At 46.0% G+C, this 72,089-nt stretch overlaps 1 protein-coding gene and 1 pseudogene across 1 annotated transcript; one reads left to right on the forward strand and one right to left on the reverse strand.

The window, feature by feature from the left end:
* Positions 1–1,605: 1,605 nt before the first annotated feature.
* On the forward strand, positions 1,606–52,900 carry LOC115311997 (zinc metalloproteinase-disintegrin-like atragin). The gene is made up of 12 exons (XM_040217123.2): positions 1,606–1,678; positions 6,497–6,669; positions 13,104–13,196; positions 16,420–16,531; positions 23,682–23,768; positions 33,986–34,098; positions 36,198–36,269; positions 40,488–40,624; positions 42,654–42,712; positions 45,931–46,042; positions 47,299–47,414; positions 52,809–52,900. Exons 1-12 carry the CDS (start codon positions 1,606–1,608, stop codon positions 52,874–52,876), a joined length of 1,215 nt encoding a protein of 404 aa, XP_040073057.1. The 3' UTR covers positions 52,877–52,900.
* LOC121047818 lies at positions 24,141–26,020 on the reverse strand (annotated as a pseudogene).
* Positions 52,901–72,089: the final 19,189 nt, after the last annotated feature.

Genomic DNA, 72,089 nt, shown 5'->3' on the forward strand with positions numbered 1-72,089 from the left:
TTTCCGCTACGACCATACCTGCCGGATCAGGCCACCGTTCCGACGGTTTTTTGTACGACGAATCGGACGGTTCTGACGCACATGACTATCGCGCTTTGAATTAGTTTCCGCCTCGCCGCTTTCTTAGTCCAGTTGTCATTACCTATAAACGTGGAGGTATGTCGAGACCGGTTATAACGAAGTCAACAGGAATCGTAGACCCCTTCGCTATATCCGCTATTTCGTTATAACCGTCTTCGGTTATAACAACGTGCAAAAGGGAATGGGAAATCGTGATCGCTTCGCTGTAGCCGCTATTTCGTTATAACCGGTCTCGACAGTAGGAAGCTTCCGGAGGCGACATGACACACCCAGAGGTGAAGCCGTGAGGGATTTCCGGTTAGGAGGGAAAACATCCCAAGCGATGACCAAAACCAAAAGACGCTATAGGACGAACTTGGGCATCCTTGGGTGGCGTTTTCAGTGACTGCGACCCTCTATTTCCTGCTTTACTCGAATGTTCCCGTTTGGCTCGTTTGAGCCGGTATGTCGCTGCCATCCTCTTCCTACCTCCATGCCTATAAACAACAAATCCGTAGAACTTACCGCTTGCACACACCTTCATTTCAAAAAAAGAAAACCTCAAAATACAAATGCCAAAAACGTGTATCGTTTCGGTGATAACTAAGAATTCGATCCTTTTGTATTCCAGATTTGATATTAGTTAGGTCACTCAGGTATACGAAAAAAAAAATGTTTTGCTAATTTCATATTTCATCTAGAAAATGTAAACGTCACAATACGCTGTCAGGTGAGCGTCTCCCACAATCGCCCAGAAGAAATTTTCTCCCAATGTTGAAAATGGCCTCTCAAGAAAACAATAAATATGCACGTCGTGTAAACTCAATAGTCATGCAGATCCCTCGCCCCAACAAGAAAAACACACACGCACGCACGCACGCACGCACATTTTTGGTGGGAGTGAAAAATTAAGCCCTGGTCACGCTGCTAATACGAAAGACAGTCTGCAGGCAGCCTGTGGCGCGTTTGTACCTCGTGTGACACTCCTGTCACACTGCGCATACAGTCACTGTCCGCAGATATGTTCCAAGCCAGCATACGTATGAAACGAACATGGATCGAACATGGCCGAAGCGCATCCGCAGACAGTTCTGTCATCGTGTTGGCAGAAAACAACGTCTCTTTTGTACCACGTTTGTGCGAAAAAGAGCATCTGAGTGACTATGAATTCAAATTGAAAGGTTAAGACGCGCAAAAAATGACATAAATTTGCGAGGCGGATAAATATTTACCGCCTTTTCTCGACCTTTTTAGTACACAAAAACAACTTAACCTTAAAACGATGCGGCATTTAATGCGCGCGTCCACTGTTCAAACCCTAGAAATATTTAAACGCGGAAGCCCATGCACTTCCATTGAAATTTCCTCGATGACGACACTATAGGGACGAGAAGAAATATCACCGAAAGAGCTTCCGCCGTGTGGCAGACACCTGTACCGTGAGCGGCGCCACATTTCATTTGGGTGCTCCTCGAAATAAAAGGTAGGGTCATTCGCCCCCTCTGACGCACTACGTAATATTTCGCGAAAAGTTTTGCAAACGAGATGGAATGGTTGCTGCTCTGCGCGCTATTCTTTCGCGCTTCTCGTCATATCACGGCCATAACCACGGATGCACGTAAGTATGCTGTGCTTTTTTGTTTGTGTGTGTATGGCTGTAGTCAGAATGAGATTGACAGGGACGAGTTTCAGTTCTCCGTCTTCCAGCGCGAGCTTCCTCTACCTTCGATAACGCCTCGGCGTGTCATGAGCCTCGAGCGTGCACGAAAAGCCAGAGCACGACGGAAGGCAACAAGCCCGCGCTGGAGGCAAGGACTTCGAAAGAGACGCCCTGCCGTTCTCATCTTATCAGTGACTATAGTCGCTAACAAGATGAGAAAAGCAGGGGGAATAGTCACTGGGCAAGATAAGAACTGCAGGGGCCATGCGCTGAGAAACAGATTGAGAGTAGAATACGAGAGCGCCGAGCTCTGGTTCGAATGATTAGTGGGTGGACCCATAGGGTCATTGTAATGTGCGCTCCAGATTCGACTGGCGCTATAGCGTGCTGTTGGAAATTAATGCAGACAGCAACCAGTCGAAAATTGACTTCCTGTAACGCATGTCTATGGGAAAAAGTGAGTGCATTTTCTCGCTGCGCTCAATTATAAGATCAAATTTCACGAATAATTGGTACGTACTAGATACGTAGGAAATGTGTATGTTATTACAAGGGCGCGGTTCCGAGTAGGCAGTTCCTAGGCGTTAGCTGTGTCTGTGTATTTTTGGACTGTGTAGTTTGTTAAAAGAGGGCAGTTCGTTGTTTTTTATTTTTCGTTTTTAGAGGGCAAGGTGGTTTCTTTGAATGGATGGATGGATGGATGTTACTGGCGGTGACATCCAGCCATCCATCCATCCATCACAACGTAACAACATAACGGGCGGGAGCTTGCGCCATATAGCCTAAGTCTAAAAAAACAAACTTACGATTCCTCCCGCCCTTTTAAGCAGATTTTCTCGCCCTATCACCAGCCACTGTGGGATATCGTTAGGATGACATGGTGTTCAGGTGTGAAGCCCTTGCGTTCGCGGAGGGCAAGTTGGTGGTTCTACTGAACTGCGACGCTTTCTGTAAATGCTTCGCAGTCCATGTTAGGGGAGATAAGAATAGGCTTACCCCCATTTTTGTTAAAAACTGTGCCTGTGTGTCTTTTTTTTTTTTGTTAGCTCTTGTTTTATTGTGTCTTTTTGTCGTGTGGTTTTGTTCCTTCTGGTGACTGTAGTGACGGCGTTGGAGACGTGGTATATAAGGCGTGTACGAAATAAACTTCGTGGCTGAGTTTGAGATGTTGCCCGTTCTTTTTCTGTCTTCATTTAGGTTGTCCTTTTCCTACCCTAGTCTTAGGTTTACCATCTTGTTCGAATTACACCAGCTCGCCTGCGCTTCATATGTTTTTTCTTTTAGGGCGTTTTTTTCCCCCAAACTCATGGCATTAAACACAGTGCTAAAACAGCTTCACACTGGCATTTATGTGCACTGCCGGACACTGTTAGCGCGAACGCGGCGTCGGTTTCTTTCTGCGTGGGGGGCATACGTGTCAAACGAACAAAGCTAGGACATCTGGAAAAACTAAAGAGACGCCAAGATCTACGCAGTAACACTGTGTGAATAACTCGTTCTGCATGTAGATTATCAAAATAAAATTCAAACCCACGTAATATAGTCTGATTTGCAACAGGTAAGTACAGCTTTATTTTTCCTGCTCACGAATTTGTGCGAAGATGCTCGTTCTGCTCTTAAAACACTTTACGTTCCTTTTGATTCAATCTGTGTTCCTGCTATGAAACACAGATTGGAGCCCTACAGCTAAGTTTAACATCGTTCAATGCTGAAAATAAAACATAACTAAAGCAATTACACTTTTACAGTGATAATAAAGGTATACATACTATTCGATACGACCCAAATAACAAAGTTATCCATGGTATATTTTCCGGCGAGGATACAAAATGCAAGCGCATTTTCCGACACGAATGCACAGCAACACCGCAAAAGTAGACTGGTTGCCGTTTGCTTCCATTTGCATCCCGGAAGCCCCATAGACACCAGCGCCAGATTAATCTCTAGCGTACATCATAATACCTCTATGGGTAGACCTAAAGCTGGCTGCCTTTGTCTCCAATACGGTGCCTGGAACGCGTCTCCGACTGGTGTGTTTACCCGGTCCAAAAAAGTGGTCCCTCGATTTCCGCCTGATGACGTCATAGAAGTGTCATGCTGTCGCCGGTCGCAAACCTGGCGGCGTCCCAATGGCTGCGGTGTATGTGGCAGGCGCCTGTTCTGCTGCAGGTCGCTCTCCAATGCGGCAGTCCACGGAAGCTAAAGCAGCCGGAAGTTGGGACGCCTGGAATGCCGTGATGACAGCGACACTCGCGTTCGCCTGTGGTTTTCGCCAGCATTTCTACGACCAACCGCCAGGATCTCGACATGCAACAGCATGACGCTCCGGCTTCTGTGACGTCATTTGTTGCAACTTTGGGACCACTTTTGATGTATGGGCGGGATAGGACGGTAAACACACCGGTCGGAAAAGCGCTCCAGGCACCATAGTCTCCACTGCACTTTTCGAATGCGTTAGAACGCGGAATCCCGGCGTCCGGAGTTAGGCGTTCGGCTTTCGCATTCGAATGCCCTCGACGAGTGCAATGAAGACAAAGGCAGCTTTCGTCTCTACTGCACTCGTCGAGAGAGTTATAAATCTGAACGCAGGCGAACGGCGTTTTTCTCTCGCATTCGAACACGTTCGTTAAGTGCAGTGGAAACAAAAGCAGCTATAGCATTGAGGTCTACCCACTATCTTTTCCGTTAGAGCAAATCAGAGCGCGGCGTGTTCTGAAGTCACTGCAACCCCTGCACAAGAAGCAGACGAATTTTCGCTTTGCAAAAATTTTCGAACGAAAACGTACGAAAACCCTTACTCTGGAGTAAGATCGAGTAAATTCTGGAACACGACCAATGATACGAGGGCCCGGCAGAACAGATGGACAGCATTGGTAGGTGGCGCGTGAAGTCAAGTATGACCAGAGCTCTGAGTAGGACCAGCACCGAGGTCACCATAAAGCGATGGAAGCAGGGAGGAAAAGCGCGATGTCTGCTCGGTGCTGTTCAAACAGACCTCGGACTGCCGGACGCTTCAAAGCTTACACGATTTTTGACGGAGTCGTGCCGCCTCCCGATTTCTGAAGTGTCCTGCATGAACAGGCCGTAACACTTGGGCGTCTCGTGAGATTCCAGAGTGCCCAGGTGGCCAAAGCACGATACAAGGAAACGAACGCTTGCTAGAAGTGGGAATTTGAGAAGAACGCCATCCGGCTCTCGTCCAGTCAGGGGCCCGTAGCACTCGGAGCACGCGTCCACAAAACGCGGCCATTTAATGTTGACCATGGCGTCTGCAAGACGCGACCAGAAAGTCGGCTTTGCAGAGTTCGATTAAGCAGGAGCATAGCCTCCTATATACTGACAAAGCCTGGCAGATCAGCACGAGACGCGGCCACCGAAATGGAAAAGGTAGAGCGGCAGACAACGGATGAGAGAAGAGCCACTTGACTAGCGCCCCGCGCTGCGGCGAGACGCTGAAACACAGTTCTCCAGAGCGAACAAGTGTATTTTGGGTTTGGATGGAACACCGCGGATGAACAGTTAATCACAGGCACACAAGAAGGAAACAGACTCGCAGCGCTGACTTACAACTCCAGTGCTATATTTCTTCTTCCTCAAATCTTCAACCTTTTCGCCTTCGCCGTTAATGAGAACAATTTCAATTTTTACACACCAGAGACCAAATAGCCTTCTTGTGTGCCTGTGAGTGTGACTGTTCATCCGCGCTGTTCCATCCAAGCATGAATTCCCAACTAGCCCAAACATCCACATTATAGTGTTTTGGGTCTTCGCCGCTGCAAACGCTGTGCACTGCCAACCAGGTTCCCCGAGAAATGACTCTTTGATGCTCAGTACGTGCTACCAGGTCCTCGTGCTCCAAATCTGCGACCGAGCACTCTGTGGCTTCGTCGTCGAACTGCCAGGCTTTGTGAGTATTCAGGAGGCTATTCGTGCAGAACATTTTTATAGTTAAAACTGAAATTTCAGGGACTTCAACTTCTGGTTCCAGCAAAATCTCGCAGAATACAGCTTAGCGAAAGAAACCTATCAAATTGTGCATTTATTTTGCTCGCGTCCCAATGGTGTGGAAAAGCGGAGCAGCGGATTGTTGGCCCAGACTTGAGTTTTTGTTTGATTAGAATACGTAATTCGCAAACAGAGAAATAACTGGCATAATCGGTCATAACAGTTTAAGGAGTTTAGCTACCGATGGACAGAGTGAGAAAGTAACCAAAGCGTTATTTTAACAGCGGTGGCGATCTCAAACGAGACGTCAAGCTAGCTAGTAGCGCCATTTCATACCTTTCCGTCAATCTTGGCGACGTTTAGTGCATTACCGCGTGTCGGAGCCAATGAGAGCTACCTTGTCTTTCTCTCTCTCTCTCGAATGTAAGAAATACGTGGGTATAGCATCATAAGGACAAAGTCCAACAGCGTTTATTGAGCACTCTCTAAAGTAAATTCACACTGGTGTCTGAAACGTAACCGCGAAGCGTACCTGCTCGTTTTCATAATCAAACGCGAGTAAATTGTATTCGATCTTCAAGCCCGCAACCGCTTTCCGAATGCGGTTCGATCGCCAGTGCCAAGGCGGCGTAAAGGACGCTTCATGCCCCCATCCAAAACATACCCCCGCACCGGCAAGGCAAGAAAACGTTCTACCTGCCGGACGCAGGATCCCGAAGGCCTACAGGCGTATAATTGTTTCCTCAAGGAATGAAACTAGAGCGAGTCCGGGGTATCTGCTTGGTCTTTTTGAAGCACGTCACAAATGTTCTCGTTTTCTCTTACTGACAGGAACCATTCAAAACTTGAAAGTGTTTCCAGCAATCCTCAGTGAGCGGAGTTCGGCGAACAAAATTTCTATGAGGATTAACGACAACCTTGTGCTAAACCTGGAAAAGAGCTCCGTATTCTCAGACAAGTTTCAGTTCACAACACATACGGAGAACTCTAAAATCACATACCAAGTGAGTAAAGTCCCGGTCCCTTGTTTTAAACCTTAAAGGGCCCATGAAACAATTTTTGGGCTGATATAAATGAATTTAGATTGGGATTTTACTTATAGCGTATCGGTTAGTGGGCAGAAAGATGGCAGAAAGTCAAAAATCCGACTTTCAGTACGAAAATTTCAAAACACAACGAACTATTTCGTACATCCTCCCCTTCGTAAGCTCTCTGCCTTTTCACTGTGGTACATCCGCGGTCCCCAAACCGTGTCATCTGGCCCAAACACACGTCACACAACACCGGACCTCATTTATTCCCTCAGCCCCAAGCTGACCGTGCTGTAGAAGCTATGCGCTTGCCGGACCAATCAGCCAATTCCCTTTCATCGCTTGCCCTCATTCTCTGCGCGTGGGTATGCGCGAGAGAGCGTGATCACGTGGTAAAAGTGTAGCTGGCCCAACGAGCACGTAGCTTCCACAGGACAGTCAGCGGGGCGGGGAAAGTAACTTCTGTCCGAGTTTTGAGCGACGGGCTAGTCTTCTAGGGGAGAATGGCGGTCTCCGGGTCCACAAACGAGGGTCCCAGGTCCCTCCTTTACGACTTTTTAAACTTGAAGGTAAACCTTCGGCAGCCCTCAGCCTAATTAGGAACAGACATGAAGCGAAAAACAGGGACTCTAACAAAGTTGAACCGTTTGGTACAATGCGCGACTTACAAAAACAAGCAAAAAATAACTTCCTTCGTGACGTCCTTGGTCCTCTGTCCCCTCTTTTCCCGCGCCGGAGGATTCCCCTCGTGGGGAGTAAGGTGGGGAAAGGAGGTGAGGCGAAGAGAGAGAGATGCCTAGGAACGGGGCAGCTCTCTTTTCTCGGCTGACGTCAGGACCAATAACGTAACGATTTCGTCACATGCCGCGCGCGTTCGACACCACGGGACGCCCCCGTAGGAGGAGGTTTCCACGTCGTCCGGTTAAAATATGAAGCACTGATATTTAGCTACTCTCTCCGTGCCCGCTGGGTTTCCCAAACCACATGAGACGCGGAAACCTCAAAAAGAGGTAGACGATTAAGTAGGATTGCAGGGCCCCTTTAAAAAAGCTGTGCAACAATTTCAGTGCTTTGCTTAAAGGGCAACTCCGCTTCATTTTTGGTTTTGAAAAAACAATGCAGTCCTCTTCAGTATCGCCTAGGAAGACCACAGATCAAATATTACGACGCAGTTCTGTCTAAATGTTTCTTAAACGGTCCGGCAAACTTTGCAACTCGCCAAGTTGCCGAAATCGCCTGACTCGAGCGGGCGAATTCAGGCGCAACCAACAGCGCAGTCAAGGCTACGGCATGGGCGGAGCCAACATTGAGCTAAACGTCATCATCATGGCCCCCTTTAGCTTGTTTTTACTTCTCCGATCGAGCGTAGCGCATGACGTCAGCAACCGCCTCTCGGCGCTCAGCGGTGTCCACTTGATTGGCGTACGCGCCTACGCAGCGCGCTTCTTGGGAGCAGACCAACCGCCCGCCGTGGTCCCGCCGTTACCGCCGTCTTCCGCGTCACAACCACCGTCGTCGTCTCACCTTTTGCGATTATTACTTCTCGGAGTATTGTCTACACTATGGACACCACGTGCGCAGAGTCGCAGACTTATGCCGCAGGTGTGCAGACGTTGTCGAATGCCGTAGACACCAAAACGTGGCGAAGAGTGCGGTGCAGACGACACTCGCGCCTGCCGTACGCCCGCCCCCATCCCGCCTGTCGTTGGGCCGAGGATCACGTAACATCTCTACTTGGCGGCCCGAGGCCAATGTTGCCGGACGGAGCCGAAGTTTCGATTTCGATTTCCGCTCGTGTTTAAAATTATATTTAAAAATATATATCCTATTTTTCGCGAAGCAAACGACGTAGTGTCTTTTACTAGGGCTTTTTAATTCGAAATCACTCATTATCCCGATATCTTCGGAATTGAGCAGAGTTGCCCTTTAAATAATTTGGGAGTTGGTGTCTCGACCTTTAAAAAGTAAATAACAAAAATCTGATTTTACCTGCATGTTCTAGTTTTTATTTTAAAAATGAACAAAGATTGAGGTTTTCGGCCCCTCTCAACTCCTTCACCTTCTTCCGAGTCACGTGCGCTGTGACGTCAATGGGGGTCGCGCGGGGTACCGGTGAAGCTCTCTCTCTCTCTCTCTAGAGCCATCAGTGAAATGCGAGAACTGATCCACTCGCTACCGCGTGGCCACGTGCTGGCACAGCGCAAACAATATGGTGAACGGAGGAAAGTCTCATCCGGGTCCGGCCATCCCCGTGCCGCTCTGTCCCCCTCCCCCTCCGGCTGTTCGCGGTAGCAGATAGAGCTGACGGTTTTGTGGACCTAAGATAGATGGCGCCACTGAACTTCGTATAACAAAAGCTTTGTCGATGATACCAGGTGTTTGACGCATTTATATTTATGTTTGAACGACAAGATTTATAGAAGAGTTACCTTTCATCGAGCAGGTACTCGCACAACTTGCTATCTTTCTACAAGACCCCATTGCAGACTTGTGATGGTTACTTTAAAAATGTAATGGATTACAATTACAAATTACCGAGCCTCAAATGTAATGGATTACCGTTACAAACTACTTTCGCTGAAAAGTAACGGATTACTTTACTCGTTACGTTACAAATTACTTTCACGTTACTTTTTCCGTACACTTATCCAGAAAACAATAAAAACAAATTTCATATTTTTCAAAAATATTTTGCAACACTACTTTTCATTACTCATACCCCCGTATTATGGCAGTCCTTGAAAAATAAAATGTAGGTGCACTCGGTTCCCCTGTAAGCTGACAAGGCACCGGAAGCTTCAACGGCACCCGCCATCCCGCTAGCTTACGGCCTCCGGAAATAATCCCTGGAATTGTGAAGACAACGTTAACAGTGCGCATGCTCAGTAGCAGCGTCTACCTCCGCTACGAGATACGGAGCTAAAGACGCGATCTACGAAAGCTCCCTTTTGACTCGGGTGTTTCGCCTGTTATTCACAAGAACAGAAAAACTTATCTATCGTTACAATGCACGGTTAATGCAGAATGCAGATGTCCCAGCTTACCTTTATGTGTTTCCGTAGATTAGAGTTTGTTGCTCTTGCTGAGGACAAAGTGTGTTTTTTGGAAAGCAAAGTATGGTCTGAAACGTTAGGTTTCCGTTCTCCTTAATTCCCCGAATTTTTGAACATCTCATTAAGAGATGGCCATAGAGATAACGGATACTCCATGACCGAAAACTTGACCAGTCAGGGAGAGAGTGGCGGTTACGGGTTATTGATCGTTCATCGGTTCTCACTTTCATACTAATATTCGTGTACGCCAGGGGAGGGGAGGGCATAGACAGCGAGAGAAGCGGTGGCCGTCGGGCTCACAAAACAATAAAGGACCACAGCACTTTTACGCGTTCTCTCTCTCTCTGTCTGTCAGCTCTCCTTAGATGGCCTAACCTCCCCCCCCCCCCCCCCCCCCCTTTATGTTGACATTTGACTGTAAAGTGGGGAGTGGACTCGGCCACCGTTCCCAGACAAGTAAACCAAAAGAAGTATCGCATCTTCGAAGATGATGCTCTTCGCCTCTCGCCGGGCGATTTTCAGTCGTGCCTCATCAGTGTGCCAGAATGAAGTAGAGCACATCAAAGACAAAGAATTCGACACCCTCGCGCGAGGCTACATCGTCTGTTACGCGAGTTGTGAACCCGCGAATCAAGAGGGCACGGACCCGGGTTTGATCTCTGTGCAGGTGGCAGGAGACGCCACAGTCAGGAAAGGTGAAACGGTGTAAAAGACAACAACAAATAAACACCAAGAGTTTTCTCCTGCCCTGATAGAAGAAGTAAAACACGATGGAAGGCGACGGAGAGTCTACTCAGCGTCGTCGCACTTGGTCATTGTTTTTTTTAATATTTGTACACGCCTTGAACACTTTTCTAGTGGTTCAAGTGACCGATCATACAAAAAACCGTGTTTTCTCTCCCGTTCCTGATGTTTTCTATTTTGTTGAACATGCTCTCTTTGTACTGTTGAATGTTCTGCTCGTACTGTTCTAGTTAATGCATTATGATCATATATTTTAAAAAGGAACGAGTAATTAAAGTAATCCGTTATCAATATTTTGTAACGAAATTACATTACAAATTACTTCCGAAAACAGTAACGTGGTAATTACAAAATTACTTTAAAAAGCAACAGATTACAAGTAATCCGTTACTTGCAACGAATTACTTCCCAAGTCTGCCCCATTGACGTCATGCCGCGTGATTCACATGGCCGCCGCTCGCGGCTTCAGATCGGGGAATATTCAAATTTTTGCCTCGCGATTACGCGGCGGAATCGCAACATTTTGAAGGAAGGATGTGTGCTTTCTGTCCTTTGTGACAGAATAAACAACCTCAAAAGTAGAAGATGCCAATTCTTTCGACGTTAAAACCATTGCCCAGCTCCTTTAAGGCATTTAAACTTGCTATTCACGATTAAGAAAATACGCGTTCTGTAACTTTTCATTTACGAGTTTCGAGTTCTACGCTGAAATAGAGCCGGGAAAAATGGGTACTTACCTTTGTTCACCGGTACGCACTATTCACAATATCTACTTCCGCTGAAAAAACTTCCTTTTATGAGGACACCATCTGGTCTATAAGAAACACTCAGTTGAACATCAGGAACACCTTTATTCAGGTTCGTGGTACATCTTTCATGTGATGGTGGGGCACGTCATCCGTAAAGCAAAGTTCACTTGAACACTCAACCAATGTCGTCCCGCAGCTGATGATGCCTCAATCTGATCACCCTTTAACGCCAGGTTAGCCAAAAAGATCAAGAAACCCCGCCTGCATCACATTCCACGCGGCAAAACAGGCGTCTGGGGGGCTACCTTCACGCATAGAATACGCAAGGTGAACCGCAGTTATACAAGGAATGCGTTTAGTGAATTACAATGCTCATAAGGCAACCTGGCTGGGAGAGCTTAAATTACGCTGAAAATATGCAAAATAAAACGTTTTAGGGGGATCGGTGGCCGAGTGGGCTAGCGCACACCAGCTCGAAGCACGTGGAGCGAAAGCTCGTGCTGCAGAACCCAGGGATCCTGGGTTCGAGCCCCACCCCTGCCCGCTTCGATCTGGATGAGCATCGTATCGGCGTGCGGTCGTGTATCACTACAGCGTGGTGCACGTCAAAGACCCCAGGCTAGCGGTTGTACTGCACTGGCTAAATTTCTCATCTACAGCTGGGAGACTCGTCGCCCGTCGAGGCAGCCCAAGTTCTAGGCCGTATAAACATACACACAACCAAATTTTAAAAGGTTTTACACCTTTAATTATATAAACGAGCTTATCACAGGGCTAATGCCCTAAGGGTGTTACAACACCTTTAGGATTCTGGTGAACGCCCAAAAAGTATATGTTGGGGATTCAAAAAACCTCCTAAAACAATTTTTTTCGTTTTTTTTTTATGTTTTTTTTTTTTTATGAGCGGCGAGATTATAGTTAACACGTACAGATGTAACGTACACAGCAAGTAATGAATTACGCACGAACTCTCTTCAGCGTACAGCACTTCTCAGCACCCCTTTTACACCCTTTAAAATGACGGGTGTTCCATGTAACAGAAGCCTATTTTATGATTGAGAAGCCTGCATTTTGTCGAAATAAGGGTGCTGAAATGGCGTGGACATGAGTGTCAATCTGAAATTGCCTTTTTACACCCTATAACGATGTAAAATTTCTGAGTGTGTGAGAAGGGCGTTTCACGGATCATTATATAGCTGCGCGGACTGCCCTCACGATTCTCTAAGTTTGCCGCAGATATAGTCACCCACAGTGTGAGAAATTCAGGCATTGTCTGATCATGTTCTCATTTCTTGCTTCGTCATTCGTTCTCCGGCGTTCTTATCATCCAATGCCACCATCTCATTGGATGCGAACCGATAATGGGATAGTCGAGACTCACCACGCCTTGCGTTGCATAAAGTGTCAGTGTCTATGGTGACTAATCCCCCAAGAGTCACCGGCTGGCAAACACGTGTAAAGTTTTGTTTGATTGTTTGTTTGTTTGCTTGCTTGATTGATGAATAAAACAATGAATTGATTGATTGATTGATTTGACACGCTGCAAGTCCATAGGCCAAAGGAGGTCGGCGGCGGTGTTAAATGTAAAGGATGTTGAAGCATAAAAAATAGCAGAAAACTGAGTGTGATGCCACGCCTATTCTCAATATATTTCACACGAAGTGAGCATGCACAAAAAATAAACTCTGCCCATAGAGTAGAAAACAAGAATATCCTGGTGACGTTAGCTGGCATACGATTGCTCCTGCAGTTTTTTTATTATAATTCTATCGGATGGTAATGTATACTCATAATAGGATTTATGCTTTCTTCAAATCCTTGCCTTTGTAATAAACATAATCATTTCTCTTTATGCTAACAGATCAATGCATCTGATGTAGAACACAACCTGTACCACGACATTGAGAAAGACGCTGCAATCATGATAACTGATGATGATGATGGTCTTCGTGTTGTGAGTTGGCCTCAATTCTCCTGATCGCCTTGTTGAGTAAAAAAAATAGCAATGCGGTTTTCTAGATATATTTCAGACTTGTTTTTGTTATTTTAATTAGGAATATTTGTTTGACAGGAGAATATATCGTTTTACCTCTATATATTGCTACATCAAGATTGGACAGCATAGCGATAATATTTCAGAAATACATTTTGTGTATGTTTCTGAATTCCGATCCAATAATTCAAAAGTATTTTGTAATTCTGAATCAAAATACATTTTCAGGTATATATATGGTATCGCGATACAAACAGGAGCTGACGTATCTCCTGCAATTTTTTAAAAAATGTAACCTTCCAAGCAGAAGTTCAAGCTGAAAGTTTTCGTTCTCTTTTAACAAAAATGGTGGTGATGTGAAGGGGTGGCCTCGTTGCAATGCAGGTCAAGGTTCGGTCGGGTTGTATTGTCTCTGATTATACGTGACCCCGTCTCTATTCAGCAGAGATAAATATTGTCCCAAGGTGGTCAACTTTGGTAGATTCCAAAAGTTGTATGTGCACAGGTCCTATCCACAAATAGAAAATTGTGGGTTCATTCCACTCGGACATCGTAAGATCACTGCCGAAAAGAAGCACCCGGATTGGACAATAGCATGATAATGTTCTGATGTTATTTGGGAGGGCACAAAACTGATGTAAAGTTCGCTGTGTTTTTTTTTTTTTTCTTCCAAAAACATCATATGAAATGCCCCTCCCCCCCCCCCCCCCCCCCCGGCCCAACAAAAAATAATGCGCTTAATAGTGATGAAATTTTTTTTAATTTTTTTTTCCTAGTGGAGACTTGCTAGCTTTCCTTACCAGAACTACGCATTCTGTGCAATCGTAATTCTTCAGGAAATTTATTTCAAGCGCAATAAACGTAAAAGTCATTATTCAGGCTTCTTCTTACAATGAGTACTCGTTTGTCGGATTTAAAAACAAATATTGTATAATTTCTTTGGGTTATGCGAATCACGCTTAATTACTTTTCTTTATTTACACTAGTGGGTGCACCCTGTCAGTTCTACGGAGCATGAGAACATGTCAAATAGTTTCTTGAGAAAAATGCATCACTGATCATACACTTCTGCCCCAGAAAAAATGTAATCTTCTATTTTGCATTCACGCATACTATTCTCCTTTTCAAATGTATAGTTTATACATGTCTTCATATCTTTTTATATAAATGTATTTTAGCATCAATATTTTAGCAGTTTTTGTTCATGCATTTCAGTACTCATATTTGCAAATACTTAATAACGTATTTTTGCCCTATCTTGGTAAGGATCTACGCACTTTTTGAGGCTTTAGATAATATTGTTTTAAGCTGTGAAAGCTTCACTATGCGGTTTGGGCAGGTGAGTAATACGGCGCCGTGACAGAACAGCACTCGACAAAATAGCACGCGACAAAACAGCCCGGTCAAAACAGCACGCGTCAAAACAGCACAGCGTCAAAACAGCACAGCGTCAAAACAGCACGGCGACAAAACAGCATGGCGACAAAACAGCACGCGACAAAACAGCCCGGTCAAAACAGCACGCGTCAAAACACCGCAGCGTCAAAACAGCACGGCGACAAAACAGCACGCGACAAAACAGCACAGCGTCAAAACGACACAGCGACATAGTATAATATCAAAACACGTACAAGAGTGTAACAACTGCACGGCAGAGTGGTCGGGAACAGAAGTCGTGTGCAGAGAAGTGAACGATCTCAAAAGGGTATAGTGAAAGAGACGGTTATGATTACTTCTAAAGGCAACTGCACAAGTCAGGCATCGCTGGTTCTGGATCCCACTTCCAAGTCCTTCTTGCGTGTGCAATGTGGTTGGTTGATGTGTGTGGGACTTTTCGCTTTGAAAGTTAACTGTTTAAATTATGTTGTTTTTTAATCAAGGGTGTTTATTGGTCGTCTGTGTAATGTGGTTCGTTAATGTGTGTGGGTCGTTTCGCTTTAAAAGTGAACTGTCTAAATATTTGTTTTAAGCAAGGGTGTTTAATGGTCGTCTGTTCAGAGTGTTCGATCAGGATTTAAAAAGACGTAGGGGGTTCTTTATGTCTGCAGAAGCTTGGACTGCCGGAAGGTAAGGAAAGAGTGTTTGTGTCTACTAGGACGATGCCAAACCCGGGAAATAGGTCATGTCTTTTGTTGGGCTTTGGACCTGAACTTTGGGTTTTTTAATGTGGTGGTTGGTGATGGGGTTTGAGGTTTTGTTACTATATATGGAAGTGTCACTAAATAAACTTTCAGCTGAGTTTGAGACAACGCCTTTTGTCTTTCATGTTTCCGTCCCTTCCACTTTTCGTTCTTCTAGTTCCCCACCCAGTCTCAGGTGGTTCCAGAAAATGGTAAATCTACACCAGTTCGCCTGCGCCATCACAGCATTATTGTTTATCTTCATTAATTAGAAAGTTAATCAACAACTTTTAGTATATAAACCGATTTCCCTTGACGATGTGCCTGCTATAATACATCCCACTAACGGTATAATAATTTAAGTGTACTGACTGCATTGTGTAGCCAGTGCAGCTTTCACGGCACTTTTGAAGCAAATTTGTAAAGCCTAAAAACAAATCCTGTGTACAAGTGACATTATTTGAGTTCTTCTTGGCGCTCACATTCAAACGAATGGTAATTTGATGGAAGATTAACTATCAAGCTCCTGCGGATGGGCGTTTTCTCCATACGCTATTTTTGCAGGACAACGCCCTAGAAACGTTCTGGTGACCGGAATCTCGTACCAGCTTCTTGGTGTGGTGTATATGAAGAGGGAACGAGTAGAAACACACGAAGTCGATTACGCAACAGAGGCGTGACGCATAACTTCCCCCGCGATTTTAGTTCCTAATTAGAAAATTATTCGACAGAAACGCGAAACGCTGCCACTACAATTTAAAAAGAAGATCTTCGTAAAAAAATTATAAAAACGGCTTGACATAACAAGAAAAGAGTCAAATTAAATGTTTCACCTCCCCGTGTGCCAGGTATTGTCAGTAAAGCAAAAATTAATGGTCTGTGCTGTCTGCCCTACTGATCATGCGTCCCTCATGGGAGAGAAAACTTTAATTAAACAATTTTTATTCTAATTTTTTTATATTAGGCCGTTAATATTTTTTTCTTGTTGCTAGACTTTAGAGCTACACAATTTCCATACTTTTAAATATATGATATTGAGCGGGTAACATATATTTATTGCATAGGAAGGGATCTTGGGTGATACCATGCGGATAAGGCCGTTATCTGCGATGGAACGGAACGCAGAAGGACACGTGGCCCACGAACTATTTGAAGTTCCATTGCGACATCCGGGAGGTAAGAATTCCCAGCGCTCCATGTTTCCTGATAAAGATGAGAGGCACTCTTTTGAAAACTCGAGCTTTTTGTATTTTCGGTTTTGGAGAATGTCATAAATAGATTTACTCCCAATTTTACCTTAATCGATTGATTATGAGCTTTAATACTTTTTTTTTTTTGTTCTTCGCACTAGTGTATTTTTCGAGTTTAACAAAAAGAAATATTGAAACAAGAAATTGAAACCGCTTATGGTAATGCTTAGAACAAACATGTTTCATATAACATTTGCAACAAGTTTCTTAGAAAGGTGACTTTCCGCGTTATATGTGGTTGTAAAATTTTGACTAAATATTTTTATTAATGTCAATGGTATATCTCTCCACTTTTGGAGCTGTAAACCGTCTCAGACAAAATTATGATTTTGGAAACTTACATATTAATAATTAAAAGGCCATTGACAACACCAACGTCAATACAATATTATGGTCTCAAACGCAGGGAATCAAACCGAAAAATATAACGTTTCGGATACGGTTACGGTTACCATTTCCTGCTGATATCAGTCTCGTTTCGGATTTTTTACGGATTTAATTTTTACGGTTTCTGATACCAGTTACACGTTCCTAAAAGCTTTTTTTTTCTCTTTGTTTCTCCAATAATTTCATTCTTGAAATGCTAGACAGGCGTTATATAATAAACTGTTTAAGTAAGTAAGTAAGTAAGTAATATTTATTTTCAGCAATATTGTGCTGAGGGCACCAGACAAAAAGCTTCCATGAGGTAGCTTGACTGGGCCTGGTGCCCCTGCACTTACAGGGCATTATAAAAAAAACAAGTACTACAGAATACACTTTGACTAAACAAAACAAACACGTACATCTTTTTTTGTTAAACAGTGAATATCATTGTGGTCTATAAGGAACTTGTTAAGTAATGAAGGCAGGTTATGCGCAATAGATTGGAGTGCATAATTTGTACGAAAATGAGGCACGTTCCAGAACTCTCTGCGTCTGACAAGGATGAAGGATTCACGTTTTGTCAGATGGGATACATTAGACAAAAAAGAAGCAAACTCAGCGGTCGAAAATAAATAAGAACATAGCAAACGGTACTCGTATACACTGGCAATCCTCATGATGTTGAATTTAAGAAATAATGGCTCAGTATGAGTGTCGTAAGGCACGTTTGCAATAAAACGCAGCATTTTCTTTTGTAGGATCGTGAGTTTGTTAATATTAGATTTGGTTGTTGTGCCCCAAACCAAATGACAATAGTTAATTTGTGAGCTAAACAGAGCATGATAAATTTGCATTTTAATATTTACAGGCAACAAGGAGCGACAGTGGCATATTATTCCAACAACTTTTGACAGTTTCGTAACTAAGTATTCGATGTGATTATCCCATTGCATATGTTCTGAAAAAATGACACCTAGCGTTTTGTGCTGTTTAACTATTTCAATCTGGTCAGTTCCAATCTCTAGAGTATAATTACTAATAACGTGCTTATTTACAGGTCTAAACAAAATTGCTTTGGACTTTACAGTGTTTATTTTAAGACCATTTATTTTTGACCACGAAAGAAACTTTTCCAAAACTAAGTTTCCCATGGGTATAAGTTCGTCCATATTCGATGCAGACAGAAATATACTCGTGTCGTCTGCATACATTACAAAACGTGCTTGATGGCAAATATTGACTAGATCATTTATATATACATTGAACAGCAGAGGGCCGAGTATGCTGCCTTGGGGCACACCAAACTTCAAGATTTGCAAAGAGGAAACATGATCACTCACGGAGACACATTGCTTACGGTGTTCTAAATATGAATGAATAAGTATCAAAGGCGTGCCACGTATGCCATAACATGAAAGTTTATCAAGGAGCGTCGAATGGTTAAGACAGTCAAACGCTTTGCTAAGGTCAATAAATATTCCCAGTGTCAGCAGTTTGCATTCTATATTGTGTAATATTATTTCTTTCTGTGATATCAGAGCGCTTTCCGTGGATTTTCCCTTGCGAAATCCGAACTGGGAGTCAGTTAGCACTGAGGTCTTCGTAAAAAAATTGTCTAAACGATATAATATAATTTTTTCCAGCCCTTTAGAAAATATTGGAAGAACAGAGATGGGTCTATAATTTGTAACTAAATTTTTGTCTCCACCTTTATGCAAAACTGAAACTTTTGCGAGTTTCATGTTATTCGGAAATTGACCACTCGACAATGCTAAGTTAAATATATATACCAAGAGTGGGGCCACCACATCGATTACGAATTTAACGGGCTTTATTTGTATATCGTCTATGTCATGGCTTTTACTGTTATTCAATCCCATAAATACACGGATCACTTCCAATTCGTCTGTAGGTTGTAGGAAAATTGTGTCTGTTACACGGTGCGAGATAAACGAGGAAGCATGCTCATTGTGCGCGCTAGAAGGCAAGTTAGTAAAATGTCTGTTAAAGAGCTCAGATAGTTGTACTCCTGATACGCTCTCACCAGAAAGTGAAAGTTCATCTATTGAATTCTTCTGCTTGCTGCGTTTAAGCACTTCATTTATCGACTGCCAAACAATCGCAGGACGCTTCTTGTGGGCGTCATGAAAAAGACGTTTGTGATATTCTGTTTTTGATTTTTTAAGTGCAGATGTCAGTTGATTGCGATACCTCTTAAAAACTGCATGGTCACCGTCATCCTTTGAACAGAGGTACTCCTGATATAAGCGATTCTTTTTTCTTATCATTGTTAGAATAGGTGGCGTGACCCATGGTTTTCTTATTCGTTTTTTAGCAGTAACCGTCTTATATGGAAACGATGCGATGTATAGCGTCTTAAAAATATTTATGAAATCATCATATGCTTCGTTCACGCATTGCTTTGAAAAGACAGAAGTCCAGTCTGTTTGCATGACTGTGCTTCGAAAGGACCGCAGTTGGCAGTCGGTTATCGCTTGGAAAGTTACGAGTCTACCGACGCTCCGTGATAAATCACGGGTTTGAAAACAAAAAAATATTGGTAAATGATCGCTTATATCACTACTAATAGTACCTGCACTGCGAACTATAGTATTTATATTGGTAATAAAAACGTCGATACAACTTGCCGTAGAATGAGTAATTCTGGTGGGGGACACAATCACATTGCAAAAACCACTACTACTGAGTGTACTACTCAGTCGTGAAGAAAGAGAAGAGTTTTCCAAACTATTTACATTTAAGTCACCGCCCAGAACAAGTGAGTAGTTATTCAAGGATATGAAATCAAGATACCTCTCAAGAAAAGACAAAAAGTTATTAAAGCTACCAGCTGGCGGTCGATACATAACAGAAAGCAGCTGACGTCCGTGCTTCACAGTTACGATTTCATAGTCGTCTGTAATTTCGGTAAAGGCATCGAGTATTTCGCATCTAATATCCTGTCTAACATAGATACAAACACCTCCCCCTCGTTTTCCGCTTCGATTCAAAAAGAAGTGATTGTAACCCGGCACGATAAAAACATCGTCATCTGTTGCGTACCATGTTTCGGAAAGCATCACCGCTTCAAACGAAACACAGAGTTGATCTAAAAGAGTAATAAAATTGTCACTTTTACATTTCAAAGAGCGTATATTTAAATGTAAGATCGTGGTCGAGTCTTTGGTTCCTGCATATCGCTTTAGTTTAACAGGCAATAGAAGTTCATGGTATTCGGCCATGAAGCTAGAGGTTAAAAGGAAAAAAAAAGAAAAAACGGACAAACAAGTGCAAAGAAAACCGTGAATTACGCTGCAGTCGCACCAGCCTCAACGTTGCTTTCTGCACTATCGAAGTGGCGCGACACAGGAAGTGGTCCAAAAAATTGCCTGAAGATGCAGCCTTCTGGCCAGACAGACACGCTGTTTATCGCTTCAAATACTTCTTTGTCAACGAGAATGTGGAAAGACGCGTAGTAAGGAAGTTTGGTTTTCAATTTCGTGCATACGAAAGTTTTACCTTGCAAAACAGCAGCGACCAAATCCTCAACGTCCTTCGTACTTGTTTCCGGGGACAGTCTTGACACAAACAGGGCTCTTTCTTGTGGGGCACGTTGAATCACGGCTATCTTTGACGCTTTCGAAGTTCCGACAGAGGGCTTTACGGGCTTACGGCGGGTGACAAGGGTGAAGCCGTCACCATCCACGGTGCTTCGTGGAACGGAGTCTCGTTGGGCTGTAGACGCTGCAGGTGGAAGGAGCCCAGTTGGTCCGATGGCATTCGCTGAAGTGTCAGCTGGCAGCGCTTTTCGAGGTCTCGGTGGGCTCTGCTGTCGGGAACTCACGGCGGGAAACTCTACAGTGGCAGATGCGTAGGACGACGGACGAGAGCGGTCAGTTGTGTCTGAAATATTCCTGGAGCGTTGACTCACGAACAAAGAGACGGTGTCGTTGAGACGACGAACCTCTTGACGTAGCGAGGCGTTTTCCGCTTTTAGTCGTGCGAACTGGTCAACGAGCTCTTCCAGTACCGCTTGCATGTCTTTCTTTGATGTCGATGAACCTGCTGCAGCACAGAGAATGTCATCGGTGTCGGTTTCCGCGTCCATTGTATATTCCGTGGTTGAAATTCTAGGCGTGGGAACTTGGTCGTCGTCGTCGTTTTTTCGCTTGACGCATTTCGCACACTTGTACTGGCTCACCCCATCTTGCACGAGTAGGTCGTAGTCATCATTGACGATATTCACGCACTTGCAGTGAAAACGGGTTAAACACGCACAGCAAACAATCTGTTGCTGCTTGTGGTGAAATCCCGCGGAGCAGCTGCCACACGTGTCCTTCTGCCGCGCCATTCGCGCAGCGAAGTGGTCTCAGATGTCCAATAACGGTTCGTTCACACTATACAAGAACTCAAAAACGTCTTAGTAGTTCTAATCAGTCAAAAGATGCAGACGTTTGTAGCTCGAACACTTGTTCACCTCAATGTGCATTATACAAAATGATTTTTTTTTTCTTCTAATCTTTAGAGATTTGTTTAAAAATAAGCTGTGAAAGCTACACTTATGCAGTTGATGCAGGTGAGTTATACGGCAAGGGGGACATTGTAGATGGGGCTAATCGTAACCATCAGTCGGCTAATTAAGTAAAATGTGTTAATGAACTTTTTATTTAGTGTAAATAGTCACATGGTTCCAATTAGAAACTTGCTGAGCGTCGTCCGAAACTCCTAATTAAGTAATTTGCAGAAATACTTTGAGCGCGTGAGAAGCGCAGTAGTGCGCCAAAGTTACCACTCGTGAACATGCATAATGCAAGGGCACAAACGAGCCGGTGTACATTGCACATGGTTGGGAAAAAAACCGAGACTGCGGGTAAACGACACAACACTAAAAAGTCTCTAGAACTTTTTAGAGACTTTTTAGTGTTGTGTCGTTTACCACTTGTGGAGTTGGTAGGTACAAGGCTGGGGCTCTCATAAGAGACCCAAAAGTCGCGCAGGCGCCTTACCGCAACCGCTAGCCTTGTACCTGCTCGTGTGGTAAATTTAGTACACTACTACGCTTCTCACGCGCTCAAATTTCTTTCTGAAAATTACTGATTAAGTGGTTTTTGATGTCGCTCAGCAAGTTTCTAATTAGAACCATGTCTATTTTTATTAATTAAAAAGGTAATTGGATACTTCACTTAATTAGTGAACAGAACAGTACGATTATCCCCCTATTCTATGTTCCCCTGGCCGTAAAACTCACCTGCACAAACCGCATAAGCATAGCTTTCACAATTTTTTTAAAACAAACCTGTAAAGCTTAAAAAAACACCCTGTATAGTTTGATACCTAAGCATACATGTCACCCCCGCTACTCGGGGATCATCGCATTCTCAGAATAAAAATAAAAAATAAACAACGCTACTTCGTTGCTCACCAGCGCTTGTAAACAACCCTCTGAAAGTTCCCACTGGGTGCTGGGAAAACCATTTTCACCTTCTCGTCGCTGTAGTTCGTTGGAACCTACGATATCTAAAAGAGGTTTCTCCCACACTGAGAGAGTGAGCAGAATTATAACCTTTTTCTAAGAAACTACTGCAAAGTAATAAAATTGAGAGCTGGGCTTGTTGGTGAAAGTCAAACATAATGTAAATGCAGTAGCGCAAAACAAGGAAGACTAAGGAGAGGAACAAAGAACGCACAAAGCTGTACAAATATTTCCTGTGTATTTTGTTCCTTTGCCTGGTCTTCGTTGCTGTGCGCTGTTACACGTGCGTCATGTTTATTATTTTCAAGCAAATGCAAGTGGTTATAGAAGCGCACGTTTCTCATTGCCCGATTCTGTGAAGCTAGAAAAACTTTGCATTTCTATATTAGCCCAATTTTTCTCCGGGGTTCGCAAGCGGAGCTTCTCCTACAGATACGTTGCCACTAGGGATGTCAATGACTTTCGTCGAGTCGGAATTTCACGTCGAACCTCGAGGTTCGACTGGTTCGACGAACCTTCGAACTTTTACTCAGGTACTACAAGGTTCGACTTCTTGAACAGTGTGGCTAGACTTTGATACAAGCATGCATTACCAGATGCACCACCCGCTGACGGTAACTCTGTCAAATGGCCACCATCTCAAGGTTCCTCCTGCTTAAAAAGTTAGAAACATTATTTGATAGCCTATAAAATATATAACCTATCAATAATTTTATCAATGTAAAATTTGAAAAGTAGTTGGAAAAAACGAAAATCTGAAGAAAATTGGAACATGCGAATATTATTCCGCGCTATCTTTTTTTCAGAAACGAGGTTATTTACTTCAAGTAAACGACAGTAGTATATGGCTTTGTCAAAACATTTTCGCGATACATCTACGAAATAAATACCCACGTCTGTCTTCTATTTGCGAAACATATCCTTACACTAGTTTCGCTGCGTTTGAAATTTTCTGTCAGTTCTGGTACTCATTTTCTCACGCCTCCCAGTTACGGCCATAAGAATATACGGCCCACGCTCTTTTGCGACGGAGTCCCGAATTGATACACCAGTACAGGTTTCACAAGATAGTGATTAATATATTCATAATGAGATGGATCAAAATATAAAAAGTGTTTACGATTTCGATTGCATTCTAAGGTTTTAAAACTCAGATCGTGATTTTTCTTTACGAACTTATTTTGTAATTGCAACTCCGTTACTGACGCTTTTCTGCCTTGTTTTTCTTTTTGTGTAGGAGACGACGCAGTTCCTGTTGAAACACGATATGCCAGAAGTTCTCGGGGGCGCCTCATCAAGCCTTTATCAGAAAGATCTGAATCGGGTAAGACCAATATTGTCAGGTACAAATAATGAAGCGTTCCATCGCACACTTCCTTTTCAATTTATTTCAATGCAAAATTCCACTATTTCCCGAAGCTAACTCTGATTTTGTCTCGAAAAGTGAAGCGTATTAAGCTTGAAAAGAGTTGTCCGTTTGCCAAAACACCTGCGCCGCGAGTGCAACCAAAGAACAAGACTCAGTTCAAAGGACAAGACTCAGGAGAGAGTATTCAGAGACGCTTCAATTAACGTTCGTCAGCTGCGAAAACTTTGAAAGCGAAAACAAAGAAAGGAGAAACGGTACAAAAGGATTTGGATTGAAACAAACTTTATTTGTGCCTGCAGTTGGGCGCTCGCGCACCCCGACGAGGGCCTACGTCGTCTTCGGAGTTACTGTTACTCGGCGCGGGTCTCGGCTTGCTGTTGTCGGCTCGCCGGGTCCCTGCCTTTCGAGAGCCCCGAGGACCTGCTGGACGGCCCAAAGCTGTTGATCAAGGTCATAGCTCTTCGCAGCTGCCTCGAGCCGCGGCGGAATCGTTCTTGACCTTGCTTCCTCTGGGTGTTTGATGCAGTCCCATAAGATGTGCGTGTGATCTGCCGTCCCCCTCCGACAGACCTTGCACCTGTCGGTCGGGTATGTCTCGGGGTACACGCGATGCATCAGTCCTGGGCTTGGTAGCGATCCGGTCTGGAGCTGCCTCAGTAGTACCGCCTCCGCTCGACTCAGCCTCGGGTGCGGGGGTGGGAGAGTCTTGCGAGCCAGGCAGTAGGCCTTCGTGATGTCGTTATAGTCCGTCATGCGGCCCTTGGCTTCGAACCACGTCGAACGGTCTGTCGCCGGGGCGCGGTTGGTTAGCGCTCGCGCCGCTGCGTGTGCCGTCTCGTTGTGGTTGTCATCGCGTACCGACGCGTCGCCCACGTGCGCCGAGAACCCCTTGATTCTCACTTTTCTGTCTTGCAGTTTGACCGCTCGCAATACTCGCTCGGCCTCCCGGCAGACTTGGCCTTTCGTGAAGTTTCGCACCGCCTGTCTCGAGTCACTCAGCACCGTGTGGCAGCCTGCGTCGGCGATGGCCAGGGCGATGGCCACCTCCTCCGCTTGTTCCGCTCCGGCGCCTCTCATGTTTGCTGCCGTCCTCGTGGCGCCGGTCGAAGCCTCGATGACAACCGCTGCGAAGGCGTTCCGTTGATATTCGGCCGTGTCCACGTACCGCGCGTGCTCGTCATTGGCATGCAGGTCGATGAGAGCCTTCGCCCTCGCTCTCTTCTTTCCTTGTCGTAGTCCGGATTCATACTATTGGGTATGGGGTCGATTCTGGTCTGGCTTCGGACCTCTTCGGAGACTGGAAGCTTCGTTTCCGTCTCGTTCGAGTGTCCATTCCCAGGTCGTCCAGTATCCTGACTATCCTCCTCCCGGTTTTAGTCGTGGACAGCCGCTCCAGTTGAGCGGTCCGTTGCGCTTCGGCTATTTCTTCGAGCGTGTTATGTATCCCGAGTTGTAAGAAGCGGGTCGTACTCGTGGACTCGAACAGGCCTAGCGTCGTCTGCTCTTCGGATGATGGCGTTGATTTTGTTGCCTTCGTGTTGCAGCCATCTGTAGTAGGCCGCAACGTACGCAACGTGGCTAATGATGAAGGAATGAACGAGGCTGATTAGGCTCTCCTCTCTCATGCCTGCCTTCCGGGACGTGACTCTATGAGGAGTCGCGCTGCGTTGGCCGCTTTGGCCGTGAGACGGGCGACGGTTTCGCCGTTTCTTCTGTCCTTTTCAATGACTATGCCTAGGATCCTGATTTTGCCAATTACGGGGATCACGTTGCCGGATTTGGTTACGACACGGATCTTTTCGTATTCGCGTTGTCTGGTATTGCCTCTGCCGTTGTTAGTAGTCTGCATTATCAGGAGTTCCGATTTGCTCGGCGCGACTCTCAGTCCGGTGCCTTCCAGCTGGTTTTCTATCGCGTCGACGGCGGCTTGCAGCGGCCCCTCGATGTGGGCGTCGTTGCCGCCGGTCACTCACAGCGTGATATCGTCGGGATAGTCGGGCAACTTGGTATGTATTCATAATGAAACAGCGCGAATTTTACAAAGACAGAGGAAGAAACTTGACAGGACGAGCGCTGGGTAGCGCTCGTCCTGTCCAGTTTCTTCCTCTGTCCCTGTAAAATTCGCGCTGTTCCATTGTGATATCGTCCGCGTAGATGGTGTGCCTGACGTCTTCGATGTCTGCGAGCTTCTCGGCCACTCCGATCATTACCAAGTTGAACAACGTCGGCGAGATGACCGACCCCTGGGGTGTACCGGTACTCCCGAGCTCCTTCTCTTGCGTCCGTAGGTCGCCTGCTCGCAGCTCGGCGATCCTGTCCGTGAGGAAGTCCTTAATATAGTTATAGGATCTTTCGCCCATGTTGAGCTCGAAGACTTGGGACAGGATCGCCGAGTGTTTCACCCTGTCAAAAGCGTTCTGCAGGTCGAGCCCCATGATTGCCTTGTTGTCGCGGGCGTTGCCGCTGTCATCGATGATTTGGTATTTGAGTTGCAGCATCGCGTCCTGCGTGCTCAGGTGCCGTCTGAAACCGATCACCGTGGCCGGGTGCAGCCCTTCTCATTCCAGGTAGTCTTGCCACCTGTTGAGCAGGACGTACTCCAGCACCTTGCCCACGCACAACGTGAGCGAAATGGGCCGGAGGTTCTCCATGTTTGGCGGCTTCCCCGGCTTGGTGATCAAGATCGTCTTAGCTGTCTTCCACTGCTTCGGTAGCGCGCCCGCTCTCCAGCACTTGTTGAAGTATTTTGCTAGGTTTTCAATCGAGCCGTCGTCGAGGTTCTTGAGTGCCTTGTTCGTGACGAGACCCGGGCCGGCCGCTGACCGGGTGTTGAGGTCGTACAGGGCCGCGCGGACCTCCTCGATGTCGATGTCACGATCGAGCTTCGCGTTGGGAAGGCCGCCGTATGGCGCGTGTTGTTCGGTGGGTGTAGTTGGCAGGTATTTGTCGATGATGCGCCTGGTGACTTCGTCGGCGCCGTGCACCGAGACCGCCCGATGTATGGGGTCGGCGAATCTGTCTCTTTGGTGCGACTTGGTCTTGGTTTCGTCTAGCAGTTGCCGCAGCAGATGCCGCAGCAGGTTCCACGTCTTCCCGCTGTGCATCTGCCCGTCTGCCGCGTTGCAGATCTCGTTCCACTGTTGCACAAATAGCGTGCGGCAGTGATCCTCGATCGCTCGGTTGAGCTCCGCCATCTTCTTTCTAAGTCTGCGGTTGAGCCGTTGTTTCTTCCATCGATTGAGTATCGACTGTTTGGCTTCGATGAGATGCGCAAGCCGACTGTCTAATTTGTCGATCTCCGCGTCCGTTTCAAGTTCTTTTGTCGCATCGCGTACGCTCTTGGTGATTTCGACCGTCCAGGAGTCGATGTCTCCGATCTCGTCGTCTCCGTCTCTCTTCTGGTTTCGAGCGTCTCGGAAGGCGTCCCAGACTATCCATCTGTGTGTTCTGGTGCTGGTGTCGTTGTGTTCCGGTATGCTGATTTCCACGATGGTGTGGTCGCTGCCGAGGTCGGCCCTCGTGTTTCTCCAGGTGATCGCTCCTCGGGCGTCGTTCTTGACGAACGTGAGGTCTGGAGTGGTGTCCCGGGACACGGAGTTACCGATTCTCGCCGGATGCGTCGGGTCCGTGATGAGGATGAAGTCGAGTTCCGTGGCGTCTTGGTACAGGTAGCGGCCCTTTGCTGTGTACTTGCTGTAACCCCAGGCTGGGTTCATCGCGTTGAAGTCACCGCACGCGAGCAGCGTGTTGCGGCCCGCTGTGGTGCTGGCTCTGTGCAGTTATGTCTTGAATCTCTGTTTTCTCTGCGATGGGTTGCTGTAGACGTTGAGCAAAAATATACTTCCTTTTCTCTTCTTTCCCGGGATGATTTCGGTGAGTGCATGCTCGATCTTGCTATTGTCTGCAGCTCGTGTTCGACGAACGTGAGTCCCTTCCTGACCAGGGTGCACAGGCCTCTGCCGTCGGGCGGGCCCCTCTGCACCCTGTAGCCGGGGAGAGACGGTGCACCCGTCGGTGAGTGTCTCTTGTAGCAGTGTTACGTCCGGCTTACGCGCGGCATGTGCACCCACCACCACCAAGGAAGAAGGCAGTCATCCTGTTGGATGACTGCCTTCTTCCTTCCGAGGCCGCAACAGTTCTACTGCCACGCTGTTACGCCTACTGCTGCTGTTGTTGCGCTGGCGGCCATAATTGCGTTGGCGCGTACTGGGTTTTTTGGTTGGGTGAATGTTACGCGAAGAGGGGCGCAAACGTCGGGTGGCTCACGATCGGCTGTAGGGTCCTTTCGATGTAGGTGAATCTGTTCATGTTATCGGCTTGGTACGTCTCCATTGTTTGTTTCATTGCTGTCACTGCTGCGATGTTTACCGTGATGAGCTCTTCGAGTTTGGTGAATCTCGCCTCGAATTTGGCTTCGAGGTTGTCGATGCGATCGTCTTCTTTCTGTTTGCGCGTGGTCTCAACGGCTCGCTTCTTCAGGGCCGGCTCCGCTACGGCTGTCTCCTGGTTGTTCGTGGTTGTTTCCTCCGTCTTGCATGTGCTTGGCGTGGGTCTCTGTAGAGACTCGTTGTTACATAGCAGCAGCTTACGGATCTCGGCGATCTCTCTCGTGAGGTTATTGACGGTCTTTCGCAGCGCCACGTTCTCTTGCCTTAGGGTTTCGTTTCCTTCTCGCACCTCGTCCAAATCGTCTTTCTTCGTGGCGTCAGTGTTTTTCTGCGCACTCCTTTTATTGTTTCCTTTCACTGCGTCAACCCATCCCACTTGTTCACGTGGTGGTGACCTTGTCCTGCTGAGGCTTCTCTTGCAGCAGCTGCTGTCTCTGGATTTTGGCGCGCGGGTCTCTGATGGGGTCCTTGAATTTCGCGCATCTGGCGGCTTGTCGAGCGGCGAGAAATTGCTCTCCCACATCAGCTGACGTTCGGCCTGTCGTCGCTCCCATTGGCGTTTGCGCGCTACGTAGGGGATCTTGTATTTCGCATTGCACGTTCGGTTTCCGGTTGGGTGTTCGCCCCCGCACAACTTACATTTTGGGGTAGAGGGATGGTCTTGTTTGGGGTTCGCTAGCCCGCAGGCCAGGCACGTCATAATTGTGGGGTCGGGCACACGTCCTTGCGGTGTCCCACGCGACCGCACAGCTGGCAAACGTCAATCTGTTTCCTGTAGAGGTGGCACGGTAGCGGGGTGACTCCGTATCGGACGAAGTTCGGTACCTTGGGTCCCTGGAACGCCACGATCACGGTGGTCGCGCTGCCGAACCTCTTTGCGCCTACTGCAAGCGCGTTCCTCTCGTTGACGATGTTCCTATCTGGCTCGTCGGCGCTCGCGTCGATGGGGATGCCTCTGATGACACCCTTTACGGTGTCGTGAGGTGCCGTGCGATATGCGCTGACTTCGTAGGGTTTGCCTTGAATAGAGATTTCCTTGATTCTAGCGTACCTTGCCGCGTTGTCTTCGTTCGATGTGCTGACGACCATGATTTTCTGTTGCATGTTGGGGCAGATGGTGTTCGCGGCGCTTTCCTCGCTCTTGATCTTGACCGCGGCGAGTATGGACGAGGCGACGGTGGTGGTGCCAGTCTTGACTATGTCCAGCCCCCTTCTGGGTCTGACGACTATCTTCCTCTCTTCCAGCGGCATGGCTGGCATGCATGCTGCCTTGATGACCGAGGCTCTGACGTTCTTGTTGAATTTCGATTTCGGGCTTGTTTGACTCCCGCCGGGTCCTTCGGGCTTGCCGCTGGCGGGGGTCCGCTGGCGCAGCCTCGACATGCGCTCCCCCGCGAGCGTCCATCCGGCTTCGTTGAGCTATTCTTCTGGTGATATGTCATCTCCTTGAACTTGAACGCACATTTGGTTGTCCACGAACATCGGTGTCCGAGCGGACGCCTTCGTCTCGGAGCTGGCGAGCAGCCGACGCCGAGGCAAACGGGCGGCGGCGGGCCAACGGAGTGAAGCGGTGTTTATATCATGCTTGGGAGAAGAGCGTATTGGTTGAAGTCATGGATGAAGAAAGAATAAAACAATTAAAACAGGGACAACACAACCACATCTTTCAACTAGCAACAGACGAGTAAACTTTCAAAAGCGAGCAGCCGACTATACCCAGTAGGAGTAGGGGAGAGAAGGGGGAGAGAAGGAAAGATAAGAAACGCGAAGTGCAAGTCAGGTTAGTAGGGTTATCTCGGATTTTAAAAATTCAACCTCAGTTTTCGTCAGCAGGAGGGAAGGGTTTGACACGAACAACGTGTCAAACCCTTCCCTCAGTTTTTGTCAGCAGGAGGGAAGGGTTTGACACGAACAACGTGTCAAACCCTTCCCTCCTGCTGACGAAAACTGAGGTTGAATTTTTAAAATCCGAGATAACCCAACTAACCTGACTTGCACTTCACGTTTCTTATCTTTCCTTCTCTCCCCCTTCTCTCCCCTACTCCTACTGGGTATAGACCTTTCCAATAAACGCCGTCCGCGAGCTGCCATTTTTCTTTGCTGGGCTGTGGAACGCCTTCTGAGCACGCGCAATAGCTCCCTTTGCGAAATATCGTACGCTGCGCCTGCGTCCACAGCCCAGTGACTCGGCATTTTTGCCCGGGTGATAAGCGATGGAAAGGTGTATAGTCGGCTGCTCGCTTTTGAAAGTTTACTCGTCTGTTGCTAGTTGAGAGATGTGGTTCTGTTGTCCCTGTTTTAATTGTTTTATTCTTTCTTCATCCATGTTTATACCAGGGTCACGTTCTCCTCCGGGGTTTGAGGAGCCCGGAGAGGTCGACCGCTCTCCTTGGCGCCTGGAATACTTTTGCAGAAAAACTTCTCTAGCGTGAGGAGGAAAAATTCATTCACGTTCTTGATGTTGGTGTCCTCTTTGTCCGCTTGAAAAGCTTAATCGAATCGTGTAATCCGCTTGAGCGTGTGTCCCCTGAGTCCGGGTCTGGAGGTTGAGATAAACGGAGTGCATGTGAGGCACGTCCGTCCGCTCCGCCCACATCCAGTTCCTCCAGTACAGAAGGAGGACGTTTCCATGCCCTCGGGTGCCTGGAAGCCCTCGCGTGCCTGGAAGGCTCATCCTGTGCACGGGAGCTAGTTCCCGTTGCGTTTCCCATAAAACGAAATTCTTAATATAGCGGCTTGATCGATAAATCGAAATACAACTGCAAAACGTTTCGTTATGATCGATGATTCTGTTGAGATGATACCCCTTATTGTCACGAAGTATATCTTATCCAAAACGAGACTTTATTGCGCCTCTTTTTGTGGTTTCTAAATATGGACAAACACAAAGCATATTTGGCGAAAATCTTTTCTTTTTTTAACTAGCTACCAAACATCACGCACGCTAAGATTTCACCCTAAGATTACACGCTAAGTGCCAACACCTTGTGACGTAACTTCAGGATTTAAGTTGGTACATGCACAAGGCACTCAGAAACATCACGGATTATTCAGTTAATAAAACGCATTTCTCGTTGTGGTTTTTTTTTTTTTTTTTTTTTTTTTTTTACGGAGGATTGTTTTTGGCAAGTTATTGTAGAAACTTCCCTCACAGAAAAAATACGATTTTGTATTTTCCCTGCACAAGTGCGAAACCCCAGGTCGAACCCTATTCATGTCCCGTTAGAAGGGTATACAGATAAATTGTAAATAACAAGAAAGTCAAGAATGAATTCCAAACTAATTTCATCTAGAACTTGTTCGGGAAATGTATATTATGATGTGTTGACTTGATCTACAGTCCTCTTCATTATCACCCCAACATCTTAACTGAATAAAAAAAAACGCACAGCGACTGCAGGGTCCTGTTTCGCGCGCCGACATCAGACACAATGCTCTGACCCACCGCAACTTGGCAAACGGCGAAGGCTACGGTCCCTGTCAGCCAATCAGCATGCCTGAAGAAAGCACTTAACCGTACTCTATCTCAATAGTTGAGCACATTAATGTCAAAACCACGGGTGGCAAAAAAAAAAAAAAAAAAAAGCCACATTACTACGAATTTTGAGTCACAGGCTCATCTCCGGGGGGAACAAAAGCGACGGGTAAGAGTGGACTTCCTCCTCCTCCTCTTCTCCAAGTACTTGAGTTACGCGCTTGCCCGTGTACCTCTGGAAAGACCTGTCACGTGCTTCGCCTCCATCACTCTGATTGGCTCGAGGAGGCCTTGAGAATTGGGTGGTAGACGGTCGCAAGACTGGAGAAAATTAATATGGAACGTTACAAACCTCCACAAACTGTGGAAGGGAAGGGGTTGCCTTACGCGCGGTGCTCTCCATCCACCGCCGAGCTTGAGAGCCCAACTTTGGCGGAGGGACGCTGTCCTAGCGGCCATCGTTTCAACTACTCGTCACGTGACGGAACCTACCAAACCAACACCTCTCAGATAAGAAAGCCGTGAAGCCGAACTTTTCTGCCTCACTAAAGATGGCGGTCGGAGCTCCGAGATCGAGCACGAGTGCTGTGGTACTGCGATCCCCCGGTCCCATGCGGTTGAGGCATGGGAACGGGGGATCGCAGCCGCGGGATGTTTGCGGGTCGCGTCCCCGAGAGTCGCGGGCCGCGCGTCTGAGACGCCTGTTATATATCACGATCACTAAGCACATTGTGAAACAGCCACTCATTTCGTAGCATTTGCGTGCCGTGACGTCGGATAACATTTCTAAGACATCTGAGTGCTGTGTAACCTCTTTTTGTGTACCGCTGCGGAAATATATTAATGCAAAGTCACACTGGCGAAACCCGATATCTGCATTTTTACGCTCTTAAAGCACACGTAATATCCTAAATGTCGTTTAAACCGGAACACAAAGAATGCGACTCCGACAAACTTAGTTCGCAATTCGCAGCGTGCTTATTGACATGTTGTCCCCTTTGAAACTTCCATGAGAATTGAAGGTCGGATCGACTGTACAACGACCGAACAGCCGCCAATGCGCCCATGAAGTGGAACGAGCAAGTAGAAAGCGGATTAAAAAAACACTACTCTTGCGGAAAACATGTAGCTATAGTTACATCAATGCTGAATGCTGGGCTAGTTGGTATTGGTCTTGGGTTGCCAAAGGCATGGTAGCGCTTTTTAGACGAGGTTAAGTAATGCACAAGACGGCGCATAACCTAAAGAAAATAGCAAGCCGCATAGAAACTAAGGTGGTCTTTTCTGTGCCAGAAAAGCTAGCCAGGTTGAGCCATTTGACGAAACCCTTCCGGGAAGCCTCGCTGGGTTGTGTGATAAGGCACAGAAATCTGTTTGTTGTTTGTGTTGAGGGCGTGGTGTATCAGATTCCGTTAACATGCGGTAAGAAATATGTAGGTCAGACTGGGACATGTCTGAACGACAGGCTCCGGGAACATAGTCTGAACGTCAATCTATCGGGATGGCCACCTTTCAATGCATCGCCATGACTGCGGATGTAAACCGTTGCTTGACTCATGCTCAGTACTGGCTAAACACAAAAATAGAACGGTTAGGGAAATTATCGAAGCGGACGAGATAAAAAGGGCAGGGGTGGGGTGTGTCAGCGTTGCTTCTATCGACCTTTTCGATAAGGAGGTGCAGTTCATGCGAGCGGCGGCAAGGCCTGGGTTGGCTGATTGTTAGGATCGAAGCGTGTATATATGCTTCATTTCCATGTTGATAAAATAGTTGCAGTCAGCGCTCGTGTCTGTCTTGTCTTTCTTTCCTTTGTCCTCGTCTAAAAAGCGCTACCATGCCTTTGGCAACCCAAGACCTATAATTACAGTACATTATATGCGGCGGGAAAATCGAATGGTAGGCATGAAACTATTAGCGAGTTTTAGTAGACCGTGTTTCCCCCTCCGCTAAGCCCCTCCGCTACCCAAAACTCTACAGCCAAGGCCATAGGCGCGCAGGCGCAGTGGCGGTTTCTTCGTAGCGGAGTGTTAGCGGAGCGGGAAACACGGTCTACTAAAACTCCCTATTAATGTGCAAAAAATGTCAATGCAGAGGAACACGCTAAACGAGCGTCAAAACCCCTAAACTCTAAGTATTATGCAAAAAGGTGGGGATATTATGTTTGCTCATTTGTGCCGCGCAGGGTGCGTACCTTGCGACATAATCCTATTATAGCCTCTGTCTTCTACACCTAACTTCAACAAAATGAACAACGACTTAACTAGGTTCACAATTATAAGGCTGCTTCTACTTTTGTGTTATTTCATTAGGTTTCCCTCTCACAGTTTCACCGGAAGTTCATGTAGTTATCGATAGAGCTCACGACAAACACTTCAAACTCAGAAGCAAAATAATGGAGTATGTGGCCATCTTCATGGCCGCGGTAAGTGTGCTCAACCTGATATAAGTTTTATTTTTAAAAAAATGCCATCATTCATTCTCCGAAACTCGATTTTTGCGATTTTGATCAACAATTTTCATATTGTCCTCATCACTAGATATTTAATGCCTGATGTAAGCGCAACCCCGATGATTTGGATGTTTGTTTAGTGTCACGAAAAGCCACACATTTCAAAAAACCCATATTTAAAATTACATGTGACTATTATCTCTGGCTTGAGTAAAGTCATGCACGCGATATGTTAACATCGGTTGCGCTGGTAACATTTATTCGGGTTATTTAGCAACCCTGATAAACGTCATTCCTCAGGTCCGAATCAGAATAGGCTCGCTAATACATATACAAGCGGTTTCTAAAACGAAATGAAAAGCAGTGGTTGCCAGGCGTAAATAATTAACGAATATATTTGTTTTATATCTGTTTTATGCAAACAGCAAGAGGAGGAAATGTTCTCCTGACCATTCGCACGAAAAAAGCTGATCGGTCGCAGAAACGCACAATGGGCACCGAAACGGATTAAAGCAAAACTGGCCGACTGCCAGATCGGTGAAAGGGCAGCCCGCGTCGCTGCATTTGTGCAAACAGACCTTAGTGCAAACCCGTCGGGAATTGGATTTTCGCGAGCGTGCCATAGCGCAGGGGAGGTTGGCACAGCAGCAGTTCCTAAAGCGTGCTTCCCAGGCGCCGTTACCCTGCGCCAGGCGTTCGCCGGCCATGCAGCGTGACTGTTCACGTGGCTTCCCCTGTATCACAGAATGTCTCATCGATCTGGGGCCCTAATCTGGACACTTAGCGAAAACGTCGGCGACAAGTCTGGCGGCCGCGATTGGCCAACGCCGCACTTGACCTTGGCGCCGGCCAATCACAGCCGCCGGATTTCTGGCCGACATTTTCGCCAAATGTCCAGATTAGGGCCCCTAGTCTTAACAACGGTTCGCGTGACGCTCCTATGCGACACACGAGGTTACGCGGCAGATGGCATCTCTCAACGTCAGCGAGCCTGAGATAGCAAAGAAGGTGGAATAGCCCACCGAGTCACTTATTCATACCTTTATGCTCAAACATTTACAATATACGTATTACTCAGCCAAAAGGCATCATCATACATAGCGCGATGCATTGTGTCAAAGACAGGTCGAAACTGTTTCGGCAGCTATGCCGTTACTACCCCTTACACGTTTTGTCTTTCTTCTGTTTTTTTTTTTTTTTCTTTACATTGAACGAGACTGTTTTGAAGACTTGCTACAGAACTTGACGTAAGCAATGTTGGGTGACCGACTTACACGTGTCCCCATTTCCCTTCCACTCTTCATCTTCAACAAAAAAACTTAGCATGAGTTGCCCCACCTTGATCGCAATAATCGCAGATCGCAACTCAGGAAGCCCTGGCAACTCCCCCTTGGGTATCGAACTTCTCCGTTCCCTAAAACGTGTAAAGCCCTCATATTGCTAGTCTATCGAGCACGTTACCTAGATGGCCGAAAAATAAAGGTATTCAAAATGTGCTCATGTTCGTCTTGCGGTAGTTTGATAACTCTTTCAGACAAAATACAAATGTTGCATCAACACGAATTCCAGAGGCAGGCATAAACATTCCGGTTGTCTTACGGAGTTGAACTACTGGAACGGACTCAATAGTGAGAGATGTGCGCAATGCACGCTTTTAACACAACATTTTGAATTTTGCTTTTTTTTTTTTTATATAACATGTGGGCAAATTGCTGATGCGCCAAAGATATTTCCGAATAACTGCCTTCCGAAGGATCCCCGAGATGAACGGAGCTTTCTATAAAATGACGTCAAACAAGTCATAGATTAAAATCTCTTCATGAATAAATATGTCCCTTATCCCCGACAGATGCCTGTCTTACTAGAATCATTTTTAATGAATATAATTACAGTAATATATTTGTTAAATTCACTTCCAGTCCTTGACCTACGGAACATTTCTCACTCTACCTTCTTACTCGTCTCCACTGGAATCACTTTCCAGCAAAAACACACCTAAACAAAACTTTCTTTTTTAATTCGGTGCTTATATTTGGTTTATCCTCTTTCATGTTGGATGCTATATTTTGCAGGTGAATCTGAAATATAGCACTATGAAGTACGTGGACGTGCAGCTCGTCGTGACCAAGGTCACCATTTTTCACGTAAGACGTCTTCCAAGTTTCCGTCGTTACGCGCTCCGTTAAGATGTTTTCGTACATCATTTCCCCGCTAGGACATGAGGAACTCGGCAGGCAAGGCTGGTGGCGAGCATGCGCACTAGCGGTGTCCTTATTGCTGACAGCGTAGTAAAGGGGGGGGGGGGGGAAATGTCTACAAAAACCTCCTAATATTCACCCATTTTTCTTTTGTAGATTGCATCTTTGAGGTACGAGGTGCGGTCCGCAAAATACAAAAATAATTTAAAAAAATGTGTATTTAATTTGAGAGCACTCTCCTGGTCTATATTTCTGATTTAGGTCTAAACGACAATAAGTTTAGTATCTATTTTAGTAAGAAATAACTGAGGAAGCATTTCGCTAAACTAGCTTCCCTGCCGGTTAAGCTTACCGTTACCGAGACGATTCCTTCTACAGTGGCGTCCGTCGTTTTATTTATTTTTTTTTTCACTGCGTTAGCATTTATTGCATTAATGACTGCAGCCATCTCTTGCTTGGGTTGTCGTGGTTTGGACTGGATTAGACTAGAGCGAACTGATTTCGTGAAGCCACGGAGCGGTTCCCGCCGCGCTTTTTCGCTACGTTCGCTCGCTTGTTACGTTCACGTTCGCTCGCTCTTGCGCGGCACGCGACGGGCGGGACGACATGAGGCTTGTGTTGGAAGTCACGCGTTACAAGTAACGACATCAGACAGTTTTAGTATAGCATTGCTGGCTCTTGCGTACGTAACACGCAATAGTAAAGAGCATGCTAAAAACGACCTGCTCAAACCGATTGTAGTTGTGGGTTATGTTTCCGAGTGAACACCTCGCATGATCTTGGTTAAATTTGCCAGAGCCGTGAATTCCGCGTGCTTATAGCGCCACCATGCTCCTCAAAGGAAATATTGAAAAAGGGAAAAAATATTTCCGATCATTTTATTTTGAGTAAAACCAAGCCGCAGCTGCCTGGTCAGGCGCGCTTTTCCGCGCGGTATACGGAGGCTACGAGTACTAATGCGTAGCCAATTTCGATCACGGAGCCTCCGGCAATAGTCCCGTGGAAGCGGCACTTTGTAACCTATACTACTGCGAGAAGAGAGCCATGACCTACTGATGTCCAGCGCATGGCGCCAACTTTGGCGAGTTTTAGAAGAGTCGTTCGTCTGTCGGGCGATTAACAGTGCGAAGAGGCTTAGCGCTGAGCAGATCGCAGCGTTCATGCACATTGCGAACGGTGAACTCTCACTGTGCACTCCTTCAGCCGCACGGCGATCTGATCCGACCGCGAGCCGAACACCACTCAATTTCACACAATATTGAACTTCGCGAACACCACGTCGCCCTTGCTGCGCCAGTCGAGGTAACCGCCATCTTGAAACTCGTGCTCTCGCTGGGCCCGAGATCTCTCGAGAGCTTCCCGCAAAGAGCGCTAGCCCGCTGCGCAAAAACCCCTGCGTCGCGTGCGTACGCAATACGCTAGCCCTTCTATTGCGTTCTGCGCATGCGCACTGTCGACACGCAATTTTGTTTTTCGTACGCAAAGTTCGGTCCACTAAAACTGGATATTACTGGTACCCGCGTTACTGTTTCCCAATAACGCTCTAACGTACTCGTTAGCATTAAAATTCACTAACGAATAAAGTATTTTCGTTACTATATTTAGAATTTTTATTCAATTATGTTACTCGTAACTTGTCATTAAAATTAGCCCGGTTTTTGATTGAAAACATTAGTTTTTTATTCATGAACTAAGCAAAAAATTTAGGAAAAAAAACAATTTCTGCGCAACGTTTTAAAAACAAGTTTAAATATTATATCTACTGATGCTTGGACTCAAAGCAAGTCACAAGACTATTTGAAACATAGAAACCGCAGTCACTCCCTCTACACTCCCAGGTACGAATTTTGTCGAAAAGACCTTGCAACAAGAAAGAACCTGACCCTGCTCAAATATCACTGCCCCGTGCAATAAAGACGCAGACGTTTCGCTGGAACAAAACATACGTTAGGAAAACGACAATCTGACACCGTTCATCAATGAGTGCACGGCTCAGGGCGTCCATATATGCGCCATCCGAGTCAGTCAGTCACTATCGTAAACTTCAAGCCAAGAAGAAAACACCGCAGTCTTTCCACTGCCCACACGACTGCAAGAAGTCAAAGCCGACTGGAGTGGTAATATTGTTCCACATTGCTCGTGCGTCGACTTACAGCATCGTCCTTCTGCAGAAACATGCCGTCCATTCCTTTAGAACTTGCATCTGTATGAAGTACGGCCTGTAGAACTGGATTCAAAAACAAACTTGTTCTTCAACTCATTGAAGCCGCGATCCACGTCTTCTGACCTCCTGGAACCAGTTTGAGACTTTGAACAGTCTGCATGTGCAGACGTGCTGCAAGGGCAGCATAGTACGGCACAAACCTTCCGAACAAACGTGTTGAATCCAATGAACCTCGCAGCCGCGTCACGTTTGTCGGCATTGGTGGCCCCGTTAGTGCTGCCGACTTTCGCGCTCCTGGTTTTCTTCCTTTGGTTGTGAGCACGAAACCCAAGTGTTCCACTTCATTTTTTTCCTAACTCTAACTTTGAATGACGCAATGTCAGTCCTGCCTTGGAGATGGCATCGAATACTTGTTGCAACTTGACGATCATTTGCGCGCTGCTCTTCATACTTCGGTGTAAGGTCGACGTGTCGCGAACGCAGAGCCAAGCAGCCAAGTATGTGAAGACCGTAGGCGACGATCGAGGATAGCTCCGGTGGCTCTCCGAAAACAACAATATCCGGACCGCTGTGAGATTAGAATTCCCCCCCCCCCCCCCCCCCCCCTTCGCTGAGTCGGAACCCCTAAGCTAAACGCTAACGCATTTCGTCGAGAACCAGCGAAGCGACCGCCGCAATATCAGCTTCGTTTTTTTGTTTTTTTTTTTAATACCCAATCTTAATATCTAAAAACAAAAACAAGAATTTACGAAGCCGATGTCGATCAAAATCACGGGAATTTCATTGGCTCTGAGCGATAACGAGAGGATTGGCACACGCCGCACCCGCATTTACCAAGAATTCGGTTACAATAATCTAATTAAAAACAGGTCGATGATGGCTGCTTCCATTGTATTGCGGGGCAATGCAAAATAAGCAATAACGTTTTGTTATATATGCAGACGATACAACCCTTTTATTTTCGGCTAAGACTAGTAATGAACTTATCAACTGCGCAAATGATACTTTAACAGGGTTGCAAAACTGGACATCCGACAACGGGCTTAAAATTAATAGTAATAAAACCAAAGCAATTTTCTTTCGAACCAAAAATAAAAACGTTTTTATAACGAAAAGTCTCGTAATAAATTCAAATGTTATAGAGATAGTGAAAAAGTTTAAAAGTCTTGGTGTTATTTTTAACCAGTATTTGTCTTGGGACGACCATGTAAGCTATATACTTCCTCGATTGTCCAGGGTCATCGGATAAGTCTCACGAAACCGTTTTATTTTACCAAACAACGTTAAACTACTTATTTATCAAACTCTATTTGCATCCCACTTAAACTACTGCCACCTGGTATGGAGTACAACCACCAGTTCAAATCTAAAAAAAAATACATCTATTACAAAAAAAAATGTTCGCCTCATTGCTAATGTTCCTTATATTTCAAGCTCCAAGGGTTTGTTTGAAAAATATAATTTGTTGCGTGTTTTCGATATGTATACGTATAAACTTATGGTCCGTTTCAAGGTAGGAAAAAAAAGAAACGTGGATATTTTGGCCAAACTTTCTAAACTAAGGGAACGTGTTACCTCCTATCCAACTCGTTCGGCGGCACGTTGGGCTGTGCCTCTTTGCCATAACAACTATTCCATGCAGTCTCTAAAGTATATGCTACCTACTTTACTAAATTTCCTCTTAAACAAAAACGTTGATATAATGTCTGTAACAATGCAAAATTTATTTTCTTATTTGAATTGAACATATTACTTTTCTGCACTAGGTTATAATCTACTTTTGTATACAATGTTGATATTTTTGCTCTTGCTTTGTATTTCTAATCTGTCATGTGGAACTGTAAGGGAGCAGGGGGCTCCGTCAAGCTGTTCAACAGCTTTTCCCTCTGTTTCCTCCATTCCTGTATCGAATGGGAAATGAACTTCATTATTATTATTATTATTATTATGTATTTCAGTTTCTACTAGGGTACTAATTATACGTCCATATGTTTTTACAGAATGTTTCGGAACCTTTCATAACGAGATCCGAGCACCACCCAACAATCATGATGGGTCAGACACTATGGAACTTCAGCACCTACGTGGGAAGAACGGACGACTTCAGAAACGATGACATGGTAGTACTGTTGACCGGGTACGTAAACGAAACCGGAAAAAGGCTGCGGGACATTTCGTAATTCATTGATCGTGCAAATATATTTTGGTCGTTTGCGCATTGTCACAAAGGTTAAGCGGAAAGACCATAATTACTCCGTTTCTGATCAAAAATAAACTCAAGCTTTAGCATTTTCACGGACAAAAAAAAACTTTCTTGTTTTCAATATGAATGACGTAAATATTTGTTAATATGTAAACTCGGTGATCCGTTAAGATCCAAATATACGCCCCATAAGTTAATTAGAAAAACGAAAAAAAACGGTTGTAAATTATAAAATTCAAATCACGTTAGGTATAACATTCTTCCTGATTCTTGACATAAATTGAGTGCGTGCATAAGGACTACTTCTAAGTTTATGGACAAATTCTCCCGACGGGCTCACCCTTCTGTAAGGTTACGGTAGAGTGTACTGGAGGCAGCCCAACGTTTTTGTGGTCGCAATAAGTTGCATGTTGGTCAACTCTAATGGAACGGAGGCGCTCCTCCACAGGATCCTCCGTGGAACATGACCACCCCTCCGGGATCGGCGAATGCATTTCCGTCATTTACCTTCCCGAGAATCCCCATATATATCAAAGCACGGTTTTTCGCAATCGCGGCGCTAAAAACACGTGTTCAACTCAACAGCGAAGTTCATCATGATGTGAAAGATACGTGCCGATGAGCGACGTGCAAAAGCGTATGCCCGTCTGCACACCGTTTACGAGTATTTCGATGAATAGGCAAGTGGGCTATAGTACATTTGCCTATTCATGCACAACTGTGTGAACTCGTCAACATTAATCACCAGAATTTAAAGCTAAACCTCATGGGTAAAAAGTAGTTTTTTTTTGTTTTTTTTTTTTATTATTCATAATCACATTAAAATTCAAAAATCCGACTAGTTTGAATTCCGCACATGCGAATCCTCAAGGCATCGCCATAGCGTGTTTATTCCAAAGCTAAATCTTTGTCAGGACTGATCAAAATTAAATTTTTTCGCTAGAGCAAATGAAGAGTGGAATGCTTTACCCGGAAAATTAGTGTCGTGTACAGTACTTCTCTTTGTGCATTTTTGAAAGGCACAGAAAATATCGTTTTGAAATGCCAACTGCAGTTAGGGATACGAGTGATATCGTATCGTATCCATGAAGGTGAATATGTCTTGCCTTTTTATTCTCTGATATTTTTCTACCTTTCGACCCACGCTCTGATTATCTGTGGCATGATGTTGGCGTTTCTTGTTGGGCGACTGTTTAGTTCCTCTATTATTTCTGTTAACCCGTATGTATTGTTTATTTTACTTAATGATTTCCACCACTGCAATAACGCTAACGGGTCGACAGTATCAATGAATGAATGAAATGATAAATGGAAAAAAATAATCACTTTTATCTATAACCAAAGATTTTTCTAAGTATGCGACTGACGGTTTACCGTTTTTCGAAATCTTCGAAAACCAGTTAAAACAAAAAAAAAAAGGTCCGGTTTCTCGCAAAACGTTATTAATTTGACCATTCATGTGCTGAATTACGATATTTGTGGCTGCACCTTAGATTATCTTTATGTCATTTTATTAAGATGCACACGTTTCAAACGCTAAGTGCATAGTTTCTCTCTTCAACAACCAAATTTTGTAAGAACTACTTTCCTCAGCGCATGAATAATGCGCAAAACTTCCTTTTCCTTTCTGATGTGACACCGAGCATGGTCACTGGCAGCACAAGAAGCGCCATGCGTGGTGCGTCCAATCATCTTATTATCGCACCTCGGCCAATGAAGTTACAGCATTAGCAAGTAGCGTAACTAAATGAGCCAAGCCTTGCGCTTTTTTAAACTGTCAGTTACGATACCGCAGATCACCGCTTCCGAAGGTCCTTGGGGAAAATCTTCGGATCTCCACAATTTGCTTACTTTCATATTTTTACAAGATATTAATAATGCGACAAAAAACGACGTCCTGACATCTTTTCATGTCGTGGCTCGTAGTCAGTGCGTTTATACTTTTTTTCTCTCCGTTCCATAGGATGGACGTAGGCTACGTGAATGCGACTACTAACAAGTCTTATGGCCTGGGCATTGCTGGTGAGCCTTTTGTTTCTCCTTGTTTTGGTCGAAAATTTGGGAAACTCAATCGTCCTGACTCTACTCGAAGTAACTCTATCCACATTGAAAAAAAATATTACATATGTTTTCTCTAATAAACATATTAAAAGTGATAAACATTATGCGATCTGTCATGTTCTAGGTTTATTCGACAAATTCATATATATATATATAACGGTAACGGTGAAGGTAGAAGGGGTGGACGAATGGAAGAGAAAGTAGTAGAAGACGAAGAAACGAGACTAGAACAGCGGCTTTTGGTTTGCCCGTAACAAATGGTGGCAGCGATTTTCCAAAAAGAATGAATACCCGCTCCCATGCAGCAACAGCGGAGGCAAAGTGGGCCGAGCTTACTGAACGCCTCTACAACCGGTTGGCGGAAAAGAGCACGGCAGATGCCACAACTCTGCTTAAACAGTTCGACAGTCGCCTCGCCACCCGCGTCACTCACGTTGAAGAGAACGTGAACCAACAACTCACCGAGGTCCATCACCACCTCTCGTCTGTCCAAGACCGCCTGCAGCACCTTGAAGAAGCTCTCCCAACCGTGCGACCAGGAGACTCAGGTGACCTTCCACAAGTTCAAAAAACATCTTCCGTAGGTTGCCGCCCACCCAATGAAGCGGTGAAACCCCAGGATGTTCTTGCTGATCTACATTCCAATGGTATCCGCCTCAAACTTGTAACTTTTTGATGGACTTGGATCTTGGCCAGCATTTATCATCGAATTTGAAACGGTAGCCCAACACAATGGGTGGCATTTCCATGGCAAGGCTGCAGCCTTGGTCGCCCAGCTCCGTGGGAAAGCCGCCGACTTCCTTGAAGGTGTACAGTATTCAAGTCGAACCACGTATGAGCTCCTCCTGCAAGCATTAAAAGCTCGTTTTAATAATGCCAATCTGCAGCAGTTAAACCTCGCGTCACTCAAAACCTATCGCCAGGGCACAGAATCACTCCAAGAACTGACCAACACTATCGATAGACTGGGAAGAAAAGCAATTCTAGGTTTCTCTGAAGCCACCCTTCACCTGATGACTACATCAGTTTCATCGATGCCATCCACAGCTCCGAAATTCAGCGATTTGTGCGGCTCGCTCGACCTACCACACTCAGCGCTGCACTGGGTCAAGCTCTGGAAATGGACGCGACGAACAGAGACATCACCTCCGCCGTCCGCCCCATAATTCAGAATCCCCTACCCGACAACCCGCAGTACAGGCGTCGTAGGCCTGACTGGCGCCACAGATTCAACTGTGGACGTCCAGGTCCCCTTGCCCGCTCGTGCCCGAATCCGACCTCTCAACATCAGGAAAACACCCACGCGGGCACGACGGGGCAGGGTCCGGCGTAGTCCATGAAGTCCATCCGGCCGCATGGTGTAGCACAGTTTCTAAAACGTTCAGAAGAAAATGCTAACGCATTTATCGTTTGGGTTTGAAAGAAACGAAAAAGCTGGAGTACGAACTCGCTACGATGCCACTAAAAAGAACTTAGGAGTAAAGGAAGCTGCATTGAACTAAGAAAGCCCCCAAGAAGATACGGAGTAGAATCCTGGGGGTTCCATCACCATAGCGGGACAGGGCCAGCAGGCAAGAAATCGAGGGCGATCCAGTCACAGGGAACAGTACGATTGTCTTCCCTTTTCCTTTTCGAACGTTTGAAGATAATCAAAACGCCTCTGACTATCAAAGATAAACTACGTCTTTTATATCTGTGTAAGCTTTCGAGGGTTCACCTCGTGACTGGAGAATGACAGCGTATTTCAGACAAATTAGTAAAGGAATCAAATGCAACACCTTCCCAGGGCAGCTTTGAATTAAAGAGATAAGTCACACGTTGGCCTCTCCCCGGGTCGGCTCCGGGACGGGCCTGATCAGGTAGGCATCCCATCGGGCCGGGTCTGGGTAGGGAAAGACTAAGAGTCAGCAGCCCCGAGTCCCAAGAAGTGGGCCCGTGCAGTGCTCTACTCCAGCCTCCACTGGCGCCTTCATTATGTTCTCATCATTATGTCTTATTAGGTACCATATGTACGCGCTAAAAGATTTGACATCTGCAGGCGGGTCTTTTCTTGCAGCCACTTGTCTCGCTTGCTTTATGCTCTGGTTCTGGGAAGTATTTGAAACCGTTTGTACCAGGAATCGTTGTCAAAAACAGCTCCATTGGATATATAGCGTGCATACTAAGCGCAAAACAGCGACTTGTGTGCAAATGTGTATCCACGAGCGTAGACTCGGCGATACCTCGCTCAAGGATGTCGGCATACCTTTAGCTATATACGAAGATTTGTGCCTTTTATTTTACCGTGCGAGGTTCGTCACTGCCTATGCGATATCGGTGATACTTTTTGATATTGTGAGTCAGTGATATCGGAGGTATTTCGTGATATTTGTGAGTCGGTGACACCGGTGATATTTCGTGATATTTGTGAGTTGGTGAAAACGGTGATATTTCGTGACATTTGTGAATCCGTGATATATGTGAGTTTGACTTGGGTGATATCAATAATATTGTTCATAACGAAAGTCGCAGGTAATGTGATAAGTCTCGAGGTTCTCTTTACTTTTTAGCCAAGTGATATGGGTGGCATTTTAAATCTTGACAGACTTCGTGATACGGTGACCTTTGGACCTCTGAAAAATTCGAGATACGAGTGTGATTGAATTGTGTAAAAGCGTTGTAAACGTGATATGATATTGAGAAACTGGGATCCAGAAAGGCCGACCTATGGTGGGCTGTGCTGGTTATGTTGCTAACAACAGCTTTTGTGAGAGAACAGCCTTATTCACTCTAAAAAAAATTTGTGAGTTGACGTTCCTGCAGAGGAAAGAAACGGAAAATCGCGCCAAACAACAAAACGATTTCTGCGAATGGCAGAGCTCATAACATGATTAGACCAACCAAATGTCATGTGCGCAGTCACAATGAGCGTGGCTTGTCACTCACTCACTGTTGCTGTGAAAATCGCGTTTTTAGATCTAATTGTAATCTGGGCTTCGTCCTTCGCTGGAATCCTTTTATAATTTGCGGTGATGGGCTGTACCCGTGTTCAGCAGCAAAAGGCAGGTCAATGACTTCTTTTCAAAGGGTACACGGGCCACACGGCAGCATAGAGAAGTTAACCATAAGAAAGGAAGCCGACGTGCGGACGCGCTCTATGTTACGTATTGCTGAATAGGCTCGGTTTGAATTTCCCTCAGGGATGGCGAATCTCGGAGGTGCGTGCGGTTTGTGGACAAGAGGAGCTCTTGTAGAAGATGTGCCAAAAACGTTCAGCGGAGTCGTCACCTTTGCCCACGAATGCGGGCACCTGTGAGTTACTTCAGAATGAATAGGCTGCAGAAAGGCTGGTGATCTTTTGCAAGGATCAGAAATGTTTTCGCCACCTGCAACACGCGACAGTTGTCAGCGACAACTTCATTTTTGCATAACTTGGAAGTGCCTCTTTTAACGAAAATGGAGTTGCCTTGTGCAAAAGTGCTGCACCAGACAATTAGCTGAGACAATTATTAGATATAGCCCGATCTCTCAAGTACTTTCTTACTAAAAGAATTAATGTACGTTTTAAGAGAGCCTTATTTGTAAAATGAAACGTTTTAGAGTGCAGCTCTTCGGCGCCCATTTCTCGCTTCAGCGGCGTCGCTGTCGGCGTAACCACGCGTTGCACTATGGTACGGTCCCATAATGACGTCACATGTGACGTCACGAGTGAGGAGGAGAAAAAGGAGGAGAGCATTTCTTCCGCTAAATTTAGCGAAAAAATTAACTGCTGAATTTAGCGGAAATATTTTCCCGCTAAATATAGTGAACAAATTTTCCCGCTAAATGTAGTGAAAAAATTTCCCTATTAAATTTAACAGAAAAAGATCCCCGCTAAATTTAGCGGGGAATTTTTTCCACTGAATTTACCGGGAAAGGCAGCAAAAATTGCCCGCTAAATGGGAGGCGAGCAGGAGAGGAGGAGGGGAGGGGAGGAGGGCATTCCCTCCCCTCCGTACCCTCCTTTCCTCCTCCTCAACAGGTACGCTCTAATTAGGCATTACGGGAAGTTGTAAACGTCTTTTATTTTTTTCTTGTCACGTATACAATTGGAAAGGCAAACAGCGCGCAGAAAACGGGGACTAGAGGAAGTGCAAACAGGACAAGTGCTGCAGCGCTTGTCCTGTTTGCACTTCCTTTAGTCCCCGTTTACTGTGCGCTGTTTGCATTTTCGTCAGTATGAACCAACTGACCCACATCGCCACCCGTATACAATTGGACTTGCTCAACAAACGATACAGTCCCATAAAACCGGTCTCAGTCATTGACTTAATTTCATTATCGAGGTTACATACGCAAATCTGACGTAACACAATATTACAAATACACAAACCCTTTTACTACACTTTATTTATTTTGACGGATTGAAATGTTTAGAAGTGTTAGGTTATAGAAGCTATTAAGAACTAAAACAATTACTTTGTTAATTGTATGCCGATGTATCGCCAGAAGTTACCTCGAATATAACTTCACTAATACTACACCACAATTTACCACTTTCCGTTCAACTCCACGCCGCACATCTCCAGACTGGGAATAGCTCATGACGGGTCGTCCCCACAGACCTACGTGAAAAACAACGTTGGAGCCGAGGGATGCCCTGCCAGCGAAAGATATATCATGAGCCCTTCGATGGGCGTCACAAGCATCCACAAATTTTCCTACTGCAGCGCCCAGCAGCTCTACATGTTTGTGGGGTAAGAACGTTTCTGTAACTATTCATACTCGTTGAGTCATTTGCCTTGGAGGGTGACAGACTGCGTTGCAGCCTTTTTACACTGCTTACAATGAAAGAAAACACTGGTTCCTTTAGATTAAAGCACCTCTAAAAAACTGGGACAAGGAAGTCAATACAGCACAGAACGCTAGTTACAACCGAAAGTTTTATTGAAAATACACAATTATATTTATATTCATAATCGCGCTTCCCCCATAAGAAGCCGAGTTCCTTATCGGTGAGGGGCACCGACGGTTCACTTACGCAGCTTTCCTCTCATGCCAGCCTTATAATGTATGCTCCAAAAAACTTTCTCTTTGTTGTTTTTTTATTTTTTTCTGTTTTCCAAGACTTTTGATTTTCTGCATATACGGTGCACACGGGCACTTAATTCTTATAGCGAACAGCAACATTGCCCGAGGGAGATTTTTTTGATCGATATCCCGTGTTTGCGCGCCATGTCGTTCATGTAGCGCCCCGTCAGGCCTACACCTGCAGCTTTCCGCTGCCGTTAGTATCTCGGAGACCGCTGACGTGGCAGTGTCCACCATCTTTGTACCGTGTTTCTTTTCACATGGTGCCTTCACTTCCTTCTTGTTGTTGATTTTTCAGTTCAGCCCCAATAATTTGTTTGGAGCCCTCCCCCTCTAAATAAAAAGAAAAAACTACAAATATATATATATATATATATATATATATTTAGGATAAGCTGCATCGCTGAACGTTTATTCTCCGCCTAAATGTAGCTTGCGGTTGAAACCAGATCCAGACTCCCATAGCTAACAGTTATCTTATTCAAAAGTTATAGGGAGTTTTCTGAAGTCTTATATCGGAAAATGGCGGCCGACGGACCTATCCAATATATGGAGCTCAATGGCTCCAGTTAGAGATAACAGGCGAAACGGGCCCCATTTTGACATTGAAATTTTCTGAAAATCACATAACTTCTGACTGAGAAAACGGATAGTTCTGCAATTTTGCATCGCTTTTGGATCGTTAGCGCGGCTTAGGTGGTGAATGATCGTTCAGCAATGCGTAGCCTATTTTTGCCATAAAAACAACAAAACAAAAACACTAAACATTTTGGGGAGATACGCTGTACATTCTATTGTTGTTCTAACAGAGGGTGTGTCCGCGAAAAAAGACAGCTTCGTGTGCACGCAAGGTTCCCTCAAAAAATCTACAGGTATTTCTTTACCGCAACAATAAACAATGCAAAGCCGAACCCTCAATCTCCAAGGAAATGTACAGCTAGCGGTCTCAACCTGATGCCAAAGTTTCAGCACTAACCGTTATTTTGATTGGGGGGATCGGTGGCCGAGTGGGCTAGCGCACGCCACCAGCTCGGAGCATGTGGAGCGAAAGCTCGCGCTGCAGAACCCAGGGATCTTGGGTTCAATCCCCAACCCTGCCCGTTTCGATCTGAATGAGCATCGTACCGTCGTGCGGTCGTGTATTACTACTGCGTGGTGCACGATAAAGACTCGAGGCTAGCGGTTGTACCGCACTGGCTAAATTCCTCATCCACAGCTGAGACACCAGACGCCCACTGAAGCAGACTAACTTCCGGCAGTATAAACATACACACAACAATTTGCTTGTTCTTATGATTAAAAGTTTATAAGTGATTTTCTAAAATTGTCAATGGGAAAATGGCTGCCGACAGAGCTTTCGAAGACATGAAGCTCTATGGCGCCAGTTACCGAAAACAAGAAAAAAAATGCCCCATTTTCTGATTCAAACTTTCTGAAAATCACTTATAACTTTTGAATAAGATAGCGGTTAGGGCTCAAACTTTGGCATCTGGTTCGAACAGTTAGTGATACATGTGGGCGGAAAACCAGCGATGGGCGACGTGTATTTTATTTTTGCGGTGAAACACAGTAAAGTTTTATTTTGGGGAGGAAACGCTGCTTAGACCGTTTTCGTGTGACGGTCGCCATGTTCAAATATGACGTAGCTGAGTTGGGCGACAAAATATTAATATTGAAGCATAACTACCCGTACGAAAATGTCAGATCGGAGCGGTTCCAGTTCGGATCCGCGGGGTTCTAAACTTGTGGGCAGTTCCGATCCGCACGATTCTGGGTGTAACCAGTCGGATCTGGTGAGACGCAACGCAATGGAATCGCACGGTGATCGGTGAATCCGATCCGCTCCCCTTGTTCCTGTAGGGTCTGCTCCCAGCCAGTGGGCGCCCATATGCGTGACTGGAGGAGGGGAGGGAGGGGTGGGGTTGGGGGGAGGGGGGGGGTCGGCGGGGAACTTCCGCGGTCTCTCGGATGTCACGTGTCAGGGACAGGCGCATCCGCTACGCGAGCGCTGCGAGCGGGCGTTCTCCGCGCGCGCGCCTGGCTTTGTAGTTTGTTCTTCGCTGTCGTCGAACGTCGCCGCAGCGCGGCGACGTTCGCGCTGCGGGCGCACGAATACTGACGCGCCCATCGTTGCCCTGGATGGATACCCACTGACCTCGGCTTGGCTGACCCATTGCACTTTGGCTCGGCATCTGGATGCGCTTGGCGCTGGTGTGCTTGGTGACAATACTTGGACAACTCGAATACCGCTCGCCCGCCGGAACTTCCCGATGCACTCCAACACTGGATACTGTGCTTGTGCGCGTGCTGCGTGTGTGTTCCGTGCACCGTGTTTGGTGACGACGCGCGCCTTGCATTCATTGTCTGTTGCAATCAGCGGCAGCGCTTCGAGAGTTTCGGTTCTTCTCCGCTCCCGTCGGACTGCCGGCCGGCGCGGGCGCTCGCTCGGCGGCGACGTTCGCGCTGCGGGCGCACGGATACTGACGCGCCCATCGTTTCCCTGGATGGATACCCACTGCCTTGGCTTTGAATCTTTATATAGTGTGAAGCTGCCGACCCATTGCAGTTTGGCTCGGCATTTGGATGTGCTGGTGTGCTTGGTGACATTACTTCGACAACTCGGATACCGCTTGCCCGCCGGAACTTCCCGATGCACTCCAACACTGGATACCGTGCTTTGCGTGCTGTGTGTGTGTTCCGTGCACTGTGTTTAATGACGACGCGACGACGCCTGGACGACCGTTTCCGCCGCCATAATTACCGCTGCGCTCACCACTGGACTCTACAAGTCTTTCGTGCGATGCCCTTAGCCGTTACAAACGAGAGATCGTCGGGATTTCAGACCCAGTCCGCCTGGGTCTGAAATTGCGACGATTTCTCTGTTGTAACAGCTAAGGGCATAACACGAAATTCTTTTGTAGAGTCCGGCGGTAAGCGCAGCGGGAATTCCAGCGGTGCACCGCCTGGGTTTAAAATTGGGGCTGGAAACGCACGGTTCCAGGCTGGATACGAACTGGTGCCCCAATTTTGGGTCTAGGCAGAACCGGCATTTTTCATTCCGGCCTGAATCTGACATTTTCGTACGGGATACAATCATAAAGTATAGTCAAGAAAAAAGTAGAACTGATTGCACGAACCTCTTCCAAATCTAGCAGTTCCAAGTACGCAAATAAAGTGAATTGCTATTCTGTCCAAATTCAGCTAGGTCAGAATTTAACATGGCGGCTGTCAGGAAAAAGTGGACTATACAAGAAGCGAGAGAAATAAATCAGTCAGCCGAGTTTGAGACGTCTCTTCTGCTGGGTTTTATTCCTTGACCTTGGAAGTATATTCGCTTTTCCCTCACCAAAATCTCGGGCGTTACGCATTATAATATCGCTAGCTTGCCGGCACGCTCACTGACTTTTCGTCAAACGTAAAACCGTGAACAACGAGCAGTGGTCGAGGATGGAAGCAGTTTGCACTCTGCTGATCCTCGCATATGGGATCACGCATTCAAATACAACGACGACGACGCCTATCTTCGCAATCCCTCATGAAAAATCGAAGCTAAAACTCCGCCAGGCAACCGCGGAGGAGGTCTGAAGCAACCAGGCTTAGCCCTATTGAAAAATCTCATTTGTATGAGAAATTTCTGTGCCCAACACACACCTAAGAACCATACAAGAAAGTTGAGAATTTTCTTATAAGTCTCTTATATGGTTCTTATATATATTATATAGTTTTCATATAGTTCTTACATGGTTCTTATGCGTTCTTATATAAGTGGTATGATTCATGTGTTTATTGCACACAAGGAATTCCTCATACAAATAGCTTTTTTCACTAGGAAGAAACTAGCCGACGATGGGCAAGTTGCTTCGGAGAGGCAGCCACAAATCTATTTAATGCCTCCTTGAAGACTAACCGCCGAATTCAGAAACCTCACTCGAACTACACTCAAACTGAAAAGCCCCTCCACTTCCTCGAGGAAGGCGCGAGGGCCAGCGCTGGCCAATCGCGACGGCGGATCCGTCCTCGCGATTGGCCAGCGCCGGCCCTCGCGCCTTCCTCGAGGAAGTGGAGGGGCCCTTCAGTTTGAGTGTAGTTCGAGTGAGGTTTCTGAATTCGGTGGTAAGGCTGCGCCTTTACTCTCCCTTCCTCCCCTCCCCTCCCTCCCCCTCCCCCTCCCCCCCCCCCCCCCCCCCCCCCAACGTCATCGGTAGAGAAAGACAAGCCACGCATGCCTCCTACAGCTTGCGTCAGCATCATCGCCATCACGTCTTGCAACGAGCTTGATGGCGGCGATGCCAAGGCGGATTTGACGCTCAGGGAGGGTCGGGCATGCACTAGCGATGACGACACGCGCGGGGCAGGCCTTGCCTTCTAGGTGCTATATTGATCTAACCCACGGTCGCTAGGCGCCAGACGCTTCGCTGCCATCGCTGGCTTACATAATCTGTCATGGAGAAAAGAATTTATGGTAGCTTTTGTAATCTTAATGAGCCCCCTAAAAAGTCTTTAAAAATAAAACATTTCATTTAACTTATTAGGTTTAACGAGGTAAGTTCCAGCGCAAAAATCCCAACCCATCGAACTTCCCTGTAGGGTTTCTGTCAAGTGCGTTCGACTATTTGTTCAGTTGGCCACAAAAAGAATGTATAATGAACCAACCAACTCAACGAAAACTTTTTACGCTTAACTAGTTCGCATCACAATTAGAACCGTAAACGTTTAAGATAACCATAAAAAAGTATAGTTTAGTCTAAATTCCTAAACTTTCCTTGTTTCTACTCGCAGAGATCCAAGCCGGGAGTGCCTTAAAAATAGTCCCAGCAGGCATAGTGCACGAGTCTCGCTACAGAGATGGAATAAAACACTCGTTTCACCACTGGAATTCTGTAAATTGGAATATCCGAACCATTCAATATTAGGCTACGTTGAGGTATAAGTCTATTCCGATGATTAATTACACCATAAAACACAGTTTTGTGAGTTCTTGCATCAGTGTTTATGTCCATCTTGCCAGGAACTTCCTGGACTAACGCCAGCTCTTGGTATGGCCACGTGCCACATTGTCTGCGAAGTACCAAATAGGAGATTCGTAATCTCCAACGCTCCCGATGGCATGCCTTGTAATAAGGCTGACCCCAAAAAAGTATGTACCTTAGAGACGTCTTTTTAAGATCATGAAACGTCGTCTTTTTAAGATCATGAATGTGGTCCGCTTTCAAGTAGTGCACAATTCGGCCGAAACTGGAAAAATATTAATCCACCTTAATCCTAGCAATTACGTTGGGATGTGCAGAAGGTGAAAAGGAGTTCGAGTGGTGTGGGTTGTTTATTTATGAGCTTATCCGGGGGTCATAAATGTATGCAACGAGCGCCATACGTATTGTGAACGTCCTATACGTACAGTGCTTACCAAACTTAACCAGAACATGTCAACGGTGTCGCGGGGGATGTGCCACCTATGACGTGTTCCGGGTAAATGTATAATGGCGGCAGCCGGAGAACTGATTCATGATGTACACTCTAAAAAAAGGGGGGGATCACCTTACACCCTTTTGTCTCATATAATGCACCCCAATACTTCAGTTCGGCGTACATTGCACTATAGTCGAACAGACGGCCCCAAATTTTACGAGGCATTTGGTAACGGTGCGATATAACTTATTAAATAGGTAAACTACGCATCAAAAACCAGAAAAATAAAACACGGAGGTTTTGCAGTAGAGTCAAGAAACCCCTGATTATTTATTTTTTTTATATTTTGTAGTCAGTAACACGTAAATTAACTATTTCAATAACTATTACCACACGGCTATCAAGCCTCTCATGAAAGTCAGTACCGTCAGATTGACGTCAGTGCGCTGTACGTCCAACTGTAGTTTTGGGGTGTATTATATGGGACAAAGGGTGTAATAATACACCTTTTTTTTTTAGAGTTTAGTTTTAAGGAAACATCCCACAACCCAAGCGGGAGAGGCTGCTCGCTGAACTATGGACACCGCAGCAATTTGGCCAGTCGGTCAATATATACTTATCACCACCTTTTTGCACGGCGATGCATACGTGACTGTGAAGACAGTCGGTGATTGAATGATTTATTCAGTAAGCACTTGATGTTTCATCATAATGAGGCAAAACGCGAAGATCTACTAGCGGGCTAAATAAAATTGTTTTGTTGTTCCCGGTCCAGCAGCGATTTCGGCCTTGAGCAAGCGCTTTTCACTGCTCGGACTGTTCTACTAAGTGCTACGTCAAGGAGCAGTTCTTTGACTGCAACCAGGATAGCGCTCCAATGAGATTAAACGCCATTCGCGCGTTCCCGATAAATTTTGCGCGCACTGCACAATGCATATGATGGTAACGGGGTTGGTACCACGACCGGTCACCTGGTCACGTTACGTTGCATTGTCAAGTCATGGCGTCAGCCATTCTACTTGACTGATGCCACGTGGACATTGCCATGCTGATAACGTCACGTGATCAATATCCACTAGATTTGGTGGGGACGCGTTTCACGTTTAAATTAGAGTGGGAGAAATTAGATTGGTGTAGAATTATAGACTAATATTATTCAATTTTCACGCCAACTAACTAAGCTGCCGCTGTGCGGGTGGTGATGGCGAGGTGAGAGAAAGAGAGAATGAGAAAGAGAGGGATAGGGAGTGGTAGCGCGTCTTGCCATATATGACTTCACTTGGTTGTGCGAGGGCCGAGGAAGGTTAGGAGAAAGTGCACATGATTGCAGTGCGTCGATGACGCATGCAGCGTGCGCCCCGCGATGACGTGGTTTTTGCGTACGAACACCGCCGAATTTAATCAGAAACGTGCACTAACTGTTTGTTACGCCTAGCATACATTGCTTGCAAACATGTACATCATGCACGTGTGTAAGGCATTTCTACCGTGTCGAGGAATTTATTCAGCATGTTGCAATCAACCGCTAAAGTTCGTTATCACATTTAGCGGCACCTAAGCACCCTTTCTAATTTGATCTTTTTTTTTTACTAGGTCTGCATCAACAAAGATTGTGTAGAGTTTCCCGCAAACATCACGACCCTAACGAAAAAACCACAGATATCACAAAAGGTCAAACTAGGCCACAATGCATCGCTGAGCACACCGGACAACGAACACTGAACATCTGCATCTCTCAATAAACATTATAATAATTCCCTCGGAACTGTAATAAATGAGTCATCGTGCTGTTCAACTTCATCACTTTTTATGAAATGTTCGAACACCGAAGAACTGCATCTCTCAATAAGTATAGAAGAAATGTTTCTCAAAACTCTAAGATATTAGTAATTGTGCAGCTGTTTATGAAATCTTCGTATATGTTGTACTGCCAGAAATTAAAAAAATATTGCAATCTGAAACAATGCGCTTGATACATTCTAAGAAAGAAAGGGGTATGTGGGTACATCGTCAGGGGCGGATCCAGGGGGGGGTCCTGGGGTCCCCCCCCCCCCCTCCTTTTTTTTTTTTTTTAGCCAGCCAGCTAAGCTCTTCGGACACCAGTGAAAAAGACGACGGTCCGTTTCTCAGCTTACGCGACCGCAACTATGGTTTCTTACCCAAGGGTCGTGCAAGCACGCTTGCACGACCCTTGGGTAAACAAAACCACGCGACACCGCCGTCCGCCGTTACGAAGTTTCAAATTTGGGCGAGGGGAGCAGCGGCGCCTTCCAAGGCCCAGGGCGCCGGCGAGGCGAGCGGGTCAGTTTAGAGTTTTTGGTTTCAGACCGAAAACGGAACAAACAGAAATAATTATATCAAATAGATTACAATTGATTTTCATGGCGCGGCGAAGACGTTTTGTTGAAATTACTGTTAGCAAACAAAGCTTTATATTTGTATTTTTATATTAATGAGAGCCCCCCACCACCCAAGCGCGGCTGTCGGTGGCGACGCTATACACAGCGCCACTGACAGTGGCGACGCTATTGTCAGCGCCGCGAAACTCGGACTGTGACCGGGGGTTGGCGCGTTGACTCGTCTCCGCAAGGGAGATCTGAGGCCCAACAGTTCGCAGACAGCTCCCCAGACGGCGCTAGTTACTCGAAAAGGTCCATTCTAAAAAGCTGTAAAAAGTAGGGATGTCGCGAACCACCCCAAGTTCGATTTCGAAAGGTTTCGATATTTGCGAAGCGAACTGAGGTTCGATCGAAAAATTTCGATATTTTCGTACCGACCGAGGTTCGAATTAAAAAAATTCGCAACTTTCGATCACAGTGGAGTTTCGAATTCGAAAAGTTCGAAGCTTTCCCGGTTTCTAAAATTTTGAATTCGAATATTTCGAATATTTGTTTACTTCAGGTTCGATAAATTCGAAGATTTCGAAATTCTTTGGAAATAAAATTCGAAAACTTCGAACGCTTCGAATTTTTATTGACATTAAGTTCGAACAATTCGAATTTTTCGATTTTCTTTCTGCATAAAGTTCGAAAGGTTCGAAGGTTTCGATTCTCTTTTAACGATAAATTAAAAAAAAAAAAAACCAAAAAAACTTCGAAGATTTTGAATTTTTTCTAGGCCAAGTTTTCAAAGTTCGAAGTCCGGTTTTCAAGTTCCTCCACAGTTTGTTTCAAATAACGTTTTCACGACTCACTGGTTTTCACAAAATCAAGTTCAGAAAAGTTAGGGTGTGATATCTAGATTCTGCGAAGTTGGTCACGCAATTAAATGAGGCGACGAGTGTCCCGGATGTGCTGGAATATTTGCCAGTGTAGAGTGACGCGTGACCATGGATCAGTAATTGTGACCGCCAGCCCGGGGTGGGGAAGGGGGGGGGGGGGGGGGGTTCTATAACCTGCATCACGCAATAGTGATCACACGAACACACTATTTTACGAGACTCATCCAGTTCGAAACGGCCAGGGGCGGGCAGGAGGTGGAGGCTCAGAAAAACCTTGAAGCGACCTGGCAAACTACCTCGCCACCCCTTGCACGCTGGTAGTAATCCGATCGAACGCCGCCCGGGTTACGCTGGCATATAGTAAGTTAAGTTTGCAATTGTCCGGGAGGTTTATTTTCTGGGACGGAGAAATCGCCTCGCAAAAAGCCGACAGAAAACAATACGGGGAAAGAGGGCGTGGTCGAGCTTATTTTAATCTGAAATTATTTATGCATATGTATAGCTACTGTCGCTCTTCACTGCATAAAAGATTGCGTAGATGGTCATTGTTAGAAACTCGTTGTCAGAAGGCACTACTCGTCACATGCTTAGTGGTTCGGAAATTCAAAGCTATGTCTTTTCGACCTAAACGAATTGACGAATTGCGGGGTAAAAAGTTGGAGAAAAACAAAACTATCAAGAATTCGCCGGAAGTGTTGTATTCTTGCGTATTCAGAGGTTCAGTCCTTGCCGCAGATCTTAAAGGGGCTTTCGACAACCTCTCCCACGACCTGGTCCTTGAACAGTTGGCAGCCACAGGCTGCGGAGTGAAAGTGTACAATTACGTGCGCAATTTCCTCCGTGACCGATCTGCCAGCCTCGTCCTTGGTCATCTTCGCTCTCCTTCCGCGCCAGTGGCAAACCGTGGCACACCACAAGGCTCTGTACTTTCTCCGCTCCTGTTTAACCTTGCCATGCGAGGTCTTCCTCCCCTTCTGGATCAGATCTCGGATGTCAGACATGCAATTTATGCAGATGACATTACTGTCTGGGTAACGAAAGGCTCCCTCGGACACATAGAGACTCAGCTACAAGAAGCCGCTACTACCATCGAGCACTACGCCCGGCGTGGAGGCCTCACCTGTTCCCCCACGAAGTCAGAATTACTAATCGTGACCAAACACGCTCGCGGACAGACCGACCTCCCCATTACCATCACATTAGACGACAAACCCGTCCCGCATAAATCGGCCATACGGGTGCTTGGCTTTGTGTTACAATCCAACGCCAAAGCAACTCAAACCCTCCATCAACTCACCACCCAGTGCAACCAAATTATGCACATGCTTTGTCGCGTCTCAAATCGTCGACATGGCCTTAAAGAGGCGGATGCCCTACGCCTTGTCCAGGCCTTGATACACACTCGCTTAACCTACCACCTTCCTTACCACAACCTCACCCAGACCGAACACACTCGTATGTCTGTATTGCTGCGGAAGGCGCAGAAACTTGCTCTCGGCCTCCCTGTTCGCACAGCCACCGTTTGCCTCGAGAGGCTTGGGGTGACCAACACTCTGGAGGAGCTCATGGAAGCTCACCGGGCTGCCCAGTTGACGCGCTTGCGCTGCACGGCTCAGGGGCGGGCACTCCTTGCCACCCTTGGTTTTCCACCCTGTCCAGCTACCCTCGCAGCTGAGGGTCTCTCCCCCGCTGCGCGTGCCAGACTCACTGTGGCTCCCATCCCCCGTCATATGAATCCTACCCGCCACTCGGCTCGGCGCGACCATCGCTCGCGCTACCTCCGACGCGCGTATCCGGTGGGTTGCGATACCGTTCGTGCCCTCTTCACGGACGCCAGCCCACAGGGTGTGCGCGGGGGTATTACAGTTGTCGTGGACTCTGATCTCAGGACAGTCCACGCGGCAACTGAGCGTGGTCTTACCGACGTCTCCATCCTGGAAGAACGAGCGGTCGCCAGGGCAATACTTTCTACCTCCTTTCTCTCCTCCTCCATGCCCATTCACATTCTCACTGATTCGCAGACGGCATGTCGGCACTTCCTATATAACACCTTACATCCTTCCACTGCATCTTTACTCGACCCGTTCCTATCCTCCACCTCCCACAATTTCCGGCTGATATGGGTGCCTGGGCACGCAGCCGTCCCCGGTAATGAGCGCGCTCATGCGCTCGCCCGAGACCTCTCACACCGGGCGCCAGGGGAAGACTTTGTCAACATCCAACCAGCCCCTTACTCCTACAGCACTCACCTTGCAGAGCTACGCCTCGCTCGGCAGCATTATCCGCCTCCTCACCCTTCCCTTACTCGCAGAGACGCCGTCATATGGCGACAACTACAAACTAACACTTTCCCGACCCCCCTCTTCTACTCTTACCTCCACCCGTCACTCAGCCCGCCTCAGTGCCCGCACTGCGGCGACCGTCCCAACCTTTTTCACATGGTCTGGCAGTGCCAGCTCATTCCCGCCGTCCCACCCAATCCCAATCCCACCCCCACCTCCTGGGAGGAGCGGCTGACCGATGACACGGCCACTGGCCAGCAATCGCTGGTGGACCGCGCCAAGGCGGTCGCCGCCACATATGGGGCCCCGGACTAGGGGCTCCACCCGAGAGTTTGTCACACGTCGCTACAATAAAAGTTTATTCACTCACTCACTCAGAGGTTCAGAACTTCGAAACAAGTTTCTTTTACCAAAATGTGTACAGGCTAAAAGAAACACGCCCCAAACTCGTGAAGCGAAAAAAAAAAAAAAAGTTTTCTTTTAATGACGTGTTGAACTTGAACACTGTTAGAAATCTTCTCCCATATGTTAATTTATTCCTTAACGTGAAAAAACAATAAATACATTATTTTGTATTCTGCAGATGGCAATGATATGTACTGTCTGTGGTGTTAATTTAAATGCGATACCTCAAACAACTTAGACAAAAATAATATCAAGTTTAGGGCATAATTGCATGTAGATACATGTTTGGACATTTCTTCAAACCTCACGTTGAATAACAATAATCATATCTTAAGACGGCACTTACCTAGGCTATACATAGATCATTCTTAAAAAAGTATAACATCTCTACCACAAATAGCTTCGGCTACAGCGCGCTTCAAATCTGGCACAAACGATAATCATCAAAAACCCGTCGTCCTTCCTCGCCCCTTCGGAAATTTATTTCTTTAAAACTAAGCATGCCAGAACATTGAAACAAACGCCATTGTCTTTCGTAAGGAACGCAGCACCGCGTGTAAAAGTTCGAGAAAAAAAAAACTACGAATGTACCTCACTACTTGAATTCAAATGAAACCGTCCGCTGGTCTTTCGAAGTTCGACGAACGTCGAACTTTTACCCTAAAAGTTCGAAGTTCGTCGAAATTCTGACTTTTCAGGATTCGAAAGTTCGAACCTTTTCGAATTCTCTTGATAAATAAGTTCGAAATTTCGAAATTCATCGAATTGTTTGGTCAGTTAAGTTCGGAAGTTCGACAAGCATCGAACTTTGAAGCGCCATAAGGTCGAAAGTTCGAAAAAGATAGAATTTCTTAGCATAATAAGTTCGACGGTTCGAAAAGCGTCGAACTTCTTAGCTCGACAAGTTCGAAAATTCGACTTCCGTCGAATTTTACGATGTAGACAATTCGAAAAATCAAAATCTTTCGAACCCTTCGAACCGCTTGATTCGATCATCGAAACTTCGATTCGATAAAAGTTCGCGGCATCCTTAGTAAAAAGTCTCCGTCTCTGCACACGTCCAGACTCCAGTCTTCAGACACAGCTGCCGTACAAAAAGCAATGGGTCCTCGCGTCCACGGTGTATCTCTTCCAATAATGCATACTTTCGGATAGTCTTGTTTGAGTGTGTCCAGCTCCAGTGATGCAGCGTAAAGTGACGTCTTATTTTGCGCTAAGTGTCGGCAATTGTGAGGATTCCCAACTATCGAGTGCCTCAACCAGCCGTCTGGCGACTTCGGAGACAGGGCCCGACACACCGGACCAGTCCGAAGAACAGCTTTGGCCGGAACCACCGAAACGACAACGCACGGAGGTAGTTCCATCAAGTAAGGAAACATCCGTAGACTGTGGTTTCATTGCAGATGGGAGCGTGCCCTTGGTAACGCTGGAAGGCACTGAAAAGCTTCACTACATCTCAAACCACTTCGTGCCTCCTTTGAACTACAGCGCATTTGTAAAGCGAACTGTTACAAAAGTAACAGCGAAAAGAGAAAAAACTTTGACATTTCAGCACTCGTGGCTGGAAAAATACCGATGGCTAGTGTACAGCCCCCACCTGCGTGGCGGGCTATGCAAATATTGTGTACTCTTCTCTCCCCGAGATCCACGTGTCGCCAAAGCGGGTGTTTTAGTCAGCAAGCCACTAAATAACTTGTCCAAGGCCGGTGGCAAAGATGGCTTTCTTGAATGCCATCAACGCCTTCGCTACCACAGCGATGCGATGGCTCAGGCTATGACGCTAAGGTCAAGTTTGGACAGGCCAGATGCCACTATTCCTGTCATGATCTCTAACAAAAACAAGGAGCTGTATGAAAAGAACTTGTGCATCCTTGAGGTGCTTGTGAAGGCTGTTCTACATTGCGGACGACAAAATATCCCTCTTCGTGGCCATCGCGACGACGAGACGAATGCGTCAACCAACCGAGGCAATTTTATTGCCATTGTCAACTTAATAGCCGAGCATGACTCGCGCTTGAGGACGCACCTCGATACAGCAGCACGAAATGCGAAGGGCACATCAAAAACAACCCAGAATGACCTGATTGATGTCATAAAAACTCACATCCAAGCATCGATTGCTGAAAAGATAGCTGGCGAGTCGCGAGTGTTTTCAATAATCGCTGACGAGGTTACCGGCCGGCACTCGAACCAAGAAATTTTGTGTGTCTGTTTACGTTATCTCGTCTTTGAGAACCAGCGAGTTCATATAAAGGAAAGCGTGATTGACTTCGTGCACATGGAGAGAACCACGGGGGCATCACTGGCTTCCGCAATCATCCGAAGCTTGGCTGCTTGCAACGTGGACATTACAAAAGCAAGGGGACAGTCGTATGATGGAGCGGCAGCGATGTCATCGTCCCGGGTTGGTGTCCAAGCTAGAATCAAAGAGGCGTCCCCAAAAGCTCTCTACACTCACTGCAGCAATCACAGGTTAAACCTAAGCATCGCAACAGCCTGCAAGATTCCGCAAGTGCGCCTCACCGTTGACGTCGTCAATGAGGTATTTTTCTTCTTTGACATGTCTCCGAAAAGGCAACGTTTCTTGGAACGAGTGCTAGAGGCATACGGTTCAGAACAAGCGAAGAGGAGGCTTTGCGGTTTGTGCCGCACAAGATGGGTAGAACGACACACAGCACTGGATACGTTTTATAACCTGTACCACTACGTGTGCCTCTGCTTAGAAGCTATGACTGTGCCCGACCAACACCGCCATGTTTACGCGCGAACTGACATCGAAGCTAGCACCGATGACTCACGTGACCTTCCGCCCGCCGAGCAGTGGTCCTGGGACCGCGACACCAAGATGAGGGCGGCCGGCCTACTCGTCAATCTGAAGTCATCGGATACGATCGTATCTTTTATGATTGTAAAAAATGCCTTGGAGGTCGTGAAGCCCCTTGCCACGAAGCTTCAGAAACGGGATCGGGACGTCATCGACGCGTATGGTACGATTGATTCTACCATCTCTAGACTTTGGGCGTTGCGGTGTGAAGTCGAGCAAGAGTTTAAATCGTGGTTCAACGACTCCGTCAAGCTGGCAGATCTTGTTGGGACCGAAATTCAAACTCCAAGAGTAGTTGCTCGTCAAGCTCACCGTTCGAACAATCCGTCCTCATCTCCAGAAGAGCATTACAGAACCAACACGGCAGTTCCTTTTATTGACCACATGCTCCAAGAGATGGATACGCGATTTGCTCAGGAGGAAAGGGTAGGCAAGGCAATATTTTGCTTACTACCATCGTACATATTGAGTGATGGCCCGGACACTCTAGAGCGGTCTCTTCACGAAGAGCTTCTGTTCTGGGAAGAGGATCTTCCGTCTCCGTCATCGCTGCGGCACGAGCTCCAGGAGTGGTGTAGATTCTGGAGGACTCAGACTCTGCACAGCGTTCCTGAGGATCTTCGTGATACCTTGTGCAGCACCGACGGCGACGTGTTCCCGAACATTCGTCAGCTATTAATAATTGGATGCACGCTTCCCATTTCAAGCGCCGAGGCAGAGCGGAGTTTTTGTGCTCTACGAAGAGTCAAATCCTACACGCGAAGCACAATGACAGAAGAACGTTTCACTGGACTTGCTCTAATGCATGTCCATCAAGACATTCCGATAGACACCAAAGCGATTTGTCTGGCGTTCATCAGAAAGCATCAGCGTCAGATGTTTAGTGCATGAGTGATGTACGACTGAAGTACGACAGCAGTACCATAACAGAACTGTACATTGTTTCCATTAATCCCGTCATGTTTTTAATAAAACGCAAATATTCATTGTTCCTCTCTCAAAAAAGGCAAAGGTTTGATACAATTTATCACAACATAATTGCGGTCAATCTGTGTCGGCGCCTGTAGCACTTTCCCCAGCCAATAAGCATTTAATGGGTGAGGGAAGTAGGAGGAGAGGGGGGGGGGGGGAGAGAGAGCCGGGAGTGATGCCCGGCTTCCGCGGTCGAATGATGGGTCTATCCCCCCCCCCCCCCCCTTTCCCGGGTCCTTGCTGGACCCCCCCCCCCCCCCCCTTAAACAAAACCTGGATCCGGGCAGTAGACACAGCCCACTAGGATTGTGCTGTGAGGCAGGCAGAGCTCCACGAAGAGTGCTTCGAGATCGTGGTGTTCAAGGTGCGTGCGACGAAAAACACGTGCCGACGCCGGGAAAGCCAATAGGACACCTCCCCCCTGCCACACCTGTCTTTCCGGAAAACGGTGTAAGCATTCGTGTCGAAAAGTTCACTGTCTGCTACACCTACATCGAGCTAAGTCTCCGTGAGCAACACAACAGAACCTGGGGGCAACGAAGACACGTGTGCCTGGAGGTCTACCACCTTGTTTCGAATGCTTCGGCAGTTGCCGTACCAGAACGTTGTCACTTTCCTCCCTCCGCCGGACGATCTCCGGGTTGCAACAGGCGTAGGTACCGTAGGAGGCTGTATCGAGGAGGCCACGGGAAGGTCGAACAAGTCGTCCGCGAAAGCGGGCAGGGAGCAACCCAGGCAATACCACAAATCGTTGCTGGAGCTCAACTTCCTGTACTCCGGCAGAGAGACATACACGCATGCACGGTGGGACCAGCGGTCACATTGCATCACAGCACAGCGCGGCCTGGCAATCCAGAACACGTTTGGTACAACGAGTGCAGGTGGGGTGCTGAGGTCCTGGGTTTGAAGCGACGTCGCCGGAGAGAAGAACCGTCGCGTCGACCAGCCACTCGGTACTGAGGCAGAACAATAAGCAGGCAGCAGAGTGTCTCCATCACGGGGTCGTAAGACCGGCGAAATGCGTGGCTACGAGCACTGAAATGTCCGTTTCGTAGGTGATCATCTGGCTTCACGGTGACACGGCGCTGCGGTGGGCAAGGCGTCCTTAACAACTCGGGAACAAGCCTCCGATCGATATCGTCCCCTATCTGCACCGTCATCAGCGGACCACGGCGCGTGCCGATTCCATCTACCGCCCACTGGACCAGCCTCATCGGAGCCCTTTGCCTACTTAAGACCCTGTCGCTGTGCGACACGCTGCAGGCCGGCGAAATGCGTGGCTACGAGCACTGAAATGTCCGTTTCGTAGGTAAGCTCCACTATCCTTCATTTTTTTTTGTGCGACTTCCGCGGTTCATTTCGCCGGTCTGCCTGTGTTTAGTTTGAAATGGGTGAACAAGGAGATTGCCTGTCCTGTCTGAAACCAGTCGCATCGGACGCCCTCTCCTTAAAGTGTTTTGAATGTTACAACGTGTATCATGTGGGTAAATGTTCCGGTGTGACAAAGAATGCCTTGAAGGCCATGAGTCCAGAGGATCGGACGGAATGGCAGTGTCAGACTTGTAAAATCCACACACAGCGACAGTCTACCCCTCCCGGAAGCTCTGGACAGTCATCGGGTGGGCTGGCACATGATCTTAGATTCGAGAGGCTACTAAAGCAAAACGAATCGATCAATCAAAAGTTGACTGCCGTTCTTAATCGAATGGATGCTATGGAAAAATCGCTAGAGTCGCAGACTGGGAAAAGTGACGCGCTGATGTACAAACTAGAAAACCAGAGAAAGACTATTGATGGGATTGAAGCAGCTATGGATGCACAGTCAGCATGGCAAGATGAGCTCATTGCTAAACTAGAAAGCCAAAATGCAGCAATAAGTGACTTAAAGCACAAAGTTAGTGAGCTGGAAGGAGCGATAGCTAAAAGAGACGTTGAAATCTGTCAGCTCAAAGTAGCGGTTGATAACGCTGAACAGTATTCTAGACGTCAAAACATCGAAATTCACGGAGTAAGCCAGCAGCCCAACGAAAACCTCCTAGATATACTTAACCACATTTCTTCCAAACTGGTACTCCCTAAGCTAACTTTACAAGACGTTGAGGCAGCCCACAGGCTGAAAACAAAAGAAGGCAAAACTGCACCTATTCTGGTAAGGTTCAGAGACAGGAATACAAGGGATAGCTGGGCAAAAAAGCGATCTACCCTTCGTAATGAAAGAATCTACATCAATGAAAACTTGACTCGAACACTAAAGAATTTACTGTGGGAAACAAAGAGATACGCCAAAGACAAGGGTTACACGTTTACGTGGATCAGGAACGGGAAAATTTTTGTTCGGCAAAAGGAGGGATCCGCTGTCATTCATATTGAAAGTGAACGGGACTTAGTGAAAGTTAGGTAATAATGGAGTCCTCATTTGAATCTTTCAGACTTTGGGACACTCACGTAACTGAGTTGATGCAAATAGAAGGTTGCAGGGATCACAGGCTAAGCTTAGTGCATTTAAACGTAAGAAGCATTCATAAGCACTGGGATCAGTTGATGATGCTTATGACTAACCGATTGCAAACCCTTGACATACTTATCTTGAGCGAGGTAAATACAGATGAGTCAGCGTGCACATCGTTTACTTTACCGGTTTTCCACTCCCACTGTTTGTGCCGAAAGGGGAGAAGGGGTGGTGGCTTAATCATGTTTGTAAGCGATGCATGGTGTTCAGATAATTTAGATGTCTCATTCCAGCATGCAGAAACACTAGTTGTCAGGATATATAAAATTAATATATCCTACGTGATATTTGCCCTATATAGGCCACCAAGTTCCAATGTGCAACTATTCTGCGACGAATTTTCTGAAGCACTTAAGAAATATGATAATAACGAGCGCCTAGTTATTGCGGGCGATTTTAATATTGACGTTTTAGATGAGACAAGGCCGGGAGTCTCACGCTACCTGGACACTCTTGCCTCCTTTGGTTTAGAAAACACAATTAATAATTATACGCGGGAAGAATATTATGGAACGAAACTTACGAAGTCATGTATTGATCACATAATCATTCGAATTTCTAATTTACACTCACTCTCTGGTGTAATAAAACAAAAAGTAGCCGACCACTACATTACGGTTCTTTTAGTCCTAGGAGAAAACACAAGCGAAAATTCAACGCCGGATGAAGCCTATAGGACTATTTTAAACAGTAAGCTCATTGACAGCCTTATTCAGCAATTTGATTGGAAATCACTTTTAGACTACAATCACATCATTGCCTACGACACTGTGGTTGACAAATTTCAGGATATTTACGTGAAAGCTACGAAAAGGGTGAAGTTGAAAAGAAGAAAAGCAGAAAATATTTGGATAACCGATGAAATATTAGAGTTGTGCCACCAGAAAGAGAGACTCTGGAACAGATGCAAACAAAATCGAGCTGACAGCCTCCTCAAAAGAGAATTTCGCGAATTTAGAAATAGGGTTACAGCAAAAATACGTTTAGCAAAAAAGAAATATTGTATTAACCAGTTCAATGCGGCCAATAAGAACTCGAAGAAAACATGGGAACTTGTAAACCAGCTAACAGGTCGAAAAACGAGGAATAATATTGATGACACTATTCTGAAACACTTCCGTGGATCAAGTTCATGGGAGGGCCTATCGGAATCCTTCAACAATACTTTCATTGACTCAGTAAAAAAACTGAAAAGTAACATACCCGTGGTATCATCAAAAGGTGTTATAACCCCAGTCCCTTGCGCTAATTCAGCTTACCTTCCAGATATGACAGAGCATGACCTCCTAATGATTATAAATTCTATGTCTTTGACAAAATCTCCCGGCATTGATAAGATAAGAATTCGAGATATACGCTATAATTTTAATAAACTAAAAGAAATCTTGCTTAAAATAATAAACGACGTTCTCCACACCGGTGATATCCCCAAAAAGCTTAATGTATCTATTATAAGGCCTCTGTATAAAAAGGGAAAGCAACAAGACCTTGGAAGTTATCGGCCTATATCTATCCTGCCTGTGCTGATGCACATAATTGAAAAATGGGTTCATATGGCTATGAGCAGTTTCTGTGAAAAATTTTCTTTACTAAGCAAAACTGAATACGGTTTCCGCCAGCAAAGGAGTACACTAACATTGCTTGAGGACTTCTCTGACTACATTCATGATGCCATAGATAATAACAAAACCGCGTTAGCCCTATTCATTGACCTATCAAAGGCTTTCGACACCATTGACTATTCTTTACTTTTACAAAAACTAGAAAAACTAGGGTTTAGAGGTCCGTTTTCTAAGTTTTTCGAGAGTTATTTCACGGATAGATTTCAAATGGTAAAAATTATGAACCACGTGAGTAATAAAATTTCAGTCGATTGTGGAGTACCGCAGGGTAGTACATTGGGACCCATGTTATATAATGTTTACACCAACGATCTCGGTTGCTTGCCTTTTGCTTCGGAAATTTTCCAATATGCAAACGATACAGTGTTATTGCTACCATCTGATAACTATGAAAACTCAGTTTCTCTACTTCAAAAAGACGTTGATACATTATTGCTTTGGTTTGCTGTTAACATGATTTCTGTGAATGTTCCTAAAACTAAGCTTGTCTGTTTCCGTAATCCGCATAAACGTGTTCAGTTGTCTCCATGTATTCTCCTTCATACAGCTCATTGTCATAATTGCAACTGTTTGCCTCTGCCGTATAGCAGGTCTGTTAAATACCTAGGCATCTATTTCGACGAGCACATGTTATGGAATGAACAAATAGATTACATAATAAAACGTTTGCGTGTAATATCTGCCAACATGTATAAATTAAAATTTGTCAGCTCTTTAAGAATAAGATTGTTAGTTTTCAGATCACTAGTAGAATCGACGTTGCGTTACGGTATCACTGTATATGGTCATTGTTCTCGTTCTAAAATGACTGCGATAGATCGGGTATTAAAACAGATTGTGAACCATATCACCTATGGAACTGGGTACGAAACATTAGAAATGAAGGAAAAGGTGGCAAAGCTGGGTATTTTATTTTTTGAAAAATTTCATATCTTTGCTACAATCACGCAAAACCTTTTTAATAAGACTTTTAAGAATAAAGTGGCCAAAACCAGAGTCTTAAGACATACAGAAAGATATGTTGTCCCGAAAGTATACACCCACTACGGAAAAAGAACAAGAAATCATTATATTCCAACATTATTTAATAGACTTCCTCAATTTTTAATAGCTATGACATCCTTAAAAAAAATAAAATTCAAAGTTAAAACCTGGTGTCATTCTTTAATGAATTAATTGTAAAAATGAAAGCCGTTTACAATTCCCTGTAACGCCGGTTAGAGCGCAGCTCTTGACGAGGAAGATGGAAGCGTACTGACGGATAGGTGACTCCTTGAGGTCACGTGACCTCAAGGGGGTCGTGACTTAAGGGGGTCACGTGACGTGACCCTATGAGGTCACGTGACCTAAGGGGTCACGTGACCTCATGGGGTCACGTGACCTCAGGGGCTCACGTGACCTTTGGGGGTCACGTGACCTCGGGGGTCACGTGACCTGGAGGGTCACATGACCTTAGGGGTCACGTGATCCCCAGAAGTCACGTGACTTCAGGGGGTCACGTGACCTTAGGGGGTCACGTGATTTTAAGGCGGTCACGTGACTTCTGGGGGTCACGTGACCTCAAGGGGTCAGGTGACCTCAGGGGGTTAGGTGACCTAAGGGGGTCACCTGACTTCAGGGGGTCACGTGACTTCTGGGGGTCACGTGACCTAGGGGTGTCACGTGACCTCGGGGGGTCACGTGACCTCGCGGTTACGCCGACGCCGACGCCGCTCAAGTCGGAAACGGGCCCCTAAGAGCTGCGCTCTAATATGTCTAACTGCATAACTTCTAAGTGCCTTTTTTCTGTTGTGCAATTTGATTCTGATTTCCTCATGTCGATGCGTTCCGTCGTTTGCCTGGCCCCACACACAAGCACACCCCTGCTTTTGTGGGCCAGATCACTGTTTTTGTATATATTTCCTGTGAATAAATATTACTACTACTATTACTACTATTAAGCCTAACGGTCCTTTAAGCCTAACCCCTGTTTCAAAGGGTACTTGTTCGGAACTAGGTGTCATTGGCAGCCATGTTTTAAGCGGTGAGGCTTCGCCGTCTCGTCAATTCGACTTTATAATCCGGAGCATCTCTTGCTCGGGTCTATGTCCCGCGGCGTCGTAGTCCGCACTCACACTACGCATGCGCAACTCTCCTCTCTGCGCGTGCGTTCTCTCTCTCTCCAACAGCTGCGTGAAGTGCACGCAGCTACCAGCTGCGTCCTTCTCTCCAACAGCTGCGCGTGCGTTCTCTCTCTCTCCAGCGCGAAGTGCACGCAGCTGGTAGCTGCGTGCACTTCGCGCAGCTACCAGCTGCGTGCACTTCGCGTGCGTTCGCTTCTACTCACACCGCGCGCGCAGGCGCAACTCTCCTCCTCTAGTTTCCTCTCCTTCAAGTGTGAATATAAGCAGCGGTCAGTGGCGTACCAACTTGTTTTCGAGTGGGGGGGGCAAACCCGACCCTCTTCCCCCCCCCCCCTTAATCGAAAATTCGGCGCAACTTTTGTCGAAGTTTTCTAAAGATGTGGCAATGATTCGGCAAAATTACAACGTTACCAGACTTAACATTGATATTTTGTTTTTTCTTACGAAAAAAAATTTGCTTCTTCTTCTTAAAATAAATACAACTTGTAGTGCCTATTGAAACAGTTATGATTAAATAAGGTGATATTCTACAAGATAATTGTATCGATGTCGCTTTTGTGTGTTTACTGGCAATTTTAGTGTTTGCTTGCAGAAAGTGGCGTGACAACGAGGTTGGGTAGTAGCCGGAGCAGTCACGAATCACACTACGAGAGTTTTTATTTTGAGGCTTCATCAGCGCACGCCTGCAAGTGTGTTTACATTGTTAAAATAAAGACAATCACTGCGTTCTTACTTTCTCTGAAAGTCACCGTTTCGTGCGCGAAAACGAATGCAACGGTTGTTTAGCCTTCACCAGAAGAGATAACAATACTGTAAATATGCATGTTTTTCGATTTGAGTCACTTGACGTCAGCTTTGCATGAAAGTGCGCGTTCCATATTCGCAACGTGCCGTTTTTAACCTTTAAAATTCCGGTTTCTGGTGTTAGGACACACACGGACGTTTAGGAAGATGGGGGGGAGTTAGGAATGTCGGATGTGCAACGTCGAGCATGATAGTTCTGTGTTTAACGAATACTTTTCATCAGTGTTTACTAGCGAGTGCTTGGACTTCGTCCCCACTCTCCCTGAAGAGCTTTACGAGCGCATGCATCCTATTAACGTTAACTCCGCTGGCATTAAAACATTGATTGATAAACTAAAACTTACTTCGTCCGCTGGAACCGATAACATCAACCCTAAAATTTAAAAGAAACACCCGTGTTATTTCTTGTGGGTATTTGAAACTCATCTTCATTCAGTCCTCATCTCAAAGCCGCCTTCCATCTGACCAAAAGGTGGGAAGGGTAATTCCCAGTGTTTAAACAGGGCAGCCGCTCTTCCGCATCTAATTATCGCCCTAATTCATTGACTTCAATTTCTTGCAAACTACTTGAGCATATCCTCTACTCCAATATCATGAGGCACCTATCATCACATTTCTTTTCTTTAAACAGCAGCACGGTTTTCAAAAGGTACTTTCCTGCGAAACGCAACTCTGCGACTTCATCCATGACTTGCGCACTAACCTTGAATGTCACGTCCAAACTGACGCAGTTTTTTTTTTTTTTTTTTCCAAAGCGTTCGGTCGTGTCCTTCATCAACGCCTTCTTTCTAAGCTATCATCTTTTTGCCTCGACCAATAACCGTTTGCATAAATTCGTGACTTTCTTTTTTCCCGTGTACAGGTCACGTCCATGATGATCATGAATCTTCCTTAATAAATGTAAATCCTGGTGTTCCCCTGGGGTTCGTACTTGGGCCCTTACTCTTTTTAATATTTATTAATGACATTCCCATTGGGATTTCTTCAAAAAAACGCTTTTTCGCCGACGACTGCGTCATCCATAACAAAGTAACTTGTGTGCAAAATAATAACCAGCTTCAGGAAGATCTAGATAAAATTAACAATTGGTGCAAAGAGTGGATTATGTCACCAAACAGGTATAAACGCAAACTAATCCACTTCACCAAGAAAAAAAACACTCTGTCATTTAATTACTTCTTGGACTCCGATCTGATTGAGACCGCTACTGTGTATAAATACCTTGGTGTAAGACTAACATCTGACCTTCCCAGGAATAACCACATTGAAGTCATTACCGCCGATTCATCTGGAACTCTTGGACTAAGCAGACATAACTTAAAAAATCGCTCCACCCTTTGTCCCTAAGCTAACCTTTAACACGTACGTCAGACCAAAAATAGAATATGCTTCAACCATCTGGAATACCCATCGACTGTACCCATCAATACGCTGTAGAGGCAGTTCAGAAGAGCTGCTCGCTTCATTTCATCCACTTATGACTTTTCTTTCAGTGTCTCGGCGCTAAAAACTGAACTAACCATGTCCTCTTTGCAGCTTCGCAGGAAAGTCTCTCAGCTGTGCCTTATTCACAAAATCTACTACCACATTCCCGACCTCAAAACCACTTTGTTATTACCCCTCGACCAAACATCTTCTCGCCTCAACAACGTCTGCACCATCAAACACACTTCTGGCTCTACGAACGCTTTCAATTGGTCATTCCTATCTCAAGCCATCAGCCACTGGAACAGCCTCCATCCTCCATTGTCACCATCTTGGACCCTGCTGATTTCTCCTCTGCAGTAAAACTACACCTTTCTTGGCCCATGTGATGGTGTGCGGGGCTAGGCAGATCAGTGAAAACACTTACGCAGAGCGCTTGCCAGGCCAGACTTGTACGTAGTTCAACTACTTTACTCAAGTTACTGTAGTTTAACTACTTTTCTGGGTAGTTTAGTAACTTTTAATTACATTTCTATTCTAGTAATCAGTAGTTTACTTTAACTACTTTTCCGAGTGACTTCCACTCAAATTACAAATTACTTTCTAATTTTAGTGGTTGTTTTGCCTATCAACAGAGAACAGAGGTCGGAAGGTCAGCTGATATTTGCAGAGGGGGAAGCATGCGGAGTAGAAAAGG

Source organism: Ixodes scapularis, unplaced genomic scaffold (assembly GCF_016920785.2).
Source record: "Ixodes scapularis isolate PalLabHiFi unplaced genomic scaffold, ASM1692078v2 PGA_scaffold4__175_contigs__length_147842914, whole genome shotgun sequence".
In the NCBI taxonomy this organism is placed as follows: domain Eukaryota; kingdom Metazoa; phylum Arthropoda; class Arachnida; order Ixodida; family Ixodidae; genus Ixodes; species Ixodes scapularis.

What these genes read in the sequence shown, in the direction of transcription:
- LOC115311997 (XM_040217123.2), top strand. Translation starts at nt 1,606, where the DNA reads ATGGAATGGTTGCTGCTCTGCGCGCTATTCTTTCGCGCTTCTCGTCAT. An exon ending in ATCAGAAAGATCTGAATCGG is followed by an intron (nt 23,769 to 33,985) that starts GTAAGACCAATA and finishes TTATTTCATTAG; the next exon opens with GTTTCCCTCTCACAGTTTCA. An exon ending in TGGCCATCTTCATGGCCGCG is followed by an intron (nt 34,099 to 36,197) that starts GTAAGTGTGCTC and finishes TATATTTTGCAG; the next exon opens with GTGAATCTGAAATATAGCAC.